General features: G+C 42.3%; 1 protein-coding gene across 2 annotated transcripts; it reads right to left on the minus strand.

Annotated features, from left to right (window-relative positions):
* Positions 1–23,622: 23,622 nt before the first annotated feature.
* On the minus strand, positions 23,623–28,851 carry LOC147452228 (uncharacterized). Of its 2 annotated transcripts, XM_086518002.1 has the most exons (4): positions 28,406–28,851; positions 27,651–28,211; positions 27,347–27,548; positions 23,623–23,838 (listed from the first exon to the last, which is right to left on the minus strand). In XM_086518002.1, the coding sequence occupies exons 1-2, from the start codon at positions 28,417–28,419 to the stop codon at positions 27,950–27,952; spliced, it is 276 nt and encodes a 91-aa protein (XP_086374128.1). In that variant the 5' UTR covers positions 28,420–28,851; the 3' UTR covers positions 23,623–23,838; positions 27,347–27,548; positions 27,651–27,949. The 2 variants fall into 2 exon arrangements, with proteins under 2 accessions (XP_086374128.1, XP_086374127.1); XM_086518001.1 differs by lacking the exon at positions 27,347–27,548.
* Positions 28,852–72,089: the final 43,238 nt, after the last annotated feature.

A 72,089-nucleotide genomic window follows, 5' to 3' on the forward strand; every position in this document is an offset into this window, starting at 1 on the left:
TCTACCCCAATTGGACATATCCCATAATTAGTGTGTTGCAAGGGATGCCATTCCGGAGAGAGAGCTTTCTTAAGTACACGATAGTTGACATTAATGTCCACCAAGGTATTCCATCTCCGAAAAGATATATTGATGTTATCCAGCTCTACCAAATCACCTAGGACTTTCACCATGCATTCAAGATGCAAAACGTATGTGATTGCATTTGGAGAGACACCCTCACTTTGCATCCACTAAAAACAACCCACAATTGGAGAGAGGCCCTCCCTTCGCATCAGCTAAAATTCCTTGCTCTGCCCTTCTTAGGCATATGCCGCAATCAATGCACTTCAAGTGTCAAACAACAAATCGGCGAACATATCAACAAAGGCATTGCCAAGAATAAACTCATTTCTCAACAACCCATAACTAACAATGTCATCATCGTGAATTCTTTTGCCTATCGGAGCATCTTGCGTAACATAGATAATTACATATGGAGAGACACCGTCACTTTGCATCTGCAAAAACAAGCCGGCATCTTACTAGCATTGCCCCTATCAATGCATTTGATTTAGGAAATTGCACATGAAGTGACCTGCAATGCAAGTTCAAGATAGCTTTCCACTACTGAATGGACTTTTCCATGCCACCCTGAAATCAAACAGGTAGCATGGGGACAACCACATGCGTTCAAGATGAAATTGCACGTGATTGTGTCTGAATAGTTGCCCTTGCTTCGCAAAGCCCAGAGCTTGTGTAGTGCCACATGCCTTGAAGATGCAAGTGTAGGTGATTGCATCTCAAGAGACACCCTCGCTTTGCACTCACTGAAAATGGCCGAGGGCTTCCTGGCCCTACCTTTGTTGGGCATTTCCCACAATCAATGCACTTCAAGAGTCAAAGAACAAATTGGCAAACATATCAACGAAGGCATTGCCAAGCATGACCTCTTTTTTCAACAGTCCATGATTAACAATATCACCATCGTGAATTCTTTTGCCTATATGAGCATCTTGTGAAACATAGATTGGATTGAACTTAGGTAGTGCAACTGCATCATTGACTTCAAATTAAGGCACAACGCCAAATTTTGGTAGATCAGGGTTGTCTCAGAAGATCTATGGATCACCTAGAATAGCTTGGGATTTAAATCAGGTTGATGAAGGAGTAGAGAGAGCCAAACAAGGCCAGATTTTGATTTAAATTGTGGACCGGTGTTGCAAGATAGTGATGATGTTGTATTTTCCAAGTAAGCATCATGGGAATCGGGCTCCATTTGTTTCTGATGTCTCAAACTCAGGTGTAGCAAATAGGGTGCTGCCTCACCCTCTTCATTTTGCTACACCCGTCATGATGCCTGCATTTGCCATGACCAATCCTGAGTTCTCTTACCCTCTGGGAGCTGGTGCATGCAGATCAGTCTCTTGTGTATTTCCACATGCCTTCAATATGCAAAAGACCCTCACTTTGTATCCACCAAAAACAATATCATCATGAAGTTATTTGGCCAGATCAGCGTTTTACCTAATACCATATACCTTCAAGATGCAATTGCACATGATTGGAAACATGACCTCTTTTTTTGACAGCCCATGATTAACCATATCGCCATTGTAAATTCTTTTGCCTATATGAGCATCTTACGACACACAGATGATTACATCTAGAGAGACACCCTCACTACACCCTCTTGTGTAGTGCCACATGCCTTCAAGATTGCATCTGTAGAGAGTCCCTCACTTTCCATCCATAAAACATCCCAGTGCTACTTGGGCTTTGCCCCAATTGGACGTATCCCATGTTACCATATACATGTGGTAGTGATGTGCGTGAATACACTAGGACCGCCGAGGCATTTTTTCCCTCTTTAGGAGGTTTTGTCTCCCGAGCATTGTATATACGCCCATCACTCTAGGGCTATCTATCTTTCCATTGCAGTGATGTGTGTGAACACACTAGGACCGCCGGGGGATTTTTTCCCTCTTTAGGAGGTTTTTCCCTTGAGCATTGTATATACGCCCATCACTCTAGGGCTATCTATCTTCCCATTGCACACTAATCAATACACTCTCTATTATGTGCCTTGAGCTTCCTTCGTCTTCTCCAAGTTGTGTACATTTCTCTGCAACCCTAATTCCAACAATTGGTATCAGAGCAGGTTGCATCCTCCCAGGCTTAGTCGCCAGCTGTTCCAGCACATGCCTCCTCACTTTCTCCGATTTCAGTGAGCTTTGGCAAGCGTTTGCAGGTCGACAAATACTTCGGGACAGTTGGTAGAGCTTGGTCTGCTCAGATTTTTGATTTGGGCTCATTTCGGCTTGCGTTTCCACTACAGGCAGTACTGCACAGGCTATTTTGTCATTTTGTGTAGAATTTTTGTCAGTGCCGTTTTCTGCATAATAGGTACCTTATAGTCTTCTACACTTTGTACTATATAGCACGTGTTGTTCCCGCTCCATTTCTCCTATTTTTGAGCAGTTTTCACATCAAATGTAGCATTTACCATGGCTGACAACAACAACACAGATGTGTTCAAGATGTTTGCTGCTGAGGACAGGTTGGATGGGGACAACTAACCTATGTGGGCTTATATGATGCAACATGTTCTTGTGTCAAAGGGCGTCTGGAACATTGTGCAGGGCATTGATGTACGTCCTAGTTCTGAGGATGTAGGCGATGTTGAGGATGTTGCAGTCTTGCTGCAAGGATTGCTGCTATTAGAGTTGTTTTGCCTACGGGAGAACAAGCTGTTTGGGACGTAAAGGATGCGCAGGCTCATGCATTGATTGCATTGTCTGTGAAGCGCACCATTGTTCCTCACATCCGTTCAACAAAATCTGCAAAACAGGCTTGGGATATTCTAGCAGGTCTTTATGCAAGCCGCAATGAGGCTAAAATTGCTTTGCTACGTAAAGAGCTGGAGTCGAAGATTATGCATGAGGAAGATAATATGGACACTTTCCTTGCTAGTGTCAAGGATATCAACGAGCAACTTATTTTTGCAGGTGAAGTCATTTCAGACAGTTCCCTTGTGTAGACTGTTCTTGATGCCTTACCAGATTCCTACCAGACTTTTGCTAGTACTTGGAGGTTGATGACCCAAGGAAATCCTGAAGTTGTCAAGTTTTATGCATTATGCACATTGCCGTTGCAAGAGTCACTTTCTAGAAAAAACAGGACTAGGTAGCGTGCAGTTGAATAGGCTTTTATTGCTTCTCAAAGAGAGGGTGGTAACAGTAATGCAGCCACTTCTTATGGTTCTGCTGCGAGTGGCAAAAATTCTGTTCCTAATGCTTCTGCTGGCAGTAATTCGTCCGGAAATTTTGGTGACAAGGGCAAAAAGAAGATGCGTTGCCATTATTGTAAAGCTAATGATCACTTGATCAAGTCGTGTCCTAAGTTGAAGGCCAAAGAGGCTAAGAAGAAAGAAGGTGGTTCCACTGCAAATGTTGGTTCCACTACAAATGCAACCATTGTTGAGTCTTCTATGAAAGGAGACTGTAATGCTGATGTTGATGCAGAATGGGCTTTTAGCCCAGAGTGCACTTACAATCCTGCTGTCCATGATGCATGCTTGTCAGTTGCTGCAGATTCACATGTGTGGTATTTCGACAGTGGTGCTACAAAGCACATTACCTCACATCGTGAATTGTTTACCTCTCTCGAATCTGTCCCTCATGGGAATTCCGTCACTTGTGCCAACAATGCCTCTTATCCAGTTCAGGGAGTTGGAAAGATTGTGCTTACTGCTGCTAATGGCAGTTCTTTCACACTTGTTGATGCACTTTATGTACCTGGGATCAAGAAGAATCTCTTGTCTGTATCCGCACTTGCTAGACTTGGACTTGTAGTCAAATTTGTGGATGATAGATGTACAATTCATGATCTCAGTTTTGGTGATGAAATTGTTGCATCTGGCCTTTTGTGCAGTGGGCTGTATAAGCTCACTTTGTATGACAAGTGTGGACAAAATTTTGCAAATGCTGTTGCAGATTCAAGGGCTATTTCAGATGCAAAACTTTGGCATGCACGTTTTGGTCATCTGAATTTCGCCAGTTTACTGCGTTTGCAGAAATCTGATATGGTTGCTTCTTTGCTGCCTCTTGAAGCACCTGTCAAACATGTTTGTGAAGGCTGTATTTAGGGTAAGATGCAGCGTTCTAAGTTTCCAAAGGATGGTTCAGTTCGGGCCACATGGAGGTTGCAGCTTGTGCAGAGTGATGTTTGTGGGCCCATGCAAATTCCGTCCTTGGGCAATTACTTGTACTTCGTGACTTTCATTGATGATTACTCCAGGCATGCATGGGTATTTCCGCTTAAATCAAAGTCCGAAGTTTTTATGTGCTTCAATTTTTTTTTGGCTATGGCTGAAAATGTCTCGAAATGTACTATGGGCACCATGTGTTCCGATGGAGGGGGGGAGTATATGTCTCATGAATTTAATGCATTTCTGGCTAGTCGTGGGATAAAACACCAATGTACAGTGCCTTATACACCTTAGCAAAATGGTGTTGCTGAGAGGAAAAACAGGTCACTGACGAAATGGCACGATGTATGGTCAAAAGTCAAGCTTTGCCGCATTCTTTTTGGCTTGAGGCCATCATGTGTGCCACTTATGTACTTAACAGGTGTCCTACGAAAGCTTTGCAATCTATTACTCCAAATGAAGCATGGCATGATAGAAAGCCTTCTATTGAGCACATGCGTGTTTTTGGCTGTTTGGCATATGCTTTGGTGCCACAAACACAGCGCAGAAAATTGGATGATAAGGCTGCCAAATGTATTTTTGTTGGTTATAGTGCTGAAAGCAAAGGTTACAGGTTGTATCATCCGCAAACAAAGCGTATTCTCGTTTCACGGGATGTAGTGTTTGTGGAAGATTCTGTTCAACCCTTGCTGTCATGTACTAGAGATAGTAATGTAAGCTCACAGGACATTTATGACACTTTGTTGCCTCTTTTCAGTAGTGGAAATACAAATGTAATTTCCAATGAGGCAAATGTACAACCTATGGAGGTTTCTGAAAATGTTATAGATCAGCCTATTACTAATGCAGATGTACATGATGTACTTGATGAGGAAAGGGTTGAAAATGAGCAGGCTAAAGGTATGCCAAAATGGCTGGTGCACACTTTGCATGATAGTAAATTGGATGCACCTTTGTCTAGTCGTACTCGTTCAGGCTCTTGCCATGCATCTTGTGCATCAGATTGTTATGCTTTGGCTGCGTCTAGTTTACATGATGTTGAGGAGCCTCTGTCTTTTGATGAACCACAGAATTCAGAAAATTGGATGGCTGCCATGCAATCAGAATATGATGCACTTATAGAAAATGACACATGGGCTTTATGTGATTTGCCTCCTGGCACAAAAGGCCATTGGTACGAAGTGGGTTTACAAGTTGAAACGCAAGCCGGATGGTGAGATTGATCGCCATAAGTCTTGACTTGTTGCAAAGGGTTATGCACAACAAAAAGGCATAGATTATGAAGGGACTTTTTCTCCCACTTGTCGTATGACTACTGTGCATTTTCTATGTGCATTGGTAGCTCATTTTGGTTGGGATGTACATCAATCAGACATTGTTATTGCTTTCTTGAATGGTGACATATTTGAGGAAGTTTATGTAACGCAGCCTCGCGGTTTTGTCATAAAAGGACAAGAGGACAAAAAGTGCAAATGTAACAAGGCTTTGTATGGGTTGAAGCAATCTCCTCGTGCTTGGTATGAGAAAGCTGACACTCATTTGGTCAAACAAGGCTTTTGTAACAGTCCAACAGAAAGCACATTGTATGTAAAGCGTGAGGGTGATGTAATTCTCATTGTGGTTCTTTATGTTGATGATTTGCTGACATTGGACCAAATGAGAGACATATTGCTAAATTTAAGGCTGATTTGAATGCTACTTTCAAGATGAAAGATTTGGGGCTGTTGCATCACTACTTGGGTATACAGTTTAAGGAGTGTGATGGTGGTATTGCCTTGTGTCAAAAAGGTTACATAGAGACATTGCTATGTAAGTTTGGACTTGAGGATTGCAAACCTATTGCCACTCCCATGGAAACCGGTTTGAAGTCGAGTCTACATGATGCTGACGATCATGTTGATGTCACTCTTTACCAAACTGTTGTTGGCTGCCTCATTTATGTATGCAACACGAGGCCAAATATTCAGTTTGCAGTCTCATAGGTCAGCAGATTTATGCATAGCCCAGGGTCTAAGCATTGGCAGGCTGTCAAGAGGATTTTCCGCTACCTTAGCGGCACTTTACATCTTGTCTTGTTTTATCCCATGGGGGGATCATTGCCGCCAGACTTACATGCTTTTTCGGACTCAGATTGGGCTGGTTGTTTTGACACACGAGTGTCCACAAGTGGTTTTTGTTTCATGCTTGGCAGTTCATGTATATCATGGTTGAGCAAGAAGCAACCTAATGTGGCCACTTCGAGTTGTGAGGCTGAGTACAGGGCAGTCTTCACAGCTACGGTTGAGTGTGTATGGCTCAGACGCCTTATGGGCTGATTTGGGTGTTGGACAGGACACTGCCAACACTATCTACACTGACAGTTAGAGCGCATTAGCAATTGCGAGGAACCCAATTTTTCATGCTCGCACAAAGCACATTGAGGTGCATTACCACTATGTCAGGGAGAGGCTCTCAACAGGAGAGATCATCTTGGCTTATGTGCCAACATAGAACAACCTTGCAGATCATTTTACAAAGGCATTATCTCGTGAGAAGCTTGAAGCTTTCCGCAAAGCTTTGGGCTTACTCCCCTTTGTGGACTGATCATGTCCTTAGGGCATGGCACTTCCCTTTACTCATGTGCCAGCTCTCGTTCATCGCATCACTCCAGGGGGGATTTGTTACCATATACATGTGGTAGTGATGTGTTTGAACACACTAGGACCGCCAAGGCATTTTTTCCCTCTTTAGGAGGTTTTTTCCCCCGAGCATTGTATATACGCCCATCACTCTAGGGCTATCTATCTTTCCATTGCACACTAAGTAATACACTCTCTATTGTGTGCCTTGAGCTTCCTTTGTCTTCTCCAAGCTGTGTGCGTTTCTCTGCAACCCTAATTCCAACATCCCACAATTAGTGTGTTGAAAGGGATATCCATTGTGGAGAGAGAGCTTTTTGAAGTACAACACAGTTGACGTAAATTTCCACCAAGGCATTCCTAAGCATGTCCGTTTTCATCAACAATCCCATGCTAAAAACATCATCATGAATTCTTTGCCCAGATCAGTCTCTTGTGTATTACCGCATGCCTTAAATATGCAAGAGACCCTCACTTTGTATCCATTATAAACAACCCAGACCTTCCCGACTCGTGTCCCTATTGGGCAATCCATAATTTTAATGTGCTGTAAGGGACATCGTTCCGGACAAATAGCTCTTAGAGCATGTTTTGTGCTTTTGGCATGCACCACATCCGGCATATATGTCAACCAAGGCATTCCGAAAAATGATGTGTTTTGTCAACAGCCCTTGACTAACAATATCATCATGATTTTTTTTGCCCAGATCAGCGTTTTGCCTAGTACCACATGCCTTCAAGATGCAATTGTAGATGATTGCAAGCATGACCTACAAGGGACACCGTTCCAGACAAAGATCTCTTAGAGCACGTTTTATGCTTTCTGGCATGCACCACATCTGGCATAAATGTCTACCAAGGCATTCCCAAGAATGATGTGTTTTGTCAACATCCCTTGAATAACAATATCATCATGATATTTTTTTTGCCCAGATCAACATTTTGCCTAGTACCACATGCCTTAAAGATGCAATTGCATATGATTGCAAGCATGACCTGCAAGGGACACCGTTCCAGAGAAAGAGCTCTCAAAGAATGTTTTGTGCTTTCTGGCATGCACCACATCTGGCATACATGTCAACCAAGGCATTCACAAGAATGATGTGTTTTTTCAACAACCCTTGACTAATAATATCATCATGAATTTTATTGCCCATATCAGCATTTTGCCTAGTACCACATGCCTTCAAGATGCAATTGCAGGTGATTGCACCTAGAGAGTTGCCCTCGCTTTGCAAAGCCCAATGCTTGATATATGTGCAACTTGCGTAACATAGATAACTACATCTGGAGAGACACATTCATTTCGCATCCACGAAAACACCCCAGCACCTTAGCGTTGCACCTACTAGGAAAATAGTGCAATCATTGCAATTGTTGAAAAATGCAAGATCAGCATTTTACCTTGTACCACATGCCTTCAAGATGCAATTGCAGGTTATTGCAAATATGACCTCTTTTTTTGACAACCCATGACTAACCATATCACCATCGTGAATTCTTTTGCCTATATGAGCATCTTGCAAAACACAGATGATTACATCTGGAGAGACACCCTCACTACACCCTCTTGTGTAATGCCACATGCCTTCAAGATTGCATTTGTAGAGAGTCCCTCACTTTCCGTCAACCAAAAATAGCCTAGTGATACTTGGGCTCTGTCCCAATTGGACATATCCCATTATTAGTGCGTTGAAAGGAGAGAGATCTTTCTAAAGTACGGCACATTTGACATAAATTTCCACCAAGGAATTCCCAAGAACATCTGTTTTCATCAACAACCCTAGGCTAAAAACATCATCGTGAATTCTTTTGCCCACATCAATCTCTTGTGTATTGCCACATTCCTTCAATATGTAAGATACCCTCACATCGTATCCATTGAAAAAAATCTAGATCTTCCTGATTTGTGTCCCTATTGGCCAATCCATAATTTTAGTATGCTGTAAGGGACACCGTTCCGGACAAAGCGCTTTGAGAGCACGTTTTGTTCTTGCTGGCATGCACCACATCTGGCATACATCTCAACCAAGGCATTCCCAAGAATGATATGTTTTTTTAACAGCCCTCGACTAACAATATCATCATGAATTTTTTTGCCGAGATCAGCATTTTGCTTAGTACCGCATGCCTTCAAAATGCAATTGGAGGTGATTGCAAGCATGACCTGCAAGGGACACCATTCCAGACAAAGAGCTCTCAGAGAACGTTTTGTGCTTTCTAGCATGCACCACATTTAACACAGATGATTACATTTGTGGAGACTTTCATTTCGCATCCACAAAAACAGCCCAGTGCCTTAGCACTGTGCATATTGGGCAAATAGCGTAACCAGTGCAATTGCTGAAAATGACAGATCAATGTTTTACCTAGTACCACATGCCTTCAAGATGCGATTGCAGGTGATTGCAAACATGACCTCTTTTTTTGACAGTCCATGACTGACCATATTTCCATCGTGAATTCTTTTGTCTATACGAGCATCTTGCAAAACACAGATGATTACATCTGAAGAGACACCCTCACTACACCCTCTTGTGTAATGCCACATGCCTTCAAGATTGCATCTGTAGAGAGTCCCTCACTTTCCATCGACCAAAAACAGCCCAGTGCTACTTGGGCTCTACCTCAATTGGACATATCCCATGATTATTTTGGAGAGAGAGCTTTCTAAAGTACATCACAATGGCAAAGGTAAGGTGTTTGCAAGAGAGAGAAGCATGGAAACAAGCTCATGGAGGAAGGAAGGCACCCCCAGTGCCTAGACACCTTGCATGTTCCCCAGGTCTCATTAGTGCGGAGTGGATTCATGAGATAATGACTGAAGCAAAAGCGCACAGAGAAGACATCACCAACAAAGAATGGGAGTATGCACAAGGTTGCGTACCAAAGGTAGAGTACTCATATACCTAAACCATATTGTAATTTTTTTTCTTGATTTTATCTTTGTATTTGATAAAATATATTTTCCTATTTTGTAGTGCCTTTTCTTTAACTCTATGTGGTCAAAGGGTCGTCACTTTCGTATATGCCACATCGATGAGAGTAGAACCACCATGGATTGTGGCATCATGGGCAACTTTGACATAGATAGTGATGGGGCCAGGTACTGTGGAACTATTTAAACGATACTAAAGGTTAATTTTAGAACCTTTCATACCTTCATCTTTGAGTGCAAGTGGTTTGCAAATGTGTCTAGATGACATAAGAATGACCTGTACATGGTGGACTCTAGTGTGCATCACACCGTGAGGTATGACAATTTAGTTTTACCGTGTAATTGTGAGCAGGTGAGTGACTACCTTTTTTATTCTTATTTGTGTATAACATTAATTATACCAATGTTACTCACTTTGATTTTCTCTTCTATAGGTCATCTATATCCCAACAATCCACTGACCAAAACTTTGGTTCGTAATTCTCGTAACACCTCGGGGTTGAACCATTGTTTTCACTAATGAAGAGGAGACCATCTTCGACCCTCTTCCACCTTCTACTTTGGATGAGGTGGAGACAGAGGAGAGGGAGGTCGATGAATCAAGTCCGGAGGCAGCAAGTCTTAGCAAGGATGATTGTCATGATGAGATGCAGGATGAAGAATTCCGAAGATGATGAAGCCAACGCATCCACAAATGACAATTCCGTTTCTCTCTTTATTGATTTAGGAGCCATGGGCTTAAAATTGGATGATGCTTCTTGTAGGGATATTTTGGAAGATGATTCATAAACATTTTGCATAATTTAAGTTATGAAGATATTTGGTCGTGTAATCCATTCATCTCTCTCTCTCCCCTCTCCCTCTCTCTTCCCTCTCCAGCTGAAATTGGACCTTCTCTCTACAAACGCAGTAAAAGATCGTGGTAAACAATTAGAGATTTTCATAGTGTACAACCCTGGATCGACGGACAACTTCATCTCATTGGAAATTGCCGAACGCTTGGGCCTCACACCGGCTCATCTTGGAACTCCGATCACTTTCAGATCGGCATTCGAGGGGTTGAACACCAGTGCAACTCCTATGCAAGGACAACTCAATCTTTGGATTGGTGAATACAAGGACCGGGAATTCTTTTTGATGGAACCCATCAAGGGATGTGATATCATCTTGGGTATGTCATGGCACTACCATATGCAACCAGTCCCAGAGTATGTAGAAAAGACCCTCGCTTTTGAGCATGAGGGCAAGAACATTAACAAAGGCCTCTTGCACGATCCACCCTTCGGCCATACATGCCTCTGGTTGAGACCTTAGACACACAAAATCTTTGAGAGTCTTTAAAAACCTCTCTGAGAAGAACATCCATCGTGCGTTCACTACTCCACATATATCGATCTCTTGCACCACGTGAACCAAGAGGTGGATTTGACTAAGAAGGACGAATCAAGGAAATGCATCCTCAATGGCTCACATAGTTCTGTTGAAAGTGTTTGAGTAGAAGGGATAGCATCTGTTTCAATTCCCTTGGAGCTCATAAATCTGCAAGAAAATACACAAGGATACACTAAGTGTTAGTTGAGAATATTGTGTACCTAAAAAAAGTGTAGCTGAGTGGAGTCTTGTGGTGTACCTTACTAGCTCTCCAAGTTTGAAAATAGCATCCTTGACTTTCTTGTACTGACATATACACATACTCACTGGCAGAATGAACTACAATGTAAATTAGGGAAAGGGAAAGTGAGAGAAATTCATACACACAAACTATAGATAGAATAGGGAGAGGGACATTACCTGAAGCATCTTGTGCCAATCATGGGACTTCAACCCATACAATTGAACACTTCCACCCTTGTTCGCCTAAGTTGTATTTACACGCACGTATATAAAAAATTGTATGTATATTTTGATTATATACACTGTATACCCATATCATACACGTATTTTGGAATAAACCTTATTTTGATTGAACTATATCTTGATCAAACTATATTTCGATCAAAATATAGTTCAATCGAAATACTGTTTGCCTTATAAAAAAAGGCACCTCGACAGTTCAAACGAATTGTCGCGTGAGAGAGAGAATTGCTAGAGAGAGAGAGAGAGAGCAGAGCAAAGCAGAGCAGACTCGAGCCGAGCCGATGAGCCGAGACGAGTCGAGCTGAGCCGAGCAGAGCAGGTATTTTTTTTTCTAATTTTTTAATGTTTGTTTTGTGAATTTTATTTGCTAATGTTGTTGTTGTGGAGCTTTGCTCGCACCTTAGTGTTAGTTTGCATCTTGTTTTTGCTAACGCTATGTTTGTGGAGCTTTGCTCACACCTCAGTGTTAGTCTGCAGGTTTAGACACCCGTCCTTGACTGTGTTGGTCTTTGTGACACAGTGCAAGGGGGGTTAGACTTTAGATGCTTCATCATTGACTGTTGTTGACCTCCGTGTTGCACTGTAGGGAGTAGCTTAGGTTGTACAATTAGATTTTCCATCCCTGGTTGTTGCTGATCATTGAGTCGCACTACAGGGAGGAGTTAGCTATCTTACATCTTTTCTTCCTAGTTGTTGCTGACCATTGCGTCACACTGCTGGAAGATCGGATTTAAACAAATAGATTCTTCGTCTTTGTTTTTTGCCGACCATCATGTCGCACTACAGAGAGGAGTTTAGGGTTGCCAAATCCTTTGTTCTTGACTGTTGCTGAATATTGCGTCGCACCGCAAGAAGATTGGATTTAATAGATTCTCGGTCTCTGTTTGTTGTTGACCACCGTGTCGCACTGCAGGGAGGGGTTTAGGGTTGTCAAATCCTTCGTTCTTGACTGTTGCTGACCATCGTGTCGCACTGCAAGAAGATTGGATTTAATAAATTTCTCGTCTCTGATTGTTATGATCACCGTGTCGCACTGCAGGGAGGGGTTTAGGGTTTTGAAATCCATTGTTCTTGGTTGTTGTTGATCATCGTTTCGCACTCTAAGAAGATTGGATCAATAGATTCCTTGTCTCTGATTGTTGATGACCACCAGGTTGCACTGCAGGGAGGGGTTTAGGGTTTTTAAATCCATCGTTCTTGGTTGTTGTTGACCATCGCGTCGCACTGTAGGGAGATTGGATTTAATGGATTCTTCATCTCTGCTTGTTGCTGACAACCGTATCGCACTGCATGGAGGGAATATATATTTTACATCCTTCAATCTTGAATGCTTTGATCATCACGTCGCACTATAGGTTGATTGGATTTAATAAATTTCTCATCTCTAGTTGTTGCTGACCACCGTGACGCACTTTAGAGAGAGGTGAGGTAGTATTAATCCTTCGTCCTTGATAGCTGCTGCTAACTTCCACGTCCCACTGCAAGGAGATTGTTATTATACATTTTTGTCTTTGGCTGTTGCTGACCACTGCGTCACACTGCAGGGAGGAATTATATATGTTTTAAGGTTTTTCATTACTGGTTGTTATTATTGTCCATGAAATGTTTAGATCTTTTGTTTACTGGTTGTTATTATTATATTTTTGTTTAGAACTATTTACAATCATATATGTCAAATTTATATCTATTCTAGATTTACCTTACTTATATTTGCTTCATGTATTTTCAGGCTTTAGTCATGGTAGAGACAAAGTTAACGCGTCATCATTGCAAAATCATTTGTGATGCTCTACTTTTGTCTCTCTATGGAGCTTCAAACAATCATTTGCGAGGGGCATTTGATCCACTGCAAGCAAAGTTTGATGATTATGTGATTGAACTTGTGGAATAGTGCTGGCTGAAGCTGTGTAGTGCATTTCCTGTTTCATTTGACCAAGCTCTACGCACTAATAGAGTGATGCATAACACAATAAAGCAATTATTAGGCCAAGTCACTAGAATCTTTGAGAGTATGGTTCATCCAGAAATCAAAACCAAACCTGGAATCAAAGAGAGAATGCAGTTGGTGGCACAAGTACATTTAGAATTGAAAAGCAAGGATAAGATTGAAGGCTCTTCAAAACGTCCTAGGACAGAAGAGGATGTACCTCCTCCTTCAGGTGTTGAGCCCTTAACTGTACACCTGGATGATACGGCATGTCCTCCTTTCCTACACTTACTTAGGGAGCATTCTATCTTTCACTTGCAAGCACCCCAATTAGGTGAGGGGACATTTTGCAAATGTGAAACAAGTTTCAATGGCCCATCCTCTCTTCAAAGATCCTATCTATGCGGCAAAGATTTACAAGGACAAGGTAGGAAGCAAGCCGAAATTACAAATTGTGCTAGAGAAGGCAAGTGCTACAACTGTTCAGCATTGTGGCATGATATTGCCCCGTGCTCTTGTTCGTTATAGCAAAAGGCCTATGTTGATCTTCAAGCTTTCGAATGGAGGTCACCTTGAGCAGTGGATTCATGCATGTCATCATGATGGAAGAAAGCCTGCAGTCAAAGAGTTTCAACACACATCTGGAACTGTACATCAGTTCACAGACAACATTTTTCCGACCTGCAACGCTCTTCTGCAGATGATGAAATTTGTGCATAGTCACGACTTCATTCACAATGATCTACACACTAGAAATATTCTACTACATTTTGGCAAGCGAGGAGTGTATGCTTGCATTGCGGACTGTGGACAAAGTACACCATCAAACACTTTGGCAACATTTCCCAAGCTGCCAAATCTCACCCCTCAAACTAGAGCTCAATTTGAGCGAGATTATCTATGGACTACCCCTGAAAATATTAACACCAATACTCCTCCTTTCACCAAAGCATATGATATATATAGTCTCTATATATATATTCTTAGATGCTTAGTTGTGTGTATTCTAGAGCCCTCCAAGGTTCTCAAGCGTGAATTGTGCGAAATGTAAACAAACATCTTGCCAGTGGAGTTCTCCAAACCCTCAGATAGACCTAAAATATGGGATTTAAGCCTTTGCTTGAATGAAGTCCATAATGTTGGCTATCATGTTGTAACCAAATCTGGCTTGAGGCCTGTTGATGATTAGACCAATAACAAACTTTTTTGTCATTAATGGTGTGCAGTGTGTGGTGATATTTCAAACTACATCTTTAATCGTATTTTCAATTACGTCTTTAAAGTTCTTCAAGTTAAGGTTTCAAAGTATTTCTAGCTAAGGTTTTAAAGTATTTCAAGGCGGATCGCTGAACTCCTCTAAATCATCTCTCTTTTCTAAGTGCTAAGACCTGTCTCATGAAAGTTTATTATTTTACATTTCAGGTATGGAAGATATTGCTCCCGACCAAAATGCACCGCAGCCTAATGATCCTTTGCTTAATCATGCATTGGCTCAACAAATTTACAGAGAGAAAGAGATCCGGGTGCCTCAAGGAGATCTCAGCACTTTGGCTGTGTCCTAAGAAGACAAATCAGAACTTCAAGGGGAGCCACTGAATTACAGGCAATGCACACATCTATGCCCGAATCACTTTCTGTGCACTACATTATTTCGAATCGGTGAAATGCTAAGGCTTCCGCTCCCTTGAAGGTTTCAAATTTGCAACACATTGTCCTCGCAAGGAATATCCTTTCAAGAATTATCCAAGTGTACTGATCGCCACCAAATAATAATCAAGTGGCAATTTACGGATTCGCCATTTGGTGAGTACTTTGTCTTTGGCATCGGTAGCCAAAAACTGCTTCATGATGGAAGCTCTTAAAGCTTTCCATGTTCGTGGGGCTTCATCGTTTGCCTGTAGGCTAGACCACCATTGCATGGCAGACTTTTGAAAATGCATAGCTACATGGCGTAGCTTAGAAGACTCCGTGAAGCCCTCATCTCCAAACGCCATATGGAATTTTTGAATGAAGGCCAAGACTTTGTCCGTAGCACCAAAGGTTCCATCATAGGTAAGGAAAGAGATGCTCTTTCCTCCCTCTTTGAACTTCTTGAGCTTGGATGACCTCTTCCACGCGGCATAGGATTTCCTATGGCCTCTTCTTTTTGGCGGTTGGAAAGTTGCACCATCACTTTCTTCAGAGAAGGAAGAATTAATTTCTCTCTCTTTTGAAGTATTGTTCATGCCTATCTAACTAGGTGTTATGATTTTTGTTGCTCTCTCCATCCAAGCACTCTTGCTATGCTCATTAGGAATCTATTCTAATGAAATGCTCACTATGTTTATGCTATTTTCCACTACACACAAGTTTCTAGGCCATTAAATGTTACATTGGTATCAAAGCACAAGGTTTCTCTTTTCTTGCTCAAGAAGGGAGGTCCTCAGGCTAACTATAAATGGTTGGTATTATTAATTGCAATTGAGTAAGTAGAATAGGGATTTTTCAACCTTACAGTGTGTGTGCTTCGTGCAGATAATGGGGCATCACCATCGAGAGCTATGGTCTTAATAGTGGAGTCCTACAGGGCTTACCTACGGCACTAGTGAGCCATCAAAAGCTTGACAGGAGCCAGTACTACTTGGTGCTCAAAGACCCTCTCTTCTATTCCTTGCAATTAATGATATTCAAGCCGCTGGTACAGGAGCTTGAGTGCTTTTCTAAAGGGCTAAAGAGGAGTACAACTAGGATTTGAAGTGCCAAAGTACACCTAAAAGTTGTTAGAATGGATGACAATAGTAAAGAGAGTGAAACTAATGTTGATAGCTTTGATTTTGCTAATGAGCAAGCTACTAATGATGCCCCTATGCTTATTAACTATGTTGTTTCTAGGCTTCAACAAGCCATGGGCAATCCATCCCTCCAAAGTGAAGTGCAATGGTAGCTTTGTGCTCATGGGATTCTCCAAACTCCCCACCAAGAAGAGAGAATACCTAGGAAGCCTCCTTGTGAGACTTCCAAAAGAGGCCTCTCTCCGATTTAGGAAGAAGAAGAGGATCCGAATGAAGGGCTCAAAAATCTACTACTTGATGATGCATCTCCTTCCCAAAGAAGAACTCAAGAGCCTCCACCAAAAGAACAGGAAAGAAGTGAGTCTCATGCCATCTCGACAGATATGGCTCCATGAAGATGGCGGGCAAAACGCTCTCCATCACCCCCTAATTGGAGAAGACCATTGCACACTTCTCCACACCATAATTCAAAGAAGGATGAAAAAAGACAAGAGAAGAAAAAGGCGAGAAAGAGGTCACCACTTATATGACTAACTTTTTTATATTTTTCTTGATGTTGTAAAGCTCACCTATAGATGAGATAAGGGAAGAGAGATTAATAGAATGAGGAAAACAGTCCATTTTCACGATATATAAAGAGGTATATTTTGATTAAAATAAAATTTCGATCAAAATAGTATTTCGATCAAAATTCTAAGAACTTATACGATATGGTGGTTTAGCTGATGTGGCACCGTATATTACGGCCGAATAAAGATAGGTGTCGTATAATATGCTCGTTTAAAGCATATTATACGTACACCATATAATGTACAATGCAACTTAGTTCTTCGCTTTGGTGAAAGATCCCTTTAGCGACCTCATGTATCCTGTTGGTGTGCGAATAGAAGCAATGGTACCCTTAACTTTGTCTAATTCTTCTTTGGCTAGCATCCATGGTGCTTTAGGAAGCACAATCTTTCCAATGGAGGCATGGTGTGGAGTAGCATACGTGGGGAGACGTTTCAAAAGCCTCAAATCCTCACTCGCACTCAATGAGTCCTTCTTGCCAATAATGTGGTCCCATAGTGTTTGGGCTACATTCTTGAATATATGCATAGGATCCAAGAGGTGCTGTATTTCTAAGTCCTTCCAATATGGAAGCCTTAAAAATATGGAATACCTTGACATACCTTTTGGTGGAGGACACGGAGCCATGCGAGAAGCTCCACGACAGGCCTGCTTTTAAACATGTGTTGAATGTGAGGAATTAAAGAAAAATGTCCCAATACCTTGCAGGGTAGGTGCGCCCCACTCACTCTGGCCTTGTATTGTGTTTTCCCACACACGAGAGATGAGGTAGCATGTGCTTGCTCATTACGGTATAGCATGCAATCGTTGATGCACGCATGGATGCGCTCATACTCCATTCCAAGTGCAGTGACATGCGATCTAGCTCGTCGACGCATGTGGTGATCTTGGCAACATTTTGCCCATCAAACTACAACAAACATGTGAATTAATACAATTGCAAGGAGGCGGCACCATAAAGCGAGAGAGATGTATAAAAAACCATATTTCAAACTTACCTAAGGAGTGCATCAACACTTGCATCGCTCCAACCGAATTTTGCTTGCAACACACATCCTAGGTGCGCTCCCACCCGGGGTGGACATTGCCTCCAGTGGACGCGAGTCTTGAGGCGGTGAGAATAAGCAAAGAAATAAAGATTATTTTTGGCTAGTTAACCCTAAACCATGAGTGTCATAGGTTTATTTTTGTTAATTTCAAGCATGGCCATCCTTCACCTACTCTACTCAGGTTCCTCCATCGATCGTAGATTCAGACCTATAGCAGGCTGTCTCTTTACGAGACCAGTACCTCCGTTTGACGAAGGGATTGTTTGGCTACTACTCTCCACAGCATTCGCAACCTACAGTCTTTCTCCATAGTCCACACCATGGGGGAGTCAGCGAGGGACTCCTTACATCCAGAGCCTCGCATCAACAGTACCTCAGTCTATGACCCCTTCTTATCATCCTACTCCCCTTTCATTGCAGGGTCCCACTCCCATGGAATCATAGGGTCCCACGCCACTCCACTCCACTCCTGCTTCACCAGAGCATCGTCGACGCACTTCTTCTAGTGGCGCGCGTTGACGTTCATCAAGGCAGCGAGCACCGAGAGAGATGAAGCGACAGGGGGATCTTGTGACTTCGCTTGTTTTGGTAGTGGTGGGGGAACGGAGTCCCCTATTTCAGAGCGTGACGCCCCTGATGCAGAGGACAAGCATACTGATGCACCCATGCTAGACACGCATGGGCGCTACTACATGGTAAAATATGGCGGGGATATGGACTTTGGTATAGCACAGGACAGGACGTTTCAATGTCATCTTCAGATTCTTATACATTCGACGTATAAGAATTGTTTTGTAAAGTTTAGAAACCAACTTCCCGATCATGCACGCTACATTGAGGACGTGCTGCATGCTAGATTTCCAAATACCCCCGATCAACGTTTTTCACAACAGTGGTTGGAGGGCTACATAAAAACATTTTTGAAAAACAACCAGTCCAGTGTATAGCGCGCAACAGCCAACCAAGTTAGAGATCAAGACAGAAGCTATCGCGATGGCAACATGGCAGATGCAAAGTGGGAGTGGAAAATGTAAGAAAAGATTGATCAGGCTGCAACGGGCTCATCCTACAGACAACAACACAAAGCTCGCACCAGACAAACTCCCACGCATTATGGCTCGAGAGACAAAGCAACCTAGAAGGACAAATATGTAAGATTGGTAAATTACAACCTAAATTGGTGATTATAAAGATTATAGTTGATTATTTGTTATTGTTATTGCTAACTTAGGAAAAAATCACTCTTACTCGACCAACGAGAGAGATGGTCAAGTATCGGGAGCGACATACAGATTTGATACTCGGCGATGGTTGTTTGAGAACAATCACATCTCTTGCGAGCAATTTGACGCAACAGTTGGACCACTAAAAGTGGTAAGTTTAAATAAATAATTTTGTATCAATTGTTTTAAACTGTTGATAATTGTTTAATTTGGTTTGGGTTTATGTAGAGTCAATGTGATCAAACGTACGTGTCTCTTGGACGACGACGAGAACGAGGAGGATTAGATATATTTGTCCAAACACAAGCACAATGTATATACAACTATTTTCATTTTTTTGTAACTTCTTTAAATAGTTGATCTTCTGCACATTAAATTGTCAAGGTAAAGTAAATTCAATTTCAATTCTTTGTTTTTTTTTGTATACTCTTTCAAAAAACAATTGATGTTTCATTGTTTTATGTAGGTAAAAAATAAAGGTGCTCATTAAATTGGGTGGCCCAAATGAGCACCTTTATTTTTGAATAGGCGTTTAGCTGTAATTAGCACGGTAATACATACGGCAACAACTGACACGGCAATAGCTGCGGGTATATCACTGCAGCTATTACCATGATTATTAATTTCAAACCACTACCGTAATAGGAGCTGCGGTTGATGTTGCGTACACAATATTTTCTCTTTCCATTTTTCTTTGTTTTTCCACGGCAATGCTAGCGGTTATAGACTACTCCTCTTATAGTGGTAGAGGATCAACACCCACTAGTTATTCATAGATCCCTAGCCTTTAAGAAGCTGACGCTTTCCTTTCTTGATTTCTATATTTCCTTGCACATCAGGAATGGATATCAAGCTCGATGGAGCGGGTTCTTTCTTCGATTGTTCCTTTTTTGAAGATGCTTGTTCCTGCTGTTGCTGTCGAATAAGGCAATCGGGCTTCATATGTCTTTTCTCACCACAATAGAAGCACCTTCCTTGTTCTTTAAAGGTCTATACTTGGTCCGACGTGAGATACTTAAGCCGTTTACAGTGCCCTCTGTCTTCTTAGGCTGATTTGGGTCCTCTGGGGGACGCTTTTTTCCTTGGTTGCCATGGTCATCATAAACCGCTCTTTGCCTTGCACGGTACGTGCTATGTTCCATCTGTCTGGGGATACCAGTGGAATGTAAATCCTCAGCAATGATTGCCGACTCCATCATCCACTTAAGGGTGTCCTGTGGGGTACACCTTCATGCTCTTCCGAAGCGGTGGTTGAAGACCCACTTCAAACTTTTGCATCTTTTCCTCATAAAAAATCTTCATAAAAGGTGTAATTTTCAAAAGAACCAACCAAAACGCAATTTGGATTTTTCACTGAAGTTTTTGTTGGCAAAAGCAACTTCAAACTGCCTGATGAAAGACAGTTCCTTGGAGATGTCTCTCCGTTCTGTGTAGTTATCAAAATTCACATCCTTGTCACTGGATTTGAAAATCCGCATCTTGCGGTGACGTCTGTGGTTATCCCTATTGAACTGGGGCTTCTCTTTAGTGGTATTTAGGGAAGTAGTAGGAATTTTCTTCTTTGGAGAGGATTTAGATACTGTATGAGAAGTAGATGTAGTAGTATAATCAGGAGAGTATGATGGAGAAGAGAGAGAGAGACATCCTTGCTTTTGTTAAGCAAAAAAAGCTCTTTTTCTTGGGCCTTGCTCTTGGAAGGTCGTTTGTCCTGATCCAAAGACCCCTTGTGCGTTTCAACACCCCATCCTCCTCCGGGCTGCTTACACTAGCAGGATTTTCCTGACACCCATCGACATCCGTTCCTTGCGGCTTCTTGATTCTGTCCAAAGCCTTTTGGACAGCAGGCAACAAAATTAGTTGTTGCAATTCGGCGAGTTGAGCTCGCACTTGCTGAAGTTCGTCTTCAACAATTCTTTTGTGGCTTGTCAAGGTTCTTCCCGTTCCTTGTCCTCCTTTACAGAGAAAGAGAGGAATCCGAGCTCTGATACCACTGTCACAAATGGGAGCGCACACGAATAATTAACAAATTAAAAATAAATAATCTTTCAACCAAACATAGTTGAGGGAGAAGTTCGAACCAGTATTTGGGACCAGAAGATGGACCGGTCCCCCCCCTAAAGAGAATCTTTAAGATTTTGAATTTTTGGATAAAACCAATGTTGTATGGAAGAACATGTTATTTGTGAGCATATAACACGATTGTGAATGAGATGATGACGATGGCTTTGGAGCGGTGATAGCTTCCAAACGAACTTGAATTGAAAAAGAGCGAGAAGATACTCGTTCAAAAACAAATACTAACTTTTCAAGACAAGAAAGAGAAAGGTAAAGTGAACGGTGATTCTTAGTTAAGAACCATCCGGCATGAAATGCAAATTGGATGCAGGAGGAGGACCTAGTAGATACTCCTTAGTTTGGAACTTTACCTCGACACTTTTGGTATAGCAGTGGGCGGCTATTCGAAGAGTTCCCATAGATCAACGGGTTGAATCTGGTGCAGGAGGGACTATAGAAGAGGGGAGTTACTCCACTCCTTTGTCATAGATTACCTTGATGGAATAAAGTCGCTGATATCCCTTTGGGTTTCAAGGATACTGATGGGCTGACAATATTCTACTAAATGACTTTATGAGAAAAGTACTTCAAAATGAGATCCCTGAAAATGATTTCTCGCACACGACAGTGCTTGAGGCGAATGACTATTTGCAGACGACAATGCTTGAGTCGAAAATCTATATAGACATGGTCGCAATATGGGATTAGTTAATCCGACATCAGTGAGGTCTCAGATGGATCTAGATGCGATTATTAAATACGTTATTGGACATCATGGTCTGAGATTTGGAATTTTTTGTGATTGATTTCATCTGTCATGTGATGTGACATGAATATCGTCTTTGTACAAGTACTGGATTTGTGTCGTCTAGTGCATCTGTACTTAGAGTCGGTGTCTATTGAACTGGTTTATGGCTTATATCTAATTTTGCAGGCGTAATTGAGGGCGATTATAATTCTTTCAAGACGGGGGTATGTCACAAAATGGTGACGTAGCATGACAGTTGGCTAACATGGACAGGCAATACAGATAGATGACGTGGCTGTTGACATGGCAGACATGACGAACATTCGTAAATGACGATGACAGAGTGATGATGTGGCAGCCCGTAAAACGTGTGACAAGTTGATGATGCGGCACTGTACAAAATTCTGCAAAAAGCGTTGATGTTTTTTGGGCCAACTTTTAGGGACTCGCTGCTTTTAACATTTCACTGCTTTTGGAGACTCTTCTTTTAGCATCCCTTTGTAAGAATAAATAGACCCTTAGGGGCCTCACTTCTCAGAGCATGTGGACGCAGAGTCTGAGAGCAGAGGACCCCTACGGGAGTTGTACTTTGCTCAAGATTTAATATAATAAAGAAATACCGAAAGGGGCGCTGGATTTTGGGCCCAACTCCTCTAGGCACGAAACTACACCGGGCCATGTCGTCTCGAATTGAATTGTGATTTAAAGTTGTGAAATATTTTTTAGTGAATCTCTCTCGTGTCGTGACAGATTATAGACTTTGGGTGTCCAACCCTATTACAGAGCGCTGTCTACAACACTCAAGAATGTCCCCCCCCCCCCCCCCCCCCTCCTTTGCACAGGCCCCCTCTGGTGTATATTGAAGAGCTAATTAGTTTTGTATGTCAACTCACAAGTTTACTCCTCCACTCGTGGTCTCTATGTAAACATGAAAAAGAGATGTTTCTATCCGCACTTGCAGGTCTCTGAACATGCTTGCTTTTGGAAAAATAGTAAAGAAGCATGACAAAGTACTCCTTACCACCTTGAGCTTAATCTCTGGTTGTTTCTAGTAGTCCTTTTGCATAGCTACCTCCCTTTTGTAAAAAAATTCTTTTTCTTGGTTGGATTCGAATTTTATCTTTAGAACCTAGAAGTCAAACCAGGCATCACTTGGAGATCATGTATTTGGCGCATTTCCAAAAAAGTTATGTCCCTTTTTTTATTTATAATAAAAGGTTTTTAAACACACATATCATATTAGTTTTGCACTTAATATTTGCTGAATTTTCTCCATTGTGCCTTACAAGTTGTACTTCAAAAATTGCATGTATGTTTCTATGAAGGAAATTTGGTAAATGATACTTCTAGATGATTGTGGGCATTGTTGTTTAGGCTTTCGTACCATTTGAAAGTGTTTGAAGTGATGCTGAAATTTCCTTCTTATATCTACTAGTACGGTCGGCCGGCTTCGCCCATCTATCTCTCATGCTCTTCTCTCTTCGCTGTGTGCTCGGAGGCGCAGGGAACACCAGCCGAATGAAGCTACTGCAGCCATGTGTAAGAAACGGGGGGGGGGGGGGGGGGGGGGGGATCCCTCCCCCTTTTATAATAGTATAGATATATCAGGAACAAGATTTCACCTTTCAATCGAACAAGACTAGGGTAGAGGTGCCAATAAAAGTACGAGGCCCAGAATAGAGACACACATTAGACACTACTACTACTATTTAAAGATACATTTTTGTCCCAAAAGAGAGACACTTTTTACACCGTGTCTATTTTTCCATACAAGGAGAACTATTAATTTAACACTAAGCTTTTCCTTTTCTACAATTGGCGGGCTTGTCTTTCTTTTCTCATCGCATCCCTTTCTACAAATGGAGCAAGCGCCCTTCGCTTTTCATCATGGACCTGCACAACAGTTAAGTAGCAGCTTGTCAGCAATTGGCTATCATACTTCCAGCATGCATTAAAGAGCAGTTCTACAAATTATGACACACACAACACACCGTCATGAAAATACCTTGTACGCTTATCATATCAAATAAAAAACGACATGTTGAATTCAGTCAACGATCCCCATTAACACACTCATCCATTAAAACCAGGGGAAAATGCCTGCTCATTAAGCCTCTAAGTAATAGCTCAGATGAGCTCAAGCTGTGTATTTAGTCCAGCAAACTGTCCTGGCACAAAACCTCACACTGTCAGCAGCAATACACTCACCTCCAGCAACCAGCCCTCACATTTTACACCTCCTGCTCAGCAATACACTCATTGCCAACAGCCAACACCCACAAGATCTACACCTGTTCCACAAACCAGCACTCACAAGTAGTACACCTGCTACACACACCAACACTCTCAAGGAGTAAACCTGCTACACATACCTGGCATGCTTCTGCAAGCTTTATTCTATGACAACTTATGGCTTCAGTAGCACCCTGTGAGTGTAAGGGTTGTTTGCTAGAAAGACATCCACAACTTGAAAATTTACTCTGCACATCTCTATTAATTCACAAGCATGGGGGACGTGTATGCTGTTTGCGGACGCGTACATGTGATGCTAATTTTCCTCTGCAAAGTTCAACGCAAAAAAGCCCCATTCATATCACCCAAGGCTTCCTCATCAACAACAACTTCCTGCTCATCAACCTTAATCGAGAAGCGAGCTGCAAGTCCCAAGCGCACTTCTCCCCCCCCTCCTAAGAAAAAGTTTTCGGTGAGAGACTATTCACATCTTCTCAAAGAGTTTGAGGACTGATATTCTTTCTTGAGTTAACTCCAAAAGGTAAGCTAACAACCGTGTTTTTAATCATACTCATTTTCATTAGTTTTCAATGTAATGTATAAAGACAGTTTGTTTGACTCTGATATAATAACTTTTGTTTTAAAACAAACAAAATGGTAAGAGGCACACGAACCAACAGCCATGCCCAAACATCATCAGCAAGGAAAACCACAGTTACAACATCAGTACAACATGCTCGGAGCAGCAGGAGAAAGAGGAAGTTTCACTCTAAAATCAGTAAAACACCACCTCTAGCGCTTCAAACAAAGGCAACATTTCCCAAACCCTCACCTCCAGCATCAACCACTCCAACAAAGTCAATAGATGACAACAACAATGAGAAAACAAAGGAGATAGAAGCTACACAACCATCACAACCAAAAAGGCGTACCACTCTTTCATGGACAGCTCAAGACATGGCCAAAGCTCTCCGTGCTCGTGACCAAGGTCTCTCACTGCACAAATGCTCCATGTTGTATGGGATGAGTAAGTTTGCAATAATCAATTGGGAAGAAGGTCGAACCCAAAAGAAACGAAAAGGCCCTCCCACCATCCTCTCGGAGGAAGAAGAAGCTTTGCTACTAGAGTGGATATTCAAAAAGTCTCATTCAGGTTATGGGGTAGCTGTAGTAGATGTAAAGTTAAAAGTTGCAGAAATTTGTCAAACACGGGAAACACTCTTCACCAACGGCATTCCACGAAGGAGTTGGTGGGATGGTTTTCAAAGGCGACATCCGGAGCTTGTATTTCAAGTTTGTGAAGGTTTGGATCAATCAAGAGCTACAAGGTTTCGCCCAGATATAGTCAAAAGTCTCTATGAGAACTTAGAGAAGCTTTACTCAGAAAGTAGCTATCCACCTACAAACATATGGAATGCTGATGAGACAGGATTCCAAGGATCACGAGATAAGGGAATGAAGATTCTCGCAAGGAAAGGTATGAGGTCAGTGTATGGCCTCACGTGTGACTCAAGGGAGTGGCTCACTGTCTTATGTTGCGTCAATACAGCCAGACAAGCCATTCCCTCTTTCTACATATTCAAGGGCAGCCGTATGATTGGCAACTACATCGAAGACTGAAGAAGGCGCAACCATGGCAATGCAAAAGAAAGCATGGATGACTGGAGAATTATTTCAAGCTTGGATTGAGCATTTCAAAAAATGCATAGGTCAGGACGTGGGATTGCAGAATCGACATTCGCTCATTTTAGATGGGCATGGTAGTCATGTGTCACTGGCGGTTGTAAGCAAAGCCTATCATGCCGGCATCGACATTCTTACCTTACCAGCCCACACTTCACACAAATTGCAACCATTGGATGTCTCTGTTTTTAAGTCTTTGAAGGTAAATTTCCGGAAACAAAGACAAGTTTGGCAACATCAGACAGCTTCATCTCAAGCAAGCAAGAGAGAGCTCGCTGCCATTGCATCAAAAGCAATACAACTATCTTTGAATGAGCACAACATCAAGGCAGGCTTCAAGACAACAGGAATCTGGCCTCTAGACAACACAGCCTGCAAATTTGATGGCATGCCATGCATGTACATTAGTACAGAGAGAGAAATGGCAAACGAGGAGGAAGGAATCGAGGAGGACAATTTGTCTTAGGTTCCAAATACGCCAGTAAGGGAAGACATCGAAGAAGAAGCAGTCCATGCTTTGAACATCATGGCGAACCAAGAACAGCTTGGCAGTGCTCAAGATGGAGGTGGTCAACATGATTACATTCAAGAAGGGTACATAGTCGACACTAGTCACATTACAACCCCGAAGGATCATTCACATGAGACTTCTCAAACAATTAGCTTCATGGATTTGCTGCGAGAAGAAGATTACAGTTCAGAGCTTCACATGCAAGATGCAGCTGCAACAAATGGTAACATACCCACTGCACTACACTATCCAAACCATGTACAAGAAACAACAAGCAATGCGAAAGAGGGAAACCAATTGCCAACCCATCAAATTAGGAGATACAACAACGAGAATGGGCATAACAAAGGTAGCCAAAAGGATTCCATAGAGAAAGGACGTATCATTAACCTCTTGCAAGTCGCAATGAGAGAAGCTTCAGTTCAAAGAGCACCTCGAGAGGCTTTCGTTGACTACACCAATAGTCTCATACTCACTTCATCGTAGTACATCGACACTATGAAGGCCAAGAATGCACGAAAAGACGACATAGCAAAAGCAAAGGAGCAGAAAAAGGTAGAGAAGGAGCAAAAGCGAAGGCAAACTCTTGCAGATAAGGCAACACAGAAACAACAGAAAGAGGATGCAGCTCAGGCTAAAGAGTCCAAAAAGGCATGGGATGCACAACAAACTCTTTTTGAAAAAAGATTGCGAGCTGTACTTTGGGAGCAAGGGACCACACAAGGTTTACTCCTTCGACCGCTACACATAGACCAACCCTACCATGCTCTCAGAAGGAGACTACGAATGGAAAAACTCAGAAGCGCTCGACAACAAGCACAAAGCTAGTTCAACTAGAAACTTTGCCAAACACTACAAGGCAGATCTAAATAGTTTTTTTGGAGGTTTTACTTTAAGTACTTAAAGTACAACTTACTCTAGCAGGCAATACTACTGCCATTTTGTAACTCCTGAATTTTTGAAGCTGCAACTTACTCTAGCAAGTTTGTCGTTTTCTATCTCTTGAATGTTTGAAGCTACATGCTACTCTAGACTTGCCCTTTTGTACCTTCACATACAAGATTTGCAATGTCATCTCCCAATCTAGACTCTTTTAAGTGTTGTTCAGAGACAAGAATACAATGTCAACAATGTCATAGTTAATGAGAATTGTGATAGCTTCTAGAGCACCCTAAACCTGTAAAAAAACGAGGCATGGGGCAGAAAAAACAAATATCAGAATTACTGCATGGTCAAGTACCTAGCAAGTGCAGAAATTGTTGAAGTTGCTGCTACATACCAGTTGATAATCTTGTATACATGGAACAACTAGGATGTGGAGGAAGGGGCTCGAGCATTTGCAGCAGCTCTTGCTTCCTTATGTGGCTGCCCCGAGCTTGCTTTTGTGGCTGTATCGAGCAGGTCAGTACAAGGCTTCATCATCAGCAGGAGCTGGTCGTGGATTTGACAAGGACACGAGCAGAAGTGAAGGGGATTCACACCAAAATGGCCCACAAAGCGCCCACAAACCCTCACAGCTATGCCGCTAAGGAACTCCTCCTTCCCTGTCCTGGACTTCTTGCTTGCAGCCCCCCTCTTTCAGTGATGCTTCAAATCCGTAATCCCTCTCAATGCAGTGCAATCGAGGATGAAAAGCTCATCTTCATCAAAGAGAACTCTGTGGGGTATGGTGCCGATCCTAGCTATTTTGCTTGTAGCGTCTGCTGCCACCACAGGAGACTCGAGCTCTGGGAAGGTTGATGCAAATGGACATACAACACTGAACCTCAAATCGGCTGGCCTTGTTGAATGCCTGGGGGCATTGGGTGTTGGCGGACGTATGAATGTTCCTGCCAAGCTTCTGCATTGCAAACAATAGCTTAATTGACAAAGCTGACGTTTCATTTCACCAAATAGGAAAAATAGGAGCATGGCCCTCGCAGAATAAATAGCTGCATGTTAAAAGCAACCTCAATGAAGCATACAGGAGCTTTGAATGCTAAACAAGAAAGTCACACACACAACCAGCAGGTGTAACAACCTTGCACTACTCACCCCTGGGATGCCATCAGCTCATCGGTGGCCAAATAAATTTGAATGCTCTAGAAGACCACCAGAATAGTGGGAATCCGGCAGTGCATCATCGAATTCAGCTGAAACTGTACGAGTCTCAACAGCATCTTCTAAGCATGCAGAAAATGGAGCCTCCTTCCTTTGACTGACGTGCAACATAGCAAGGCAACAGGCTTCAAGACGAGCATTGAGAAGGGGGCGAGATGTGAGCATTGAGAAGGGGGCGAGATGGAAGTTAGGCTAGAAGATGGCGTCGCACGCAGAAGCTTTGCCCAGCCCCACAGTGACGTCGAGCAGATTGTGACGAGCAATGCCCAGCCGAGCAGGGACGACTGACGAGCACCAACGTAGCACAACTGAAGCACAAGAGTTAAATCTTGGGTGAATTAAAAGCGGCTTATGGGAAAACTGACGCTTAGTTTTGAGTCCCAAGGTGGTTTCCTCCGATAACTGCCATTTCACTCTCCTGTGCTCAGCAGACACGTACCAAGGGACAGTACGGTTCTCACCCACTCCAACTTTTATTACACTAGTTTTAAAAAAATGAGAATTGCAAGGTCCAGCTGGCACTGTTTTGGCACAAATTTACTTCCATATGTAGAGGGCCAAGTGGCCTACTAGCCCATGTATCCAAATGTAGTTTCTGATGATTTTTGGACTAGTTACAGGAGCCCTCATCTTGGGCGTCTCTAAACTGGCACCTCTACCCTAGTTAATTTAGCTTTAGGTTTATTTGATGCAAGTTACTCAAAGAAATGCATCAACTTTGATTTGGCGCTAGAGTGTTCTCGCACCCACATCGAACATCTGCGCCAGTTCGTTTGCCCAGCAACTGCCCTCGTTGTCTCCCTCCCCCAAGGTGCTTATTCGTCTTCATAGTTGCCCCGCATGCTGGATAGCGTCACACAGTCCATCAATTCTGTCGTGACGATGTAAAAGCAAAGAGAGAGAGAGAGAGAGAGAGAGAGCATCTCCTGGCACATCTACACCAGCAAGCTACAACAACGAGAGAAAAAAGGCATGTCTTCCTACACATCTCGACACGATCTGCTCACCTGTTGCATTAAAAAAAAACGCAGTCTTCTGCTCACCTATTGGCATTCCTTTGTCTCCATAGCAGAAGACTCTGCTAATCTTCTATCGACATCCCTGTCTCTGCATGGTACTAGACGAATCCCGTTGGCAATAATCTCGCACAAATATTGCCTTTTTTGTCTCTCTCTGCACCCCTTCGCGTCCACATCTCTCTCTCTCTCTCTCTCTCTCTCTCACACACACACACACACACCTTTTCACCCTCCCCTCCACGTGTCATTAAAGCCTTAATGAGAACCTTAAAAGAGATTGGCATTAAAAAATCTGCTTGTCCCCCTCTCTCTCCTTCACGTGCCCCCTGCCCCCTCCCCTTTTTTCCTCAAAGCTCTAGAGCATCTGCTGAGATTCTTATTAATAAACTCCAAACTGGACGAAGACTTCATGAAGTTGAGAGGCCGTTTGCTCAATACTTTACCAAAGATGACCAAAAGAAAGCCATGTTGTTGTTAAAGCCTGCACAACAAAAGGTTTGCCATACCACGACATATTTTACAGGTGGTTCGACACTCTAGTTATTTTACTCTTGTTAGTATAGTAGAGGCATTTCTTGTTAGTATAATAGAGACAAGGAGAATGATAGACTAAATTTGTTTTATTTTCGTGTTTCTAACATAGAGCCTTGAATGTACGGTTTAAATGTGTACACAATTTGGTAGGCACCGTGCCTATATCAGTACCTGCAAGCAGACAATGCCAACAAGTGAGTGGGATTGCATACTTTGTACCCTTTGCATAAATAGAGTGTCCTCTTATGAGGCAATATCCAAAATATAGAATTTTTCTACTCGAGTCTTGGAAGTGTTTTAATCCGCATGGAGACATGAATGATTCAAGCAAGTTGCTTGTCTGCTTACTTGTGTTTTAGAAAAGGTTGCCCACATATCTTTGTATTGATGTATGCTCGCCTGTGCATGTGCCTATTCCTATGTCTACTATTGGGCATTGATGATGTTAGTAGGGATGTTGTAGTTGTTACTGTGTGTCATAAAATTTAATATCTAAACAACCCAAATGATTTTCTCATATTAAATTGATCATTTAGTGTGGGAGAATAATCGGGAACAACGGTTAAGATATAGACATGTGCTTATAGATCTATATCAACACGGGGCCAATGGTAAAGGGGCCCAAACGAGAGATGGTTTATCAAAGAGCAAGGGTAATCAATGGAGCATAAGAACTTAGGGTTAGCTTCATTGAAGACCTCCAATAGTTAGTGTAAAAGTCCTTTGACCTTAGGTAAGCTAGTGCTGAGCTTCAGGTGGGAACGCGGCCCAAGCTTGAGGTGCTTGAGGTGGGAACCTGGCCTAAGCTTAAGGTGCTTGAGGTGCCTTATGACTGAGATTATTGAGATGATTGAGGTGCTTGATGATTAAGATGCTTGATGTGCTTGTCATGCTTGAGATACTAGGGTTGTATTTGAGGTGCTTGATGATTAAGATGCTTGATGTGCTTGTCATGCTTGAGATACTAGGGTTGTATTTGAGGTGAGAACCCAGCCCAAGCTTGAAGTGCTTAAGGGCCAAGCTTGTGGTGGGAACTGGGCCTAAGCTTGAGGGGCTTGAGGTGTCAAAAAGTCAAGATCCAATCCCTACAAGGAAGGGGCGAGCCCTTCATGAGGGGGATGAGAGAGAACACCCACACACTCACACAAGGCATGCTTGGTACAAAGAAAGCAAAAGGGACACTTGTCAAGTTTCTCCTCATGTTGCCCTCATGGTGTGCATGAAGCCTATTGGTTGGCCACCCAAGGGGTCCAATGACAATTTAGGAGATTTAATTAATTGACTTTGCATTTCTCATGTCCTCTCTCTCAAAGGGGAAAGGGGGACACTTGTCCCAAGGCTACCCTTGTTGCTTGGTATGACTCCTGCTTATGATTGGCTAGGCATTGAGGGGTCCAATGAGCTTCAAGCATGAGCTACAAGGGGGAGGGGGGGTCGACCAAAGCAAGCTAGGGGGTTGCTTGAGGGGTAGACTCTCCCACACACACTCACAAACACTCTCGTTATGAATTGTGCAAAGTGCAAGAGCTCCTCTCCTTCTCCAAGCAAGTAGAGGTTGAGAGCCTACACTAACTCTCTTGGCTATGGAGTGCAAATCCAACCAAGATCCATGCTTCAATGCTTAAGCTTGCCATCTTCTCCATCTTCATTACTATGCTATTATGTATGCTAGCAAGAAGAGTGATGATAATTGAGAAACTAATTCTTTAACTATGAAATGTTTCTTCTTCCTCTTCCCTACCCTCATTCCCTGCTAGATCTCTCCACCTTCGAAGGTGTTTGAGGTCTTGGGATTGAGGCTTGGGATAGTTAAAATCTTTCCACAAAGTTTATGTTATGCTTGTGATGCATGAAGCTTTCCATCTTCATTGCATCACCTAGGTCACAAGCAACACAAAGATTGTATTGTAACAAGTCTCTCTTAATGGAAGAAATCATAATACAAATGCCTATTGGAGGGGGGACTGGCTCCACATAAATCCGGTCCACAAGTGTTTTCATGTTCTATAAATTCTCTCTCTTGCAAAACTATTGGTCATGCCAAGTTAACTAATTGCTATGTCTATATTGTTATCTTCAATTATGTTCACCCGCTATGCTCACAAAGTAAGTTCTCAAAAGTACTCTCATTAATTTCCGCTATTCTCAAGATAATAAGCCAATTACATTATATTGTGCATGATGGAGTTGATGGCTATATTGTCTTGTGGATGGCTACCATGAGTCTATACCGCACACTTTTCTTTAAAGGTGAATCTGGGCTTATCCTGGGTTCATCTTGGTATAGATATTCAGTATATCTATCATGCCTAGTAGTATCAATAAAGGCAAAAGCTGATGCACACGTTAGGCTTACAAATCAAGTTTAACAAGCAAAGACACTTACGTAAAACAACAAAGAATGTGTGGTGGTGGTTCAAATGAGCTATTGATCGATTGAAAATTAGGACTGATGAGCCAGATCGAGAGGGAGACATTTCAGTAGGGGCTTTTATCCTATGTACGATGTGACTCAAAATGCGCATCTAAAAACCAAATTTGTTTTTTTCATTGGAGGTATCTTTCTTGCAAATAGAGAAAAGAGAACCAAATTTCAACTGTGCAAAAAGAGAAGAAATTGAGTTATGTTACTGGTTTTTTTTTTTTTTCAAAACTCACAATTGTGAGTGGATAGTATTAAGAACATCAGAAATATACACCAACCTCGAGCTCAGACCGAGCCTTGAGGGTCAAAGGATTACATGTTTTCTGCTTGTTGACAGAGAAACCACAACTACTCCTAGGCTTTACTTATTACAAGATGTCATGACATGCATTGTTCTAGACCAATCCTCTGAGGCTTGTTTGCCTCCGATCATGTGGTCATCACTTTGATCTCTTGTATGATTTCACAAAAGCTTGCCATAGCGAGGTCTTCCTCAAACACGTAGTGGTTCCTTGCTTGCCAAATATGGTGAAAGAAGTTATACCTGATTATTTGAGTGCAGACAAGAAGAGCAGGACTTCCCAACCTGTTACTGATTCTTAACTTGATTAAAACTAAAGAGGTGAGTTGAAAGATTTAACATTCCAAACTGCCTACATTTAGAAAATGGAAAGATATCGAACTTTGCACAAATAATTAGTGAAAGGAATCAGGCGGCATTGATGTGTCACTGTTGAACTTGCTTTCCTATTTCATCTTCAGATTTGACTTGAAAGATTTAACATTGCAAACTGCCTACATTTAGAAAATGGAAAGATATCGAACTCTGCACAAATAATTAGTGAAAGGAATCAGTCGGCATTGATGTGTCACTGTTGAACTTGCTTTCCTATTTCATCTTCAGATTTGGGTTATTCCTATTACGTTTGGCCTCCTCTTTTCTCTTCTTGTTTGAGAGGTTCCTCGCAATTGTAGAAGGGGTCTTGTCTTATTATTGAATTACTCAAACATGTCGCCGCATTCTTACAAGTTAACAATGTTTACCCTAGTAATTTACTTCGACAATGATAATTTTGGATGTTTTTATGTAGGTCTCTTTTCAGGATATTTTCTAGTCTCTTTCTTCTTGATGTTATATATGAATGATGCTAACATGAATGATGCTAACAGCTTTAAGAGTGCAAAGCTTTCAAGCTATGTACATAATGCTTATCCAATGTATAGGTAGGTGATTTCTCAATTCGAATTTCGAGCCATAAATCTGTTCTTAAGGTCGTTGCCTTACAAGCGTGCACACACACTAGCACTTTTTTGGTTTTTGGTCCGTGTGAAATGGTTGAGCTTGCCTTCAAAGACTAAGCCAAGCCCACTAAAAAAATCAATATTCATTATACCTAGCTACACAAACTCTTATGTCGATGTGAGTATGAAACATGCCTAGGGTAAGTGTGCCAGTAAAAAGACGGGGCCCTTTTTAGGGCCCGTCGTAGCCTCAAAAATATAAATATCTTTTCACCAATTCAGAGACACTATGAAGCGAAAGCTTCGGTGGTTAGTGCAGTCAACTTCCATTCTGGAGCGTCCGATGCGTGTTCGATATGCGCTGGCTGTTAAGTATGGAGCCTGATTTACCCTTGTAATTTTCTGTGGTAAAAGCGCACATTTGTAAGGCCCCCATTATGAGGAGAAGCCATCGTGCGTGAAGGAAAATCACTCACCGGAAACCAAAATTTTCACGGACAAGAATCAGGGGCAACTTTAAAGGCCTCGGGGGCGGAGGCCCCCCGAGACTTTTTTCGCCGGAATATTCCTTTTCGCCGGAATATTATGGCCGGACGGCGGTCGGAAAGTGGTCGGAAAACAACCGGTCGGTTGGCCGGTGGCCGGTAGTCAATGGCCAATGGCCGGTGGTCGGAAGTCAATGGCCGGTGGCCGGTGGTCGGAAGTCAATGGCCGGTGGCCGGTGGCCGAATTCAAAAGCGGACTTGTCTTCTCAAAGGCGGCCACACATGGGCGGATTGGAGGGTCCGATTTGGACTTATTCGCACAAGGGCGGCTACACATGGCTGTCTCTCATAAGAGAGGGCAGCCCTTTTGGCCTATAAAAGGAGGCCATTTCTACACACATTTCATAGTGTGAAGTTGATGCAACAAGGTGAGTGTGAGGTGGTGAGAGTGAAGCAAGGCGGGAGCTCCATTAAGGGTATAATCCCTTTGTAAACTACTTCTTGTTTTGAAGTACCAAAGCCATTGAGTGGCTGCTTTCCCGTGGACGTAGCCCACATTGGGTGAACCACGTATATCGTGTGTACTCTCTCTCTCTCTCTATACACTATAATCTCGTGTATATAAATTTGTCTCTCTCCATTAAGTAATCTACTCAATTATCTATTTAGCTACGTCTTATTTCCTAACAACTGGTATCAGAGCAAGGTTTGCTCGTAGCTAAATTATCTCAAGGAAAGGATTCCTTGAATTGAGTGGGAGTTATGGCGGAGGAGGGGAAGCTCAAGATTGAGAAGTTCAACGGCAAAAACTACCAACATTGGAAGATGCAGATTGAAGACTATCTCTACCAGAAGGACCTCTATTTGCCACTAGGCGGTCTTGCGAAGAAGCCCGCAACAATGGCAGATGAAGCATGGATTGTCCTTGATCGAAAGGCACTGGGAACAATCCGGTTAAGCTTGGCGTCAACGGTGGCCTTCAATGTTTCGGAGATGAAGACCACGGAGGACTTGATGAAGTCACTTGACGACTTCTACGAGAAACCATCGGCATCCAATAAGGTATTTCTTATGAAGCGCTTGTTCAATCTAAAGATGGCAGAGAATGGTTCAGTTGCAGAACACCTAAATGACTTTAACACAAACATAAGTCAACTTCGATCAGTGAAAATCAATTTCGATGACGAAGTGCGAGCTCTCCTTATACTATCATCTCTACCGGATAGTTGGGACAGCCTTGTGATGGCTGTAAGTAATTCTATCTCTGGCACAAATACTCTTAAGTTTGATGATGTTGTGGGTGTTCTTCTAAGCGAGGAAATGCGAAGGAGAAGCACAGGAGAATCATCAAGTGCTGCACTATCAGTGGAAACAAGAGGAAGGCCTAAGGAGAGGTTCAAAAACCAAAAGGGTCGTGATCGCTCAAGACGGAGCAAATCACGAACAAAGTCAGTTCTTGAATGTTGGAACTGCGGCAAGAAGGGCCACGTCAAGAAGGATTGCTGGTCCAAGAAGAAGAAGGAGACAGAGTCTCAAGACAACAAGCCAACATCGGAGGCCAATGTGGCAGGTAAAGTAGAGCAAGATGCTCTAATTCTCTCATTAGACAATGTGTCTAATTCCTGGATAGTAGATTCCGGGGCTTCATTCCATGCGACACCACACAAGAAACATTTCCAAGACTACACCAAAGGTAATTTTGGGTATGTATACTTGGGAGATGATGAAGCTTGTGAGATTGTCGGCAAAGGTACAGTTTCTATCAAAACTGCTAACGGAAATGAATGGAAGCTTAAAGATGTTAGGCATGTTCCTTCTCTTCGCAAAAATTTGATCTCTACAGGACAATTGGACGATGAAGGTCACAACATTGCATTCGGAAACAAACGGTGGAAGATCTCAAAGGGATCTTTGGTGGTTGCCAAGGGTGAAAAAGTCAGTACACTTTACTTGTGTGCTGTTAGCACGCAACCTTCAGCTTGTGCAGCAACTACAGAAGTTGACAGTGCGGTGTGGCACTACCGACTTGGGCATATGAGTGCCAAAGGAATGCAAATCCTTCAAACAAAGAAGCTTCTACCAGGTTTGAAAGAAGTGGACTTAGAGTTCTGTGAAGATTGTGTTTATGGTAAACAAAAGAGGGTAAAATTTCAAAAATCAGGAAATGAAAGAAAAAATAAAAAACTTGAGTTGGTTCATTCTGATGTTTGGGGTCCTGCAAGTACACCATCACTTGGTGGCTCATTGTACTATGTAACATTCATAGACGATGCGACTAGAAAAACATGGGTTTATGTCATGAAGAATAAATCCGATGTATTTTCCATATTTCAAAGGTGGAAAGCCTTTGTGGAGAATGAAACAGGTACCAAGGTTAAATGCCTCAAATCCGACAATGGAGGTGAATATTGCAGCCAAGCTTTTGAAAGCTTTTGTGCTAGCAATGGAATTCGGAGGCAAAGGACAACCCCAAGGACACCTCAACAAAATGGGATTTCGGAAAGGATGAACAGGACAATCATGGAACGAGCACGAAGCATGCGGCTACATGCAGGCCTACCGCTTGAACTTTGGGCGGAAGCTGTAAGTACGTCTGTGTACTTAATCAATCGGTCACCCTCAACGGCATTGGATGGGGGAGTTCCAGAAGAGGCATGGACAGGTAAACCGGTGAATTATGCATTTTTCAAAGTGTTTGGGTGTGAGGCTTTCATGCACATAGATAGAAGCCTAAGATCAAAGTTAGATGCAAAGTCCAAAAAGTGTTTCTTCATTGGCTATGGAGAAGGAGACTTTGGGTATCGCCTATGGAATCCTGAAGATGGTAAAATCTTAAGGAGTAGGGATGTAATTTTTAATGAACAAAATATGTACAAAGATTACTTGGAAAGAAAAAAAACAAAAGAAACAGGTGATGAGTACATGGAGCTTGAGGACGGTGAAGACTCAAGGACTGCAAACGGTGACAATGTGCAACAACATCAACCAAATGAGGAGCCTCAACCTATTCTTCGAAGATATACAAGAGCAAGTAGACCTCCAGAAAGGTTTGTTTCTTCCTTCAACCATCTCTTGATCTCAGATTCTGGAGAGCCAGAATCATATGAAGAAGCTATGCAACATGAATCCAAAGAAGAATGGACGAAGAGCATGCAAGTGGAGATGGACTCACTACATCAGAACCAAACATGGGAGTTGGTTGAGTTGCCTAAAGGTAAGCGGGCACTTCAAAACAAATGGGTGTACAAGATAAAGGAAGAAGAAGGTGGGAAGAAAAGGTACAAATCTAAGCTTGTGGTAAAAGGTTTTTCTCAAAAGAAAGGTATTGACTTCAATGAAATATTTTCTCCTGTTGTAAAAATGAACTCAATTAGGCTTGTCTTAAGCCTTGTGGCTGCTCATGATCTAAATCTCGAGCAAATGGATGTAAATACGGCATTCCCTCACGGTGACTTAGAGGAGGAAATCTACATGCTTCAACCAAAGGGGTATGAAGTAAAAGGTAAGGAGAAAATGGTTTGCAGATTAAAGAAGAGCTTGTATGGTTTAAAGCAAGTATCAAGACAATGGTACTTGAAGTTTGATCGATGGATGTTGGATCATGGATTCACAAGATGCAACTCGGATCACTGCGTCTACACGAAGAATTTGGGAGATGGGAAATTCATCATCCTAATGTTGTATGTTGATGACATGTTGATTGCAAGTGCTAACATGCAGGACATCAAAGACCTAAAAGAGGAGCTGTCCAAATCTTTTTCAATGAAAGATTTAGGTGCTGCAAAGAGGATACTTGGTATGAAAATATCAAGGGACAGGACGAAGAAGACAATAAAGCTATCTCAAGAAGATTACATCAAGAAGGTACTAGAAAGGTTTGCAATGCAAAATGCAAAACCAGTTTCTACACCTTTGGCTGGTCATTTTAAACTAACGAAGGATATGTGTCCAAAGACACAAGAGGAGATAGCCTATATGTCTAAAGTTCCATATGCTGCAGTGGTAGGTTCTCTAATGTATGCTATGGTCTGGACAAGGCCAGACATTGCACATGCAGTGGGAGTTGTGAGTAGGTTCATGGACAACCCAGGTAAAGAGCATTGGCAAGCTGTGAAGTGGATACTTAGGTATCTAAAAGGGACAACAACAAATGCTTTGTATTTTGGAGGAACTGATATTTTTCTAGAAGGGTATGCTGATGCAGATATGGCAGGTGACAAAGATACTCGAAGGAGCGCTACTGGCTATGTGTTCACGGTTGGAGGCACAGCAGTAAGCTGGGCTTCAAAGCTGCAGAAAGTGGTTTCACTTTCTACCACGGAAGCAGAGTATGTAGCAATGACGGAGGCAAGCAAAGAAATTCTGTGGCTTCACAGATTCTTAGAAGAGCTTGGATTCAAACAAGACAATTGTGTCTTGTACAGTGATAGCCAAAGCGCTATCCATCTTGCGAAGAACTCAGCCTTTCATTCAAGGACAAAGCACATTGGGGTGAGATATCACTTCATACGCACTCTTTTGGAAGAGGGACAACTAAAGCTAGGAAAGGTGCATACAAGTGAAAATCCTGCAGACATGTTTACAAAGGTGGTCAACAAGGAGAAGTTGAGCTTTTTCTCATCTTCAATCGGCATTCAAGGATAAAAAGCCAGAATGGAAAGCAGTCACAGGTTTGGTTTGGAGATCAGTCTCCAAGTGGGAGATTGTTAAGTATGGAGCCTGATTTACCCTTGTAATTTTCTGTGGTAAAAGCGCACATTTGTAAGGCCCCCATTATGAGGAGAAGCCATCGTGCGTGAAGGAAAATCACTCACCGGAAACCAAAATTTTCACGGACAAGAATCAGGGGCAACTTTAAAGGCCTCGGGGGCGGAGGCCCCCCGAGACTTTTTTCGCCGGAATATTCCTTTTCGCCGGAATATTATGGCCGGACGGCGGTTGGAAAGTGGTCGGAAAACAACCGGTCGGTTGGCCGGTGGTCGGAAGTCAATGGCCGGTGGCCGGTGGTCGGAAGTCAATGGCCGGTGGCCGGTGGCCGAATTCAATGGCCGGTGGCCGAATTCAAAAGCGGACTTGTCTTCTCAAAGGCGGCCACACATGGGCGGATTGGAGGGTCCGATTTGGACTTATTCGCACAAGGGCGGCTACACATGGCTGTCTCTCATAAGAGAGGGCAGCCCTTTTGGCCTATAAAAGGAGGCCATTTCTACACACATTTCATAGTGTGAAGTTGATGCAACAAGGTGAGTGTGAGGTGGTGAGAGTGAAGCAAGGCGGGAGCTCCATTAAGGGTATAATCCCTTTGTAGACTACTTCTTGTTTTGAAGTACCAAAGCCATTGAGTGGCTGCTTTCCCGTGGACGTAGCCCACATTGGGTGAACCACGTATATCGTGTGTACTCTCTCTCTCTCTCTCTCTATACACTATAATCTCGTGTATATAAATTTGTCTCTCTCCATTAAGTAATCTACTCAATTATCTATTTAGCTACGTCTTATTTCCTAACACTGGCAGCGGTGGCTCTATATACCCCCCTGAGAGTCGTCTGACTGACCCGTCTTTTTGTTACACGAGGACGTAGAGATCGCAATGTTTCTTTGCCGTCCGATTGTCGAACGCGATGTCGTCTCTACTGCAGAAACCCGCTGCACAGAGCTTTCGATTGCGCTCCTCCGAGCTTAAATCAAGGGAGTAGAGGCTTTGCGATCGCTCTCCCAACTTCACCATCTCTAAATGGGGACTTTTACCCTAGGCCGGACACACTCATTATACATTTAGATGCATGAGCACAAACGTTTTGAGAGAAAATTTCTCTGCATTAATTGGAATGGATTGTTACTTTCGAAAGAGATGTGCTAACACATACACCATGCATATTTTACTTTAAAATAGAAATGCTTTTCTATATATGTTTTCATATTCCCTCGATCATTATTGCACACATTGCATATGCCATTGATCATTTCTCGCTCATACGGATGGAATGTGGATGCCATTATAGCCACTAGTAAAACGGCGCCGCCTTCGGTGGCGGCATGGCCCCTCTTACCCTCAACCTCCTCACTCTTGATACATTTCACAAAAGAAGATCAAGAAAATCACTCTCTCTCTCTCTCTCTCTCTCTCTCGGCTTTTGTTTGTGGCTGTAAAGACTAATAGAGATCGGAGGAGGAGGAGGCTCAGAGCGAGAACACATCTTTCAAATTTAACACACCTTTCAGATTTAAAAATAGGACATAGTTTCTTACACTATTTTTATTAGAATCCAGGTGGGACTTTTTCCTTTTCTTCCTGCTCTTGAGAGGCATTTGCGACATGATTGTGAGTTGATCGAGAGACACTTTTTGTGAATACAGCTACTTCATTGTGGCATCTTTAGAATTGCTTTTCTCCTATTCACACTGACCCTTCAAATTTCAAAGTATGACACACAAATTCCAAAAGTGATAAAATAAACGACATGTGTAAGTATGTCAAGAGTTGGCACTAATAAGGTAGGTAGAACTACTTCATGGCAGGCGAAACAACTCCATGACAACACCGATAGGCGGATGGGCTAGACGCTCTGGCACTTGTCAAATCAACATAACAAAATGTACTTTGGTAGTGATGCTGACACGTCATATAGATCCGCACTAATCATAGTCACTTGTAACCCACATGAAGGAGGAGGAGGAGCTCACATTGTTACAACAGGGCATGCTGCTTCAAGGGCGGGAAGGGGTCCTTGTAAGGATCTTCTAATGAAACTCCAACTTTAACATTTTATTTTAAAAATAAAAATATCATGTGACGGGTCTCTCTGGCTCTTACCATGACACACATCATATTTATAAGGTGATATTTGGGTTTAGAGCTTCTAAACCCAAAACTGTATGACCTTTCCAAGTATCGAACAATTTATCCCACTTAGCCGAGAGAGAGAGAGAGAGAGAGAGAGAGAGAGAGAGAGAGAGAGAGAGAGAGAGAGAGAGAGAGAGAGAGAGAGAGAGAGATGGGAACGTGCAAGGCCAGAGCCCCTCCAAACCGGCCATTATCTGATACAGACATAGTGTTCCGAAATGGCCTTGAAAGCCTCTCCCTCCAACTCCACATCTTTATTGCCACCACCAACCTCTCCCTCCCCGACAACCTTCCAAGCATTGCTTGGCCAGTGGCAGCAACCATCAATGACTCTCCTTGATAGCAAGCGATCATCGTTTTAGAGAGTGTGACCTGGCTCTCGACAATCCACTACTCTATGATCACATACATTTAGTGCGCAGAGGCAAGTGCTCCCTATGCTCACAATGATGGAGGCCTTGCAACAACCAATGGTGAGTCTTGCTACCCTCAAGGGAATGACTATCTTCCACGTGGAAGGCACGTTCCTATGTGACCCAACTTCCCTTACTACATGATGGTGGTTGTAGATTATTCCCCTCCATGCCGCCCTTCTCCTCATCAACCCCTTCATTTTTCTTCTCTTTGAAAGCCTCTCCCTCCAACTCCACATCTTCATCGCCGCTGTCAGCCTCTCGCTCTGCTGCCCTAATTGACAGCTTATATAGGTAGATGTAATAGCCATTAGCATGCTCATGCATGTAACATATGTGCCGCTCTTCTCTAGTGGCTGCTTATTTTTGTAAAGAGGAGGAGCCATTTCCCACCTGTTGCATCTACTTTGAGCCAATTGTTTCGGTTGCTGCTCTTTGGGAAGATATGGCCCGTAAGCGGCATCTTCCTTTGCATATGCTCTCTCTCTCTCTCTCTCTCTCTCTCTCTCTCTCTCTCTCTCTTTGTGTGCTGGGTGCCTACTCGTCTAGTGTCTCTTATGCTCTTCTCCAATGGCTACCTGCTAATTCAGGATCCATGGCAAGATCCACGTGTGTCTCCAACTCCTGCCCAATCGGCAACTTATATAAAAAATTGCAGTATCCATTAGCATTTCATGTACATTAGAGCCCATCATTCACTGACCAATTTTTGCGTTTGCCACTCTTTGGGAAGAAATGGCCCGTAAGCGGCATCTTCCTTTGCATATGCTCTCTCTCTCTCTCTCTCTCTCTCTCTCTCTCTCTCTTTGGCGAGTGCCCACTCGTCCAACATCTCTTCTGCTCTTCTCCAGTGGCTACCTGGCTGCCGAGGGATCCATGGCAAGATCCACGTGTTTCCAACTCTTGCCCAATCGGCAACAATACTGTTAGCACACGTGACGAAACCCTTCATAATTGCCTCAAATGTTTGAGTCGTATTAGTGATAGACAATTGGAAATGTGTCTAATTATTATTCTTAGTACAAAACATTTGTAGGTCAATAGAAATGATCGAGGAAAACCATTCCCAAAACATACAAAAAAAAATTTCTTGCATTTGCCAAGAGGAATTTTTTTAATTTCATACACTATTTTTCTCCTTTTGCGCTTGCTCTCAACCGGCATTATTGAAATCTAAAATGGCACGATATTAAGCTGAGACACATTTTTCTCGAACACTGGGACTGAGTAGAATATTGCTAATGATAAGGTAGGGGTCAAGGTTATTCAACTCCTATTGCGGCGATGAACATGACATGCTCAGTAAAACTCTAGGTTTAATGTAATCCCACCTATGAAATTTGAAATTTATCTTTAAATTTTAAATTTGAATATGAAAAAACCTACAAAATTTAAAGAGACCTGGTAAAAAAGCACTTCAACTCCAATTTATCTTATCTTGAACATAAATTGGAGCGTGAGGAGTGCAAGCAGACACGCAAGCTCAAAAGAAGCAAGCATTGGAGCATGCAAGGGTTGATTGCATTATATATAAGACAGAAGATAACTTAAGGTAGGTATGAAGGAGATTTGAAGCACCCAAATCACTCCACGACATCAATGTCCTACAAATGTGAAAGTTATTGGTAGCTTCAACATTGTTAACGGAGATTGGGTCTGAAACGCTTGCAAAAAAAATGGATTTACAATTTTTTAAAGTCCAAAATGAATCACAAATATACGCTGAATCTGGATTACTGAGCGCCCTCCCTCCCTCCCTCCCTCCCTCTTTGTGGTTCTGTGGCTACCTAGACTAGTCGGAGGCAGGACAGTTGAGGAGACGCTCCACCACCTGACCTGCCAGAACTGTGGCCAAATTCACAATAGCCAAGCTTGCTTCACGTATTAATTACCTTTTTCCATGGCAGATGCTGCACGCACCCCTCCCCCGTTCTTGCAATCCCATGCCTCCCTGCACATGGGGTGTTGTACTCGCGTGCGCACACAAACACACACACATACACAGACCATCAATGCTTGGCTGAAAGGGGCGACACCATGATGTTGCAGTGATAGGGGAGAGAGGCTTGCTGGATGTTTTCGTGGATGGGTACCATACAGAGTGCGCTGCACAATGGAGAGAGAGAGAGAGAGAGAGAGAGAGAGGTTCTCGAGCAAGGATCATCCAGCTAGCATTGTCATGGCTGTGCAATGTGCATTTGCAGGGCTCTGGAGTAGTTCTCTACGAAGCTCTCGTCAGATGAAGGATTGCTCATACGAAGGAGAGAGAAGTGAGCACACGAAATCAGAAAAGCTAACGTGCAGAGAGAGCTTGAGTTTTAGGGTGTAAGCACGGAGGAGATCATCACGCCAAGAGGAAGGAGGGGAGTGGGGTGCAGGTACTCGGAAGTTGCACTCCAAGTTTTCCCCTCTCTCTCTCTCTAACTGTCTCAATGTTTCTGTCGCTCTACAGCAGGACGGCTTACATCTGCTAATTATGCTCCTGCTTCCAAGTTCCAACTGGTTAGAGGGAAGCGATTTAAAGCCCTGCGGCCGCCATAACTTACTCTCTGTGTGTGTGTGTGTGTCTCTCTCTCTCTCTCTCTCTCTCTCCTTCCCTTCGACATACCAGGGTCCAGCATGCCGATATGAGGGTACTTAATGATTGTACGCACTCAACATCAGCTCGCTGCAATAAATTCAAAGCTGGGGCGTTGGCTACAAACTCCAATATTGCAGGACGTCCATTAAGGTACGCGGGCTACCATCTTCTCTCTCTCTCTCTCTCTCTCTCTCTCACGCATGCCGAGTAACCGGGGGCGGGAGAGAACACCGCCTGACAAAGGAGGAGTGCCCGTAATCTCCACAGCTGCCAGAGGAGTAACAACACCCGCATGTCTCTCTCTCTCTCTCTCTCTCTCTCTCATGCCTGTGCGCAAAGCTCACGTCCGAAGCATTGTCGGATTAAGGAGCTTATGATGCGTGTCCGGGGGAGGGGGCCGGAATCCCTTCCCCCATTATCCTTAGTAAGTATAAGTATAAGTAATAGAAAATGGCGTGCCTTGACCCCACCTATGGATGGTTTGCAGGGTACATCTTTCTCATTGGTTGACCTTTTTTTCGTCCTGCTAGATTTTCACATTACCCCCATGTAAACCAATATCTGACGAAACTAGATCCAAAGCCTCTAGAGCAACATTCGTTCAGCTGAGTTTTTGATTGTCCAAGCAAACCCAATGTACAGATATACCAACTTCTTCATAATTCGGCAAAGAGCATGCACTGTACAAATATGGACATCAGCAAGTGGTTTATCCAGAACTAGTCGAAAATTAGAGTCTTGATTGTGATGAGTAGGAGCCTTCCTCCACCACTTTGGGTCCATCACCTTTGCAGGCTCCATGCAATACAAGCATGGAGACTTTGCCATGGCACCCGTTCCACAATTATACATACACTTCAGTGTTTTGAGGTCATTTGCAAGATGCCATTGAACTTGAAAGTCTCCTCTCCCATCTACAGCCAGTACCTCTCCTCGATTCATTTGCTTATCAATGATATCTGGAATCATTAGGAAAAGTTTGGATTCAAAAATAGGCCTTGTAAGAATTGTTGATGTGGCATAGCTTTCAAAAAGTGGGGATCGGTATTTTTTTTGCAAATAAGATCCAAACTTGTTGGAGGTTGGATATTTAGAATCTACTCTTCAAATGCTATCTATTGATATATAGCATGCATGTATCGGACATTGCATTCATGTAGATCTAGAAAAAGGTGATTTTAGATTATCGTAACGGTAACAAAACCTGGCTGATTGAAAAAAAATGGCATAACTTTCATAGAAGTCATCCAAACTTTTCGGACCTTGGCTCTTTAGAATCCATTTTTCAAGAATTTTCCAATGATAGGTCATATCATGGCGTTCTAAGCAATATTTAGAGGGGTCTACCAGGTTGCTTTCTTTTGTACAACTTTGATGATGTGGCACTTTTAAAAGGCCCAAAAATGAGTTCAAAATTTTTCTAATGAGGGGTTTGATGGAACACCCAAAATAAAATGTCACGGTCTTCTTTCTTTACCTGCAAGATTAATCCTTATGAGATACAAAAAATAAATCTAAAACTTAGGCACAATAAAGGGCTTGCTAGAGTTGCAAAATTGGAAATAACTAGATTACCTAAAATGCACCAAGCCACCATATGCTTGTTTCTGATTGAACACTTAAGTATGAAGGATCATCAGTGGGACATTTGGAAAGAGCCTTATTCATTAATGTGATTGTAACTCACTCTAGCTTATTCTCTTTAAGAATCTCACACTCATCTAGCTTCAAAACAAAATGTAGAATGCCACCTGTCTCTTTGAATGTGATATTGTAGAACTCTACAATTCTAGTTTGCAACAAAGTCAGGTCCATGAAGATCTTTGTCTCGATAGATAGAATCTCTACAAAGAAAGCATAGCTAACATAAGCAAAAACTTAGATTAGTTTAAATTAATTAAACGATTTACAATGCTCACCTCAAGGCTTGGATTCTTTTCTTAAGGTCGTCAGAGCCTACCTTCAATGTTTCAAGATTCTGTAGTTTCTTCTTTTGCACACGAGCGCCTAACATTGTCTCTTTGTTTTGTAATGTCCGTACCTTTGTTCGCAATCCCTATGATTCTTGTGTCCGTTGCATTACAGTCTTTTGGTCCTCATAATGCAAGTTAGAAAGTCCATGAATCTCATCTACTTGGTGCTTCACCATGTCTTTACAAGTTTTTTCTTGGCTGTTTAGAGCTTTACAATAACCAAGCAATCCATTCTCTCCATTACCTGCAAAGGTCAATAAGTTAATGGGATTTTCAAAAGCAGGGAAAGCATTGGTCATGGGATTCAATGGATAGAGTGAGCCTTTTGTCCAAATATCTAAGTGTTTTTGCTTCCTCTGCTCTGAGTTTCTCTATCATGATCGGTGTCACTTTAATGTTAATTTTGCCTCGCTTACACAGTAGCGTATATTGGGGATCCAAGTCAATGTGTAGATGATAGAGGGTTCTTTTAAGGAGGACATTTGTGGGGCTGGAAGAAGAAGCCATGTATGCAATAGTGTAAGAAAGGGGGGATTTCTTTGAGGTCAGCGCACAAACAGAGAGAGAGTAAAGAGAGAGCAGGTTTGGAAGGATATGTCATTTTTCCTTTAGTCATACATTCCACGTATAGGAAACTCCCTCCAATTCTACGACGTTCATTAAATGCAAATGAAAACAATTTATTCTTCAATCATCACGGCCGTTATGACGTTGTGGCAATAATCTACTTGTAACTACACTTTTTGAATGGTTATTCCAAGTTTACAATTGCTTTTACCACACCTATTTTCTAGAGAGAGAAAGTCAAAATTCTATTTTTCTTAGAAGGCCCTCCAAATGACCTTCGAAATTTCCTAATGCAACTACACACTTTTGTGATGAGGAGGGCTATGATATAATCCCAATCTAAATGGTATTTATCAAAATGATAGAGGAGCAACATGTCTTTTTTTATTACTACTATGATGCCACGGATTATTTAGAAGAAGAAACAATTACAACAAAGGAATCAGACTCGGAAAAAGAGCATTTGAGAGCCAAACTTCTACTCAGGGGAGGAGAAGAAAAGTTTTTCAAGTTTCCAGACCAACATCAAAGATGCCAACAAAGATATCGTAGGAAAGGGGAGAAAGAAAACACCAAAACCTACATTGGAAAATAAAACTTTATTTTTAATGAAAGTAGATGCAACGGACTGCATAAAAGACAAGATAACGAGAAGATATCCGAATACAAAACATTCGGAGCAATAAAACAAAACAAAACCAAAGTCGCGCAATCCTGATAAGACTAAAGGAAAAGAACCTCTGATGACAAAAGTTCAATGCAAAGCAAAATACAAAGAGCTAAAATGGACCTTGAAAGAAGTCTGGACCACGAAGATGGAGTCGGATAGTAATAAACCGGGAGAAATCAATGTTCCATCCTATTATAAAAAGTACATTTGGCAATATCAAAGTATCATTGTTGAGCAACCCTTGCGACAACCAGAAGGACCAAGGAAATTTTATGAAGGACCCAAGAACACCTAGAAAATTTACCTTGCAGAGCCTAGAGAAGATTCAAGACCCACATACATAGCTATGGACCTGTCTCAAGAAGAGATTCTCATAAGAACGTTAAAGGAATATAGGGATGTATTTGCATGGTTTTACAAAGGTCTCAAGGGGGTGGATCCTGCCATCTGTCAACACACTATCCCTAACACACTATCTCTATGAGAGATGATTCTAAGCCGAGCACACAATGACCATATACCTATAACAAGACATTTGCTAAAAAAAAATCAAGGAAGAGATTGAGAAACTCAAAGAGACCGATTTCACCTAAAAAATAGAACACACTGATTGGGTATCACCAATTGTCTTGGTGCCTAAAAAGAATGGCAAACTCGGAGTGTGTTTGAATCTCAAGAAGGTGAATGTCGCCACTATACGATATAACTATCCTTTTCCCATCACAGACCATGTGCACGAACAAGTAGCTGGCAAAGAGGCTTATAGATTTTTGGATGGCTTCTCTGGTTACAACCAATTCACTACATGTCCCAACCACAAAATGGAGAATTTTTGCTTATCAAGTCATGCCCTTTGGTTTTGACCAATGCACCAGCAACATTTTAAAGGCTAATGAGCCATGCTTTTAAGGAATATCTGTGGAATTTTCTAGAAGTATATATGGGTGTGTGAAAGTCGACGATGCGGAAGCGTGGAGACTAAGGAGAGTGAGCACGCGAGAGAGAGAGAGAGAGAGAGAGAGAGAGAGAGAGAGAGAGAGAGTCTCTTGAACCAATCAAACTTGGCAAGGAATAACTAAATGTGTATATAATGGAGGCAAGGGGTTGCTTATATAGCAATCCCAATAAATTTCCCTACCCAAGACTTTGACAAATAAGTAAAATAAATACCTAAAAGCCAAACTAAATAATAAGATCACATTCGGCAGTTCACTTGAGATGCCAAAACTTTAACACCCTCTCTGCAGCTCATAGTGGACATCAATAGTGAGACCAAGTTGATGAAGAAGCTACCATGGACACCCTACCAAATGGATACACCTTGGTGTTGCTCTCCTCAACTTTGTACCTGAAAGTAATGCCATCTTGAGCATTGGTTTCCTTTGTAGAAACTTTGAATTGTAGACCATACTACGTCCAATAATCCCCATTCATGAATTGTGAACACATCACGTACAAAATATAAAACTCCAAGATAATGAACTATTGGAACACATCATTTCCATAATCTAACCAACAACAATGGATTGGTGCACTCATCCATAGTGTTTTAGACGTTTGATTGGTTCCCTGCCAGATGCATGTGCATTGAACTCCGACCTACGAGTCCAAACATCAACAACTTGAACTCCAACACAAGGGTCCAAATTAATTGTAGGGAGCATTGCTTGCCCCTCTCTGCCACTCACAAGCCTTTCTCTAGCTGAAGCTAGTGATGACACATGTCATTTGAATAGAAATCTGATGTCAAGGCTACTTTGGCCACCGCCAAGAGTGCCATGCCAATCTCCTCTGTCAAATATTTATTACTGTAATCTCTGTCCAGCTTGCCTTTGTCGTTGTCTATTTGTGAGTTCTTGCTTTTGCCTTTGTCTTCAAACTCTTGAGCCAAACAAAGGGTCGAGCCACATTCATGACAACTGTGATCGTACCTCCTGGGTACCAAGTCAAATAACTGAGTACTAGTATTGTCATACTTGTCCAACTGACCTTTGATGTTGTCCTCTAGCGAACTCCTCCATTTTCTTTTGACTTCACGAACTCGAGCCAAACAATTTTTTAGGTTCCTTGAGAACTGTGCCAATGCATAGGCTGCTAAATGGATGGTTGATAATCCGTTATCCATAGCCACTTGTTGCTTTTGGTTGATGTCATTACGGTTGCTCGAGAAAGGGGAGGCCATTTTGAAGTTGCAAGATCTGGTAATCGGGTACCTTCTTGCACCCAAAAAAATGGCCGTACAAACCAAACCAAACCACTCTCTAAAATCCAAAATTTTGTTTGCTGATAGTCGCTTCGCACGTTTACCCTATGGTAGGACTTGAACAAATCCAAAGCTCCACAATAAACTGTGCATAACAAGGGCTAAGAGTTCCATCCAAGCTGCACAAAATCCCCAAGCCATTCCTCTGGTACTCCCAAGCCACTCCATACCCTCTCTCAAGCTTGAATCTCCTTGCCACTTCCAAGAAGTTTTTCCACTCCACGGCTATTTTGCAAGGCCAATCCTCCAAAACCTCGTTGTTGTTGCAAGGCCGCTCTCAAATCCCTGCTACTTTCTCATCCAAGCCACTTCTTTACTCCCTTGTACAAGCCACTAAGGCTTTGTAATCCATCGTCCAAGGCTCTCCAATGTGAGGCTACCAAATGTGCCCTCCACACTCACTTACTCTTACATCGTTTTAAAATGCCTGTACATGACGAGAGAGGAGGGGGCACTTGGGTAAGAAACTAGGGGGAGCTGGTTGTCCAAGGGGCTTCCCGACTGGGCATCTCAAAATGTAGGGGCACCTACTTGCCAAGGGTTCCTACCTCTAGCTTTTCAAAACGTTGTCAGGAGGGGAGGCAGCAGTGGCATTTGCAGGTGCGTTCAAAACACACGCAGGGGATGGGAGGAAACCGGCGCCAATTGGAGGCGATTCATTGCAAAACGCCAACATTTTAAAATGCTAGCGGTGTCTAGTGGGGCTCTTTTGGTGCTACGAGTGGTGCCCTTTCAAAATGCACGTAGATAAAGGGGTTACGGTGCCGTTGCATAGTAGCATTTTAGAACGCAGAGGACATTTGTGTTTTGGGCAGCGACTTCAAAATGGAGTAGGACGCCGGCTCTTCTCTGCACGGGACAGCTTCTTCTCCTCCAAGGCTTTTATACAGAGCTCCACAAAGGGCTCTGATACCATGTCAAAGTCGACGATGCAGAAGCGTAGAGACCAGGGGGGCGGGGAGAGAGAGAGAGAGAGAGAGAGAGAGAGAGAGAGAGAGAGAGAGAGAGAGAGAGAGAGAGAGAGAGAGAGTCTCCTGAACCAATCAACCTCGGCAATGGATAATTGAATAGGTATACAATGGAGGCAAGGGGTTGTTTATATAGCACTCCCAGTAAATTGCCCTACCCAAGACTTTGACAAATAAGTGAAATAAATACCTAAAATCCAAACTAAATAATGGGGTCGCATTGGGCAGTTCACTTGAGATGCCAAAATATTAACAAGATGAACTTTGTGTGCACTCCACAAAATGTGAGAGTCATTTTGAACATTTACGATGCGTCTTTGAGAAATGCCAACTATCTAGGATTTTCTTGAATCCTGAAAAATGTGTTTCAATGTTTAGACAAGAAAAATTCTTGGACATATTGTGTCAAAAAATGGTATAGCCACAGACATGGAAAAGGTGGAAGTGATTGCTGTAATGGCTAGACCAACATTGATCAAAGAAGTTTAGGAATTTATGGGGCATTCTGGCTATTATCATAGATTTATCTACATTTATGCAGTAATAACTAAACCCATTTATAGCCTAATCACTCATTTGAATGGACCAGCAAATGTGAGGAATCATTCCAAAAGCTTAAGCAAGCTTTCACCACTGCACCAATACTAAAAGCTCCAGACTAGACTAAAGTGTTCCATGTGCATGTGTATGCTTTGAGTTTTGCTATTGGCTGCATCTTAGCCCACCCAGGAGAGGGAACCATGGATTTTCCTATCTCCTATGCTAGTCAACAATTAAACCTAGTAGAAAAGAACTACACAACCTTTAAAAGAGAAGGTCTTGGTATGGTGTATTCAATTAAAAAAACCGACACTACTTGTTAGCCAACAAGTTTTTCTTTTTTGTAGACCATCAAGCCTTACTCTATTTGGTAAACAAACCGTGCAACAGAGGAAGGATAGCGAGATGGTTTATCATCTTACTCAAATTTGGCTTCACAATGATAGTAAAAAAGGGCACCACACACCAAAGAGCATATCATCTGTCAAGACTCACCACAGGGGAAGCACCCAAAGAAGTAGATGTTGATTTACCCAATGCATATCTATTCTTTGTGGAAATGGTTCCAAGATGACCAAAAGATCTTGTATCTTAATGACCATAGCACAAGTAGATTCCCATATACCAATCCTATTAGACCATGATTGATAGAGCAATCAACCCTATACCAATTGCTAGCTGGAAGGTTGTATCGCAAAAACAAGGATGGGATCCTACTTTTGTGCATTAATCTAAGCAGAAAAATGCCCACTTGAGTCAAGCTCATACCAGGATAGTAGGTTTGCATTTTGCACAGATCAAATCTTACAATGATTGACTTACTTGGGAGTTTACTAGTGAAGAGAGACGTTCATCATTGCATGAATGATTGCTCTCAATGTAAGGAAAGAGTTGCCATACCTCATGCCACGTTATTTTAGTTTTTAGTGACACTACAGAGGAGTAGATACCTGGTGGAATATCTGACTAAAAGAATACTCCTAGAAGATATGAGTAAAAGGAAACGAAGGACAATAGAGATTGAAGTAGCCAACTATACAATGATTGGAAATCAGCTCTATTGGCGAGGGAAAGACCAACAACTTAATAGACTATGTGTTAATGAAGAGGAGTATCTTCCTATCCTAGAGCACTCACAGGTCTAGCGAGCAGTCACTTCTCTCATGAAACTACAACCAAAACTATATTGATGGCAGGCATCTAGTTGCCAACTTTGTTTTTTGATGCTAAAAGAATTTTTTGATGATGTGATTCACGTCAAACGAGCAAAGGTGCCAACACGAATTGATAGTATGCCACTACAACCTATGATGGGAGCACGTGCATTTGTGAAGTGGGATATAGACTTTGTGGGTCCGATACAACCACTGGCATACAGAAATCAGGGGCAATATATTATTGTGGCCATAGATTACTTAACCAAATGGGCCAAAGCAAGAGCCACTATGAAGAATGATGTTAGAACTACTAATACGTTCCTGTAAAAATGCATAATCACTAGATACGGACTTCCCATTGAGCTTATAAGTGATCATGGATCACATTTCCTCAGTGAGGTGATCGAGCACCTATTACTTGAGTGCATGGCAATCCATAACAAATCTGCACCCTATCATCCTCAAGTAAATGTTCAAGCAGAACATACAAACAAAATTTTGAGCTCTACACTGACAAAAATTGTAAATTCGGGCAGCACGGACTGGGAGATGCATCTTCATTTTGCCTCAGCCATGAGGGGTAAGTTCCTAACTATACCAAGAAGCATTTTGATTATAACTTTGTCGACCACAAGGGGTTATAGGGGGCATGGCAACACAGGCAATCGAGGAACTTTCAGGGACAAAGACAAATACACCGTTCACCCAGACATCCAAATTACACCAAACTTGAGTTGTAGGCTCTTCACTAGTGAGAGAATACATTGGTGAGCCCCAAAGTCCAAAAAATGCTAGAAAATTTGACCTAACATCTTCGGCGTGCCGAAGATAAAGAGCTCAGATCTAGACCAAACTTGACACATGTGTTGATGCAATCATGTTGGGGAATTGTGGAGAACTAGGGGTGCATTAAAGTCAAAATCATAAGGATAGAGCAAAATGACCATATCTTCACCGCAAAGCGACATTTTGCACTTTTGTACAAATTATTCATTTGTTTGACCTCAAACTCAAGGGGGACACTCTATATATACACTTGACCCTTACTAACCTTCGGTGGGCACACCACTACTGGCTAGTGTCTCCAAGTCAAGCTCGGCTCAAAAGAGGACCATCACTGACTTCATTGGGGGCAACACCAAGTGCAAAAGACACAAACAAGGCCGTTACCCACCATAACTAACATAGTAGAAGCTAGATAGAGCAAGTTAGGGGCATAAATAACAATAAAATGCAAATTTTATCTTAGGCATGTCGAAGATGATCTGCCATGATTTGAGCACTTTTTGCAATTTTTTTTGCATGAGCATGATCCTCATACTTGGCATATAGCCTACATCACCATGTTACACTTTTCCCATGCATACATTAGTCCATGATCACTTTAGTGTTCAAAAGACACTAAAAGTGGACCTAATTGACTTTTAGCTTTTCATATGATTCCAAACTTCACCAAACACCAAATCTCCACTTTATGAAGTTAATCAAGCTCAGAAGAGCCCAAAATGGCCCAAAACTAGCCAATTCTATCTTAGGTGCGCCTAAGATAGAACAGTGGCCAGAGGGGTCTGACCCATCAAGTTTCAACACAAAAATGTTCATGTCTTATCTCAAGCACCATGACCATTATCATCAAGTTTGGCAAAGCACATCCCTTCAATCATCACAAGCTCTAAAAGTGGAAAAAGTGGACACAAAATTTCCCATAACTCTCACCACATGTGTTTTTGGTAATAGTTGGAATTGGTTTGACTACCAAATATGATGAATTTGTGTCAGGTTCTCTCTCCTCCACTTTGAGAGCTCCAAAGAAGAATATTATGAATGAAAAAATGGCAGAGCTTCCCCCATATCAGCCAGAAGAAAAGTCTCTGAAAGAAGCCAATGTCACACTGGGTTGGCCAGAGAGAAATCTGAAAGTCAACATGCCACAATGTACCATGGCACATTCAAGAGTTCACAAGGATCCCAAGAAGAAGTGAAGATGATGCCAAAGAAGCTCGGGATCTAGCAAACAAGGATGCATTCAAGCCACTATGGGAGAAAATTGGCCTAAAAGACTATCTTGAACTGGTACCATGCGGTGTGGATTACAAAAGGGCCTATGAACTGCTACATAGTATTACTAAAGAAGGTCAGGCAACTATCTCAGACCTCAATCACACCCCAATTGAGGTTAACAATATAGAAGATCAAGTGGCAGATGCTTTGAGATTGCCAAAGGGGGGGAAGCCAATGAGAGACCGCCAGATGTCCACTACAGGAATACTTACTAACAGATCCACTTCTTTCTTGGATCTCATGCAGAAGGAGATAGAGCGGGCTCTTCAACTCTACCACCAACATTTCCACTTCACCGTAAAGCTTCCACCCAAGTACACAGTTCCAAACCATACATTGGCATCTACATTTACACAAGCGTCTAAGAAAGAGGGAGCCACCGTAGTTGACCACGCTCACTATATCCATACCACCCTCACCCATGTAAAGAATCCAAAGAACATCACCTTTTTGGGAGCTCTTGAAGTTCTTACAAGAATAGCCTATCATGCTATAGGCCAGGCAGAGCATCTACCTCTAACACCAGAATAGAATTTATGGCTAGCAGGGAAAATGTTACCATATACATGTGGTAGTGATTTGTGTGAACACACTTAGGACCGCCAAGGCATTTTTTCCCTCACTAGGAGGTTTTTTCCTGTGCATTGTATATACGCCCATTAATTCTAGGGATATCTATCTTTCCATTGCACACTAAGTAATACACTCTCTGTTGTGTGCCTTGAGCTTCCTTCATCTTCTCCAAGCTGTGTGTGTTTCCCCACAACCCTAATTCCAACAATTGGTATCAGAGCAGGTTGCGTCCTTCTGAGCTTAGTTGCCAGCAGCTCCAGCACACGCCTGCTTACTTTCTTAGATTTTTGTGAGCGCTCATTTTGACCTTCATTTCTACTACAGGCAGTGTTGCACATGTTATTTCGTCATTTTGTGCAAAATTTCTATCAGTGTCATTTTTTTGTATAATAGGTCCCTTACAGTCTTCTACGGTTTGTGATATATAGCACGTGTTGTTCCCGCTTCATTTCTCCTCCTTTTGGGTAGTTTTCACATCAGGTGCAGGCATTCGCAATGGCCGAAACAACACAGATGTGTTCAAGATGTTTGTTGTTGAGGACAAATTGGATGGGGACAATTACCCTATGTGGGGCTTACATGATGCAACATGTTCTTGTGTCAAAGGGCGTCTAGAATAGTGTGCAGGGCATTGATGTACGTCCTGGTTCTGAGGATGTAGGTGATGTTGAGGATGTTGCAGGTTTTGCTCCAAGGATTACTGCTGTTAGAGTTGTTTTGCTTACGGTAGAGCAACCTCGTTTTGGGATGTTAAGGATGCGCATGTGTTAACCCCACTGGCGTCCACTTCTAGTAGTCATGGGCCGAGCTTGTCAGTCCAATAGGAAAAGGGTAAGAGTGATCGATCGCGGATGAGAGGCGCACTCTAACAAGAACATTCAAGGGTTAGTTGGCTAAGTATGGGCGCCCAAGTGTGAATGGGGTGAGCTCATATAAAAGTCACATAAACCTAAAAATCACATATTCTTTCATTTGTGCAATTGAAGAGTGCTCTTGCTCCATCTCCATCTTCTTCTTCTTCACCTCCTTATGTGTATGTATGCGTGAGAGAGAGAGAGAGAGAGAGAGTGTGTGTGTGTGAGAGAGAGTGTGTGTGATCGAGCATTGGGACGATGGAACGGCGGCGGCGAAGCGGTTGAGCGTGGCACAGCAGCGGATCCTTCTTCTTTGCAGCGAGGAATCCTCCACGAAGGCGAGCGTAGGGCAGTGAGTGACACACCCTTGCTCTCTTGAGCTTGCTAGATTAGTCTAGTTGTGTGCTTGGAGCCATTTGTGGCTCGCACACAGTGTATCCGCAAGTCCCTTGCATTGACATGTGCGACAGACGTGCACATTTTTGGCACCGTTTTCGGGGAATGCCTTGCATTAAGCTTGAGTAGCACTCTATGCTACTTTGTGGTGCATTTTAAATTGTAGGAAAGGTAGAGAAGGAAGGTGTGTGTGTTGAGAAGGAGTTTGTTTTATTTTGCTGTGTATTGTTTTGTTAAAGGTAGTGTGTTTTCTGTGTGATAAGGTATTAGGATTAAGGTAGTAGATCCATAATGTTAGTTCTGTGTAAAGTATAGTAAGTAGTTTTGTTAGGGAGTTATTGTAGTAGTGTATTAGTGTGTAACAGTAGCTGTATTAGTTGTAAGCAGGTAGGTTAGGTGTTTCTGTGCTCGCACGCATAGCGCGGCCGCGACAACCTTATCAAAAAAAAAAAAAAAAAAATTAAAAATTTAAAGGTATCAGGAATATCCTCCATAGGCAAGCCCAAGCCCACACTTAGGCTCAGGCCTCAATCTCCCTTTAAAATTATGTATTTAGCCACCAACGGAGCTTCAGGTAATCAAACGTTGTGCTGTAAAGCACACCACAACCCCCTAAGCGATACGTTCGTTTTGAGCTATCACACACTTTAATCAAAAAACCGATCATTAAAAAACATTAAAAGATATCAAAAAACGAGTGAAAACGAACACCTAAAAAAGTAAGCGGTTAACCTTCGAGGTTATTCGTCGATGCTTGTAGGGTGCCAAAGGCACATGTGTATGCGCTCTGGTCATGTGCTAGAGATGGAGCAACTAGCGAGAATTTCGACTTACGCGAGCTCTCAATATCCACCTACATTAAGTTTCGGGCCCTCGGCGGGGACCCAAGGTAGTACAAACCAAGACCCAAACATAGCGGCTAGTGACTCTTCCTCTGACTATAACGTCATGGAGGGTTTCCCAATGTTTAATCCCGATAGCTCAAGCCAAGACATGCATGGCATGGGCCCGTGATCTGGGCCGAGCGTGCTTAGCCGCTTGAAGGAAACCTTTAGTAGAGACACTCGCTTCGAACATGGAGCTAACGATGTAAATGAGGGGGTGGGGAAGTAAATTCGCTATTCATGACCAACATAGACCCTATTCTCTTAGAGAGTATGCACGTGAATACTCCATTCACCACACCCCCTGACTCTTCATAGCTATTTCCCTCCGAGGTTATATTACCTGATGGTAGAAGCCTTGCCAAAGTGCAAGAGGTTGAGCGTTATATCATCACGGCTAGGGAAAAGGAAATTGAGAGCTTACACAAGGTGGAGCAACAAAGAGAGTTAAAAGAGAAAGCCCCTATGTCAATATATTTGCTAGGAGAGCAATCGAGTGCTCCTGAATTAGCGACCACTAAGGGTCAACCCATAGAGTGCCACATTGCATCTAGTTCAAAGGACACCCCTAGCACCTCAATCCTAGATGGAGCATTCTTGAATGAGAACTAGGAGTACGAACTACAAATGAAAACTCTAACCAACCTATACACCAGTCACACCTATCGTGTGGGTTGGTTAGATGTCCTACAATCCACAACGAGTGCTACTAGTGTGGAGGATCAACAACAAAGAGTTTGTTAGGTCATCCATAGAGTCATTGAGCTAGAGAGACAGAACAAGGGGATCCACATGCCTTCAACGGGTCTCATGAGATTCTTGGATACACGGAAGGCTAAACAACCAACCTTATAAAAAATGGAGACTCCCTTGGTAAGTCAGATGAATCCCCCATATGTTGTTTCACCAGGGGTCTTAGTGCAATCTGAGCCTACAAGTGATAGCTTTACTTTTCCAAGTCTAGCTCATCTTTCTCTTGATGACACCATGGCTACCATGCCTACCCCAATGATGGGCATGACAATAAACATGCCATGGACCTCATTTGTTAGTAGAGCACCACTACATGGTAGCTCAATGCCTGCAACATTACCTACAAGTGTGTACCAATCGTATACACCTATGGGTCATCGCACTCATGTAGCCCCTACCCCTCCCATTGTTTCAACTACCTATGCTCCACAACCACAACACCCAAGATCTTATTTCCATGGAACCGTACCGGCTAGCATTAGCATGTCACATCCGATGTCTGCTATGCCTAGGGCCACACATATGAACTTTGGACCGCCACATGGCACAACACCGTATCAAACGTGGAACCCAAGGGCTTCGTATGCGCCAAGCCCAATGCCAATACCTACTCCACATGTAGTCTCTGGAGAATCTCCACCCATGGTTCATGCTCACTTAGGTGACTTGGCAACATTTTCTCAAGCTATCGGTCGATCTATTTCTGAGAATATGCGTAACAGGCGTGATAGAGAACGTAGAAGTAAGGCTGTAAAAATAACCAAGCTCACACAAAAATTTAATGGATACGAGGATGTGAGAAATCATATCGAAGTGTTTGAACAAATATGCGATTCTCTAGGAGAACACAATGACTGCATAAGAGTAATGCTTTAAGCCTAACCTTAAGTGGGAAGGTTGGGGATTGGTATAGAACCCTAAGGGTGGAAGAAAAAACGATTTACCCTACTCTTAGGAGACTGTTCTTGAAAGAATACATATGAGAGGGAGTGCTTTGGGGTGTAGCCTCTTAGCTCCGGAAAGCCCAACGAGAGGAAGGAGAGTCGGTGAGAGACTTTATTAGTTGCTTAAAGCATTTGAATTCTCATTGTAATCCAAATTAGTGCTTCAATAATAATCAATTTCTTGATAGATTCATTAGGGGATTACGACATGAGGATATCTACAATGGCCTAGTCATTAGAGGTATCACCACTTGGGAAGCAGCACCAATGCGATCCAATTGGAGGATAATTTAGTGATTCAAGGAGAAAGAGTGTCTGTTGAGCCTAAATCTACTAGTTTGCAAGCATCGGGGCATCAGCCAATGACCCTAAAGCCTATTGCTAAGGATCCAAAGATATCGGAGATGACTTTACCAGACCTCACCAAGGCCATTCAAGAGAGTCTTAGAGATAATCGTGCTCCGCAAAACAATCATATGTATCCAAGAAGGGAGCAACAATGGTGCTCAATATGCTATGGACTGCATAGTACCAGTGAATGCCCTGCTTTTAGGGTAAAATTCAATGGGAACTTTAATGCCTGTGGGAGTTATGGTCATCAAGCTAAGGATTGCATAGTATTTAAGCACGCTATGGTCAATAGACCAACCTTAGCATGGACAGACACACCTCAAGTGCTTGCATTGATGCCGGCCCCACCTCTTGAACAAATAGCACAACACATGGTCCCTAGGGCCCAAAATGTTGTTCAAACAACACCCTTACCACCTCTAGTGCTAGGACCGCAACCATCACATCCGAGAATCACTTCTATGAATCAAGTGGGTTGTGAGTTATCTATTGCTTGTTTGGAAGGTTGTGAGGAAGATATAGATCCTAATATTGGCTATGGGATGGATGTGCTTGAAGAAAGTCCACAATACTACATGGAGGACTATTGGGGACAAGTCAAACCTGTCTATCAAGTAGCTGCTCTTGCTGCAAGAGGCCAAAATATCAATTACACTGCTAAGAGACCACCTCTTCAATGCTATGAGTGTGGAGGTACACATCTTGTGGTCGAGTGTCCCATTAGGCTACAAAAGAATGCCACACTAATGCAAACCAATCAAGCGAGCATGTCTACCATGCCCATACTCATGTGTAATCGATATGGCATAGATCATTTGATTGCCCAATGTCCAAATAATCCAAATGCAGTGAAGATCATGCCATTAAACTTGATTGAGGTTACCGAGGAGCCATCACAAAGTACACATGTGGTACTAATAAACGTACTCAACGATCAATGCTCCAAAAACAAAAATATATTCTTGAGGAAAGAGACACGGTATCAATTGCCCAATCTCAGAAGAAGAAGAAAATTCAAAGGAAGAGATCGCAAAAAGCAGCACAATCAGACCCCAATTCAAAGACCAACATAGGGACTGGTGATGACCCTGTATATATGAACGACGCTGAAGAGGATTCTGATTCAGGTGAAACCATGGAGACCAAAACGACCACTAAGATAGAAACCGACAAGGAAGATCTTTATGAGCCACAATGGACATGATCCAAGAAGAAGATAGGAACTTATCTAAACCCTACAGAGGAGATTAAGCGAGTCAAGCAATTAAGGAGTTTGGTAGAAGATACCCAAAGGGATCTAGAACCAGTACCTAGGCAGATCCAGATTATAGACACAGTGTTCCCTATGCAACAACAAGCTCACCAATTCCATAGACCCTTAGCCATACCTAGTGTCATCCAAGAAGAAAGTGACTTAAAGTCGTGGGAAAGTGGGCGTACGCACTTCTTGATGGAAAGAATGTTTACAGAGGGACTACCTGATCCTATAGAAGAAATGGGGATCCCATCTTCCCCACGTCAAGGGACCGAAGCCCAAAAGGTGTCGATAAACATTGCCAAATTGATGGATTTCATGTCTTCAGAAGTTAGAACCACCATCATGTCCAAACTATATAAAGACCCTGAGCTAGTCTCAGCTCTTTGAGCCTTCCTCAATGGAGAACTGAAGTTTGGGCTACCACAATTTGCACTGATGGATGGAGCTGGGGAGATGCCAATAGAGGAGGAACACTTAGATCCACAACCCAACCTAGATGAGAACCTTGTTATAGAAATACTTGTTAACAAGTTGGGACAGTACTTTGAGGGTGATGAATCCAATGTAACCATACCAATCACTACTAAGGGATTAAATGTGAAGGGAACCCTTGATGGTGGTGGTGGGGTTAGCATTGTGACTAAAAATTGTTGGGAAACTATGGCAAGACCTCACCTTGTGACCACAACCATAGTAGTGAAGATGGCCAATGGGTCTATTGTTAAACCTATTGGGATGCTAGAAGATCTCAAGATCAAGGTCTTTGGACATAAAATAAGAGTTACCTTCATTGTTATGGATTTCTCCACGCACACTATGGCATCGGAGATGATCTTAGGATGTCCTTTTATGAGGGAAGCAAAAATGGTGCATGACTGGTCTAAAAACCATGTCTACCTTCAGTTCCAAGATTCTCTCATTCGAGTGAATCTTGTAACTGGTCAACCACATCCTCTAGGAAACAGGTTTATAATTGATCATAGATCTGACACCTCAGTTTACAGATCTGACACCACGGTTTACTCGGCCCCATTGCAGTATTGTTACATGTGTAAAGAGGACACTGATGTTTGGGAAGATTCTCCTTATATGGATGTACTACCTGGGATGACTGAGTCGGACAATGTGGATTGGGTCCACCTAGCAGCAACCATAGACACTTGGGGAAATAGGGGGACGACCTGGGTAACACCTGAGGGGGATGAAATGCCACCACCCTTAAATATGCTAGAAGCAATGCATATAGCTTCTGATGACCTACAAGATGAAGGTTTGACTGGCATTGGAACCAGTAGCGCCTCACAAGACTTTAGCCCACACAATTTAGGGTGAGAATCATCAACTGAAATTGACTCTGAGGACGAAGAATTTGAGTTAAATCTTAGTGCAAATGTGGGAACAAACCATTCAGGGCCCAGTGGCAACCTAGATGACAATCTATCCAAGGGAGCAAAAGACACAAGTAGCGATTCATCTAGTGACTCTTCACTAGAGATCGGTTGTAATAAAAAATTAGACAAGAAGAGTAAGGATGTAAGAGGCGATGATATCGAGCAAATGTGCATGCTAGAATAAATGAAAAGAAATCTATCGTAGAATGGCTTAATTATATAGGGACATGTGATGCTCATCGAAAGCTGGTAGATAACTGGGGTGAATACCTTCAAGCGTTATCTGGTGTAGTCCACAACCCATTGACATTGCACAACTAGAGGCTACAAAGAAGCCAAAGTTGAGTCGTACCGTAAGGAGACAACAAAATCAAGAGTTAGCTCAACAATAAAAGGAATCAAAAGTGAAATCACAGTCCACAGAACAACAGGACCCCACAAACTTACACCCTGCATTTGAACATTTCAAATCCTATACCACAGAGGAACGTAACGTTGTGTATACAAAGGCTCAAAGAAAACCTATCGATGGGAGCAATGGAGTCTATGACGGTCCAACGATAGTTAAGGAAATAGAGTTAGCAGACCGAGGAGAAGAGTCAAAATTTGTTTTCATTGCCCAATATCTGACAGAGACTGAGGAGTGTGTACTTAAAGAACTTCTCAAGGAATTCAGGGATATATTTGCCTGGACATATCATGATATGAAAGGTGTTCCACCTTCCATGGTGAAACACACAATCCCCATGAAAAAAGTGCCTAAACCAGTTCAGCAACGACCCTACCCAATGAATCCTAAATATGCAAAAATTATTCAAGAAGAGATTGAAAAGCTTGTGAAATGCGGATTCATATACCCTCTTGAGCACTCAAAATGGGTGTCTCCAATAGTGATTGTGCCAAAAAATAATGGGAAACTATGAGTGTGCGTGGTTCTCAAAAAGGTCAATGTCGCCACTAGGAGGGACCATTACCCCTTTCCATATTCAGAACATGTTCTTGAAAGAGTTGCAGGGAAGGAAGCTTATAGCTTTTTAGATGGGTACTCTAGCTACAATCAAATCACAATTGTGCTCTAGAGGACCAAGCTAAAACAGTCTTTATAACCGAATTTGGAGTGTTCGCATTTCGTGTTATGGATTTTGGCTTAATGAATGCCCCTCCTACCTTTCAAAGATTAATAACCACTGCTTTTAGAGAATATTTGAGGAATTTTTGTGAAGCTTCCTTAGATGACCTCTGTGTTTATTCCTCTTGGAAAGAACATCTATCATGCTTACAAAAAGTGTTTGTGAAGTGCATATTGTATTGCATCTCCTTAAACCCTTTTAAATGCCAATTTTGGGTTAAACATGGAGTCATTTTAGGGCATATAGTGTCCAAAAATGGGATTTCCATAGATGAGGGCAAAATTAAAGCCATTGCTGCATTGCCACCACCTACAAACTATAAAGGAGTTCAAAGGTTCATGGGCCATGTTGGTTATTACCAACGGTTTATTTTGAACTTTGCCAAGATAGCTCGTCCTTTGTACAAGATTCTTATTGAGTTCCAATGGACCGTGGAGTGTGACCATGCTTATGAGTCATTGAAAAAGACCATGACTAGTGCACGGTTGGAATGTAATTTTCCATGTGCATACTGATGCATCGAACTTTGCTATTGGGTGTGTTCTAGCTCAACCAGGAGAACATAAACTAAACTACTCCATTAGCTTTGTAAGTCATCAATTGAATGATGCAGAGAGAAACTAAACCACTACAGAGCGAGAAGGTTTAGGTATGATTTATGCAGTGAAGAAATTTTCCACTACCTTCTGGCCAACAAGTTTGTTTTCTATGTTGATCATCAAACCTTGTTGTATCTAGTAAATAAACCTTGTTCCACGGGAAGAATTACACGATGGTTGTTAATTCTCCTTGAGTTTGATTTTATCGTTGTGGTGAGACCTAGTAAAAGACAGGTCATGGTGGATCATTTGTCTCGTATACCCAATGGTGAAACCCCTACTGGAGTCGATGATGAGTTGCCCGATGCTTCTCTATTCCTAGTCAAAACCATACCTGAATGGAGTGAGAAGATTGTGAACTTTCTAGTTAATGGTTTTCCACCCAAAGAGCTTTGTAAGGACATAGCTCAAAAACTGTTAAAAGTATGTGAACCTTACTCTCTCATTGCAGGAACTCTCTACAGGCTAGGGAAGGATGATATTCTTAGACGTTGTGCCCGTGAGGATGAGTATTTTTATACATACTACAGGAAGCCCATATGGGTATAGCCGGAGGACATTCCTTAGGGGAACTAACAGCTAGAAAGGTGTTGCAATTAGGCTATTGGTGGCCTACCTTATTCAAGGATGCATCACTTTTTGCAAAAGGATGTGATGAATGCCAACGTTACAAGATCACACAACAAAAGGATAAGATGCCCTTACATCCTATTAAAGTGACTCAACCATTTGAAAAATGGGGTTTGGACTTTGTAGGCCCAATTAGTTCGGCAGCTCGTAGCACTCAATCTTGATATATTATCGTTGCCATTGACTATGTGACAAAGTGGGCGGAAGCCATGGTGACACGTAAGGCCGATGCGAGGTCAACTGCCAAGTTTCTGTTTGAGAACATTATTACAAGATTTGGTTGTCCCTTTGAGATCGTGAGTGACAATGGTACTCATTTTATAAATGGAGTAATAAAAGAACTCACTACCAACTTTATGATAGCTCACCATAAGTCCACACCTTATTATCCACAAGCAAATGGCCAAGATGAGAGCACCAACAAGACCTTAATCTCTATCTTAACCAAAACAGTGGAAGCTCATCGCACAGATTGGGATTTAAATCTTACATCAGCTCTACGGGCTTATCGTACTACATACAAAGTTGCCATTAACTGCACACCATTTAAGAGGGTGTATGGCCAAGAAGCGGTTATGACATGGGAGTTTGTCATTCCTAGTCTTCGAGTAGCTTCCCAAGAAGGTTGGGATGGTAACCCCTTAGCTGAGCGATTATATATCCTTGAAAGGCTAGATGAAGAGAGGCAATTAGCTGTGCAAAATGCACTTGTGGAGAAAGATAGAAGGAAGAAATGGTTTGATCGTCATCTAAAGAACAAAGATATCAATGTTGGTGATAAAGTCCTTATAGAGTGTGTAACAAAAAGAAAAAGTTGCGGGAAAAGGACCATATAGAGTATGTGAGATCACCCCACAAGGAACCATTTGTGTGGAGACTCTTGATGGAGTTGAAACCATTGGATTTCTTAATGGGAGCAAATTTAAAAGATACTATGATCCTTTAAGCCAAGAGGAGCTACGCGCCATCCATACAAAAAAGGTAGCCAAGGCACAAACAGAATTGAAGAAGATACAAGCTCACGCTGAGGCTAAGGAGCGACAACAACGCATAAGACGAAAACAAGAGGCTAACCTTGGAGTTACACATGCATTTCACGTTGAAACTGACGAGGATTGGTTGGACTCTCACACACCTCTACGATACCCTATTGAGCTGTAAAAACAACACCTGTAAAAAAGTGCTATCTAACACCTTATTGGACACGGGTGCTAAATATTGAGGCGGTCCGGGGCGGGCAACAAGAAGAGCAACCTCTAGACACCCTTCAAGGCTCCCGTGCTGCTCAATGGGGCTGGGGCAGAACACAACACAAACCAAAACAAAAAACCCACAGCCAAATCCCAACTACACAAGGGGCACCACCTAGTTTAAGAGCGAACTAGGACGCAAAAGAGGAGAATCGTTAGAGCAACCCACGAACAAGCAAGGAATTTACACTAACCCTAACACCAATGGAACACTCTCACACACTAAAACACGAGAGAGAGAGAGAGAGAGAGAGAGAGAGAGAGAGAGAGAGAGAGAGAGAGAGAGAGAGAGAGATGGTGCTCCGTCTGCTTTGAAGTGTATCGTTAATGATCAAGCAAACATAAATATATATATGTAAGAAAGAGAGAGAAGGGGGTGCTTGTTGCACTAATGCCTTCTTACAAATCTGTTATGACCAATCAAAGTGAGATTAGTATTTGTTCAACATAGACTGAGTAAATTACACCACAACACATCACAAGAAAAAAGCCACCCCAATCACTGTCTTAAGGCCAGGGGAGTCCTCTCCACCCTGTCGCCCTCTTACAGCATGTGGGATTTATGGCTAAATTGATAACAATACCCGGAGACAAGCTATCAAGAACTTAAATAAAACACCAAGACACTTACACATCATTATTGTCCATGACTTCACGTTGGAAGGGAGACAAGGTATCCATTCTTACACCCTCCTTGATTCAGCAAATGTTGGGCTTACACTAGTAGGAGAAATGATAGATTTCCTACTCTCAATTTAATGATCCCTCTCTCTTACAATGGCATAGAGTTCCCTTGATAATCACCCCTAATACAACACATACATATGCCTAATGCCAATGAGATTCCACTCAAGAGCTCCTTCTCAAGAGGTTGAGCTTGGCTTCTCAAGCTATAGCATAGTGCTCTTTCTTCTCCTCCCTTTTTGTGCTAGCTACACCCTCCTTTTATAGCCATTTTGAAGGCTAGGGTTACTCCTCTAACCATGGTTGGGTTAGATTTTCAGCAATTTATCTAATTTCTTTTGCTTGGAATTATCAAGAAGTTGGTGGGGAAAGAGAGAGGAGAGAAATGGAGGTGATAGGACTTTTCATAGTGGGTTAGTGTTAGTAGAGTTAGTATTAATTTACAAATGGAATTGGATATTTACAATGGGAGGATCCATGTAGGATACAAATAAGGAAGAAAAACTCTTAAGAGGTAAGAAAAGGTGGATTTCTTACAAGGTTGATGCTCCAAGTGTCTTGAGTAGGGCCAATTTTGACGCTTGTTGACGGTCCACTAGCTTTGACGGTACATTTTTTTTCCACTCTTGACCTTCCTTGAGAGACACGGTAATTGAAGCTGAGCAATCAACCACCATGATGCTGTCTTTTAAGAGAAGAGACTGAATTTTGTGGTTTTTTTGATAGATATGGGTAATTTGGAGGAGGAAAAATGAGACTAGGTGGTCAATTTTGGAATGGAATTGTGTGTGGGAGGTATGAGTTCACCATGGTTTCTCTTATTCTTCAAGGTTGAAGAGAAGGTGAGTAGGGTGCAGAGAGGAGTGGTGAGAGAGGTGGGGATGATGAGTGGAGAAGTGTGTGTGAAAGAGGAAAATGATAAAGTGGAAGAGAGAGTGTGGCTGCATAGCATGGGAAAACTGGGGTCCACTAATAAAATCATAGCTCACAGCTCGTAGCTCAAAAAAATATGAAAAAATTTGAGGCAAAAGTTCAGCCCACGAGCTACAACTTTTGTTTGTATCACCTTTTCAAATTCGGAGAGCAAGTGAACTTTAAAAATTCAGCAAAACCGACCGTTTTTTTCCACTGCACAAGGTCCTTGTGGGGTCCTTCTTTGGATGATTCTTTTGAATACCTCCAAGAGTGAGCCCTCCATAGTGCATGTATGCATGCCACCTACCCTTGATCTTATTTGGTAGGTCTATAATTGAAGATATTGTTGAGATCATGATATAAGTGAATAGTACAACTAAGAAAGTCAAATATTGAGGGGTCTAAAAAATATGTACATGTCAAATATAAATAATATAAGTGGAAAAAATATAAAGGGGTCAAAAGAAATCTCTCTCATTATGAGGCTACCATAAAAAGATAAATATTTTTGGTGTTCTAAATTTTTTTAAAAAAACAAAATAGATGTAGGAAGGGAAAAATCACAATAGTGAAAAAATATACACATAAATAAAACTAGTTTTTTTGGATTTTTGTTGGGGTGGAGTTACACCAAATATAAGAGAAGCTTACATGAAAATATTTCTATATGGAATAAAGAGTATGAAAAATGGTAAGAAAAATTGTGGTAATGGTGAGGCAATGTACAGAGCATAAATAACACACACCTAGGTAAAAATATTTAAATAAATACCAAAATAATTATGAAAAAATCTTTTATTTAGGCCCTATATACAAAGAAATATTTACATACGCATGGGCCATAATATACTTATATTTTTTATATTTTTTATTTTTTTGGCTCAACTAGCCCAATGACTAGCTAATTGAGGGTTTTTTATTTCAGTAAGGAGATATGGGAAAAGTCCCCTAACTCACACGCGCCTATATACAGTGAAAGAATGAGGGTAACCAAAGTGTTTGAGTGATTTGATAGGGTGAGATAACTCACTATGGCAATTACAGAGAGTCGAAAAACGGCTATCATTAGCCCTCCCCCAGGATGATGGTATATTCATGTACCATCATAAAGAATCTTTTCCAAAGAGAGTGCTTCAGAGTCCTTGACAAGATCTTCATTGTTTGGTCCCTTGGAATTTTGGTTTGTGTTACACTCATGCTTCATGGAACAATACTTACATGGGATAGTTGCCTTTTGCTCTGGTAGATCCTTTGGTAGAAGGCGACTCAAGTAAGGCTTAAAGCGATAGCCGTTTACCTTCCTGGAGTGCTCTTTCCCATTCAAGTCCATAAGTTGATAGTAACTTAAATTGAAAGCCTTCTTGACTATGTATGGCCCTTGCTATCTTGTTTCAAATTTGGCATCAAAACGATTATCGAGTCGATTGTCATACCTTAGCACAAGATCTCCTTCATTGATGCCTTTGTCCTTCAGTTTCTTGTCAAGCTTCTCCTTTGTCTGTGTGGCTTTCCGCTTATAGCACTCGTATGCTGCTTCTCTTTTCCACTCAAGCTCAGCTAAGGTAAGAAGTCGATCCATCCATGCTTCTTGATCATCTTGTGCTGATTTGCCATGAAGTCGCATTGTTGGAATGCTTAGCTCAATTGGCTGTAAAGCCTCTTGACCATAGACCAAGTGAAATGGTGTGAACTCCGTGGCTTCCCTATATGTGGTTCGATACGCCCACAAAGCACCATCCAAGAAGTCATCCCACAACTTTGTCTTGTTTTTCACCATCTTTCTAATGATGCCTGCAATGACACCATTAGCTTTTTCTACCAAACCATTTGATTGGGGATAGTAGGGTGTACTGTGACGATGTAGAATGTGAAGTTCTTCATAGACTTCTGTGAGCAATCCCTTTCTAAACCCTGGACCATTATCAGAAACAATCTCCAAAGGTGTGCCAAATCTACAACAAATGTGAGTGTAGACGAATTTGCTCACTGTCCTCTCATTTACCTTTGCCACACTTTGTGCTTCTACCCACGTAGTCATATAGTCTACAGCCACTAGAATGTAGAGTTTACCATTTTTTGTCCTAGGCGGAGGACCCATAGCATCAATGCCCCACTTTTCAAAGGGTCCATTTGCAAACACGATTTGCCTTGGACCATAAATCAATCTTCTATTCCCATTTACCTGACAATTGTGACAACTTTTACACCAATGGTGGACATCCACATGCAGACTTGGCCAAACATACCCCGCAAGCAAAATCTTCTTCATAGTTAATTCTTGGGAAAAATGACCACCACATGCCTCTTCATGCAAACCTTTTAGAATGGCTGGAATTTCCGCGATAGTTGGTACTCTTCTGCACACTTTATCCTTCCCTCTTTGATAGAGGGAGCCTTCTAGGAAGAGATACATGCTTGCCTTCTTCATGAGTCTCCTCTTCTGAGCTTTTGTGAAGTCTGGTGGAAACTCACCCTCCAAAATGTAGCCAATGATGGGAGCCAATGACTCCAATCCCTGGTACCTCGGTTGCTTCACAGTAGCCGCCACCATGATGACCTGCACTTCTTTCTTTACACATGCAATGGCTTGTTGTGCAAGTAAATCAGCATCTTCATTTTGTTTCCTAGGAATATGATATAATTGCACCTCCTCAAATTGATTAAATAGCCTACGGATGGTATGAACTTTGGCCTTTAGTCTTTCATTTTTGCATGCCCAAATGCCTAAAATCTGCTTCACAATGAGAAGTGCATCCCCTTTTACCATGAAACGTTGTATACCATGGCCAATGCATATTTTTAAACCATGAAGTAGTGTGTCATATTCTGCTTCATTGTTGCTAGCTGAACTTGGTAGATTGAACTTCTCTTTCATGACCACCTCTCCACTTGGGTTGAGCAACACTAGCCCTCCCCCTGCTTTTCCTGTGGCTCGATGAAAAGCTCCATCAAAGAACAAGGTAAAAGCATTGGGAATACTTTTTGGTGGTGGCAATGGTAGGGTCTTTACTTCAGGCACCTTAATCTCCTTTTCATGCACCCTATAAGTGAGAATCCCTGCCAATTGTGCACGCACACTATCTTCTACCTTGAAAGAGTATTGAAACTCTTGCAACTCCATAATCCACTTTGAGATCCTAGTACTAAGATTCATTTGAGATGACACCCAAGGGAACAAATTCTCCGCGGTGAGGATTACAAAAGGTTTTGGGAGCAAGTAGGATCTAAACTTCCTTATCGCAAACATGAGAGAAAGCATCATGAGTTCTGCCTCCGTGTAGCCTCTCTCTAAAGCATCATGACCCTACTAGCAAAGTAGATGGGCCGCATCCTGGTACTATAGGGATCTTGTTGTAACAAAACTGCACCAATTGTTTCTTTCCCAGCAGTAGAGCTAACAAAGAATGTGTACTCCCAACAATGAGGCATGAGTGTTGGTAGCTCTGACAAAATGGCTTTAATGTTACAAAAGTACTCTTCAAGCTCATCAGACCATGCAAATTCTACTTGTTGTGTTGACTTTTGCAAAGGGTGAAGTAACTCCGAGGCTAAGTGAATGAAGCGTGACATATACTTCACCTTTTGAATGAATGAGATGACCTCCTTAAGACTCTTGGGTGATGGTAGCTCAATAAGAGCCTTTGCCTTTGAAGGATCCACTTCAATGCCTTTGTAAGAAACTTTGTGACCAAGCAAGACTACTTCATCCTCACCTATATGGCACTTGTCGGGGTTGAGTTGACCTCCCATGTCGTAGAGCTTCTTTAAACCTTCTTCTACCCTTTGTAGATGCAATGATTTTGAGCTATAAATACAGAAATCATCAATGAACACCCTAATTGACTTTCCAAAGAATGCTTGAAACACCATATTCATGAAATGTTGGAATGTTGCAGGAGCATTTGTCAGACCAAATGGCATGACTCTAAAAGCATAACAACCCCAAGGAGTGATAAAGGTTGTTTTCAATTGATCCTCCAATGCAATCCCTATTTGAAAGTAACCTGAGTAACCATCGCACACAGTGTACTTCTCATGACCAGCTACCTCATTTAGTATCTCATCCTGGAATGGGAGGGGAAAGTGATCTCTTTTTGTTGCCTCATTGAGGGGACGGTAATCCACACACACCCTCCACTTGCCATTTTTCTTAGGAGTGACAACAACAGGAGAGACCCACTCTGAATTCTCCACTGGATAAATGAAACCTGCTGCTAGAAGCTTTCTTACCTCCTTGAGTAGAGCCTACTCCTTTATAACTCCTAGCCTTCGTAGCTTCTGAGCTTTAGGTGTGGCCTCAGGCTTTGACTCAATCTTGTGTTGAACAACATCTACCCCACGCACGTCAGTGTAGTCTTTAGCAAAAAGCCTAGGAAACTTCCTTAGCACACATTTGAACTCCTCTCTTTCATCCTTTGTAAGTGTTGTTGATAGCATACCTTCCAGCATCCCTTCATCTTGAACACCTTCGTTCTCTTGAGGACCTACCTCCTCCAAGCCTTGACAAGAGGTCTCTTGGTTGCTTGGCTTAAACCTTACCCCCATGACTTCGATGGAAGACTCCTCTTCAGTAATGCTGCCGCTACTTTCTTCTTTTGAAGTGCTATCGGTCCAACCTTCTTCCGTCTCACTTTGAGATGATTCTTCATGGAGCTCCTCTTGGTGTTGCTCCTTCATGTCAAAGACAACCTTCTTATGATTGTCGTTCCTGCAAATTAGCTTTCCACTGTCCCAATCCTGCAAAGCTCGCATTTTCATTAGCCATGGTCTCCCTAGGATAAATGGGTAACCATTTCCTTTGGTCGACATGACATAGAAATCCACTGCCTTCTTAATGCCAAAGGCCTCCACAAAAACATTTTTACAAATGCCTACGCACCTAGCCTTGCTATTGTTTGCCATCTTAACCTTAATTTCAGGTGTCTCATGGATGTGCATGCCTAGTCTTTGCATGAGTCCCTCTGTCATGATGCAAATTTGTGCACCCCCATCCACTAGACCTTTCCTAACCAATCTTTCTTTGATGTAACAGTCTAGCACCGGTGTAATGTCCTCATTCATTTCAGCTTGTTCAATTTTTACAACATGCACACTCTCTTTTACCTTTCTCCTATTGCTAACTGCCCTTGTTAAATCCCTCCTAACTTGTGGACATAATGCAAGAAATTGAGGCCATGAGATATCAGGACCCTTACCTCTCATGTCTTCCAACAGGTTGTATGGAGCCATTCCATGTCCAAGAGGAAAGTCTTGGAGGTTGATAC

Source organism: Adiantum capillus-veneris, chromosome 8 (assembly GCF_014529385.1).
Source record: "Adiantum capillus-veneris isolate H3 chromosome 8, ASM1452938v2, whole genome shotgun sequence".
NCBI lineage: Eukaryota > Viridiplantae > Streptophyta > Polypodiopsida > Polypodiales > Pteridaceae > Adiantum > Adiantum capillus-veneris.